The sequence below is a fragment of the Triturus cristatus genome, chromosome 1_2 (assembly GCF_964204655.1).
Source record: "Triturus cristatus chromosome 1_2, aTriCri1.1, whole genome shotgun sequence".
Taxonomy (NCBI): Eukaryota; Metazoa; Chordata; class Amphibia; order Caudata; family Salamandridae; genus Triturus; species Triturus cristatus.
Window position 1 is genome coordinate 704329702 of NC_140580.1, and position 72089 is coordinate 704401790.

Genomic DNA, 72089 nt, shown 5'->3' on the forward strand with positions numbered 1-72089 from the left:
TCTAGGCTCGTGGGGAACCTCCCATCCCAGGACCTCCGCTAGCTCGGCTTCGATCGCTGCCCAGTAGTCTTCTAGACGGGAACAAGACCACACCATGTGGAAAAAATCCGCCGGAGCCACCCCACAACGAGAGCAGGAGGCGTCCATACGGAGGCCCGCCCGATACAGGCGGTCCGGAGTCAGATAGGCGGTGTGGAGGTAGTAGATTTGGATGAGCCGCAGCCTAGCGGAGGTGGTAAGCGACCGAGGGCCCATAAGGGCGTCCCTCCAGTCCGCCTCATCCAGGGGTCCCACCCAGGCCTCCCATCGCTGTTTGAGCCCGCTCCAGTCCACTGGGGTATTGTTAATCAGGGATTTATAAATGCGGGATATACCCCCCTTCCCCAGATACCCTAACATCACCTGAGCCTCAGGTGGGCTATGGGAAGGCAGTCTGGAGTCTAGAGGGACGTGAGCCCGGACCGCGTGGCGCAATTGAAGGTAGCGGTAGAATTGGGAGGGCTGCAGCGAGAAGCGGGTCTGAAGCTCCTGGAAGGAACACATGCGGCTCCCGCGCCATAGATCGCCCAGACAGGAGATACCAAGAAGATCCCACTGCCGAAAGCCCGCTAGTCCCACCACCTCCCGCAGCCACGTCCCGTGCCAAAGCGGAGTGAGTTGCGTGGATGTCCCAGACCATCTAGTGTGCCGCAGGGCCGCGCGCCACGCGAGAAAGGGAGCCCGCACGACGTCGGGGAGTGATAGGGGGACCGTTGTGCCATAGAGCATGTTTTGGATGGAGGAGAACCCGAGGCAGTGCACCTCGAGTCGATAAGCCGGGTCGCCCCAGCCTCCCGAGAACCAGTCATGGATCACCAGTAATTGGGTGGCCAGATAATAAAGATAAAGGTTGGTCATGCTCAGGCCGCCGTCATAGGAGGGGACCCTGCAGCGGTCCAAGGCCAGCCGAGGCCTACCGCCGCCCCAGAGGAATTTGGTCACCATTTTATCCAGGTCTCGGAACCACGGGCGCGGAAAGGGGCATGGAGTATTTTGTAGCATGTAGAGAAACTTGGGGAGGATCATCATCTTGTATAGAGCGACTCTCCCCAGCGGATTCAATGGGAGGGACTGCCACCGGAGCATATCTGACCTGGTTTTGTTAACTACTGGAGCCACATTGAGGGCCCAGCAGAGTTCCGGAAGGAGGGTGACCCAGATCCCCAGGTACTTAAAGGAGAGTCTCCGGAGGGGAATGTCCGACTGCCAGTCGAAACATTCCCGCGACGGGTGTAGCGGGACTAGAACGGATTTTTTGGGGTTCAGATGAAGACCCGACGCTTGACCAAACCGATGGAGGATCCGGCGGACCCGGGGTCCTGAGGTCGCTGGGTCCGAGAGATAAAGGAGGACATCGTCCGCGTACAGGGCGATCTTGTCGGGGGCCACATCTGGCCATTCCCATCCGCGAAGAACGGGGTCCGTGCGAATCAGCACCGCCAGGGGTTCCATCGCCAGAGCGAAAAGGAGGGGCGAGAGCGGACAACCCTGGCGCGTCCCCCGACCTATGGGAAACGGGCGAGATAGTGCCCCATTGACCAACACACGGGCCCGCGGGTGCGCGTAGAGGACCATTACCATGGCCCGGAACCGGGGACCGAAGCCCATACGCTCCAGGACATCACCTAAGTACGCCCATCCCACGGAATCGAAGGCCTTTTCAAAATCGACCAAGAGGAGGGCCAGATAGGGGGAAAGGCGGCCGCGGTGCGCCATCGCGAGGTGGAGGCGCCGCAGGCAGTGTCTGGTCCCCCGCTCCGGCATAAAGCCACATTGATCCGGGTGGACCAGGGAGGCGAGCGATGGGCGTAACCGCTGTGCCAGGACCGTGGCATAGATTTTGAGTTCGGTGTTAATAAGGGATATCGGCCGGTAGTCGGAGCAGGACCGCGAGGGAGGCTGTGTCTTGGGGAGGGCAACTATGGTTGCTGTATCCGTTTCGGGCCGGAACGAACCCGTCTCCACCACGGCCGCAAAGAGGTCCCGAAGCCTCGGGGCCAGAGTCTCCCGATAGTGAGCGTAGTACTCCTGGGGAAACCCGTCGGGCCCCGGGGTCTTCCCAGGTGCCAGACGGCCGATCGCCCCTTCAATCTCCTGCAGCTCGATCGGTGAGTCAAGGGTCTCAGAGACCTCGGGCGGCAACCGCGCAAGCGTCGCCCCGCCCGTCCCCAGCAACTCCTCCAGGGAGAGCGTGGACGGACGGAGACGGTACAGCTGGGAATAATAGTCAGCGAATGCCTGGGCTATCGCCACCGAGACCGTGCGGACGCCACCCGCAGTGTCCGCGATGGCTGGAATGATCCTGCCCGCCCGGGGATAGGTCGCCAGGCGGTGGAGAAGAGTGCCATTTTTGTCTCCCCAGCCGTACACCCGGGCCACCGAGGAGCGCCACAGGATCTTCGCCGCCTCCAGGGAGTGTAGGCGAATCTCTTCCCGCAGGAAGGCCAAGCGACGAGACCGTGCGGCATCATCTAAGTCCCCCAGACTACGCTCCAGTTCTAAGGCTTGGGCCTCACATTCCGCGAGCCTCTGGGATTGAGCCCGCCGTTGGCGTTGCAGATGCCCTTTAGCGGCGCCCCGAACAGTCGCCTTGCCGGCCTCCCATAGGACGGCGGGGGAGATGACAGAGCCCTCATTATGAGAGTAGTAGTCGGCTATCTCGCCTCCGACCGCCTTCCGAAAAGCCTTGTCGTGGAGGAACCAGGCGTTCATACGCCATATCGGACGGGCGGAGAGGGGGGGGGGACCGAGAGCGAGGAGCACTGGCGAGTGGTCCGAGAGGCCCCTCGGGAGAATGCGTACGTCCCGCACCCCCGCGGACTCGGTGGAGGGCACAAAGATGAGGTCGATCCGGGCATGGGAGTGATGGGCCGCCGACGTGTGGGTGTATTGGCGCGTCTGCGGGTGCCAGATCCTCCAGACATCGCAGAGGCCCTGTGATTCCGCCCAAGATGAGAGCTGTTTTGCACGGGCGACGCGGGTCAAGGAGACCGGACCCGTCGAGTCCAGGTGGGGCGAGTAGACAGCGTTGAAGTCCCCGCCGAGAATGAGGGCACCCGCAGGGAATGTCGGGAGGATAGTCGCTGCGTGGGAGAGGGCCGACGACAGGAGGGACGGCGCCGCGTAGAGGGACATCAGGGTAAGGGGTCGCCCCTCCAGAGTGCCACCTACCACCACTACCATACCCTGGGGGTCTAAAAGCACCCGGGTCAGGACAAAGGGGAAGGACTTGCGAAGCAATACGGCCACCCCCCGGGATCCCCGAGCAAAACCTGAATGCCATACCCTGTCATAACCGTAACGGCCAAGGAAGGGGCAGTTGTTACCCAACAGGTGAGTCTCCTGGAGGAGGAGCACATCGATCTCTGCACGTTGTGCATATTTGAGGACCGCCATGCGTTTAAAACGGTCCAGAAGACCATTGACGTTCCAGGAAAGTATGCGCATGGCGGCCCTAGGGACAGGTGGGTCAGCCATAGTCGAGGGCAGAAGAGGGGGCCAGTGGAGGCGCGTCTGAGCAGGCTCCTAGAGAGGAAGGACAGCGGAGCATCGGGTGAGAGAGCAGGACAAACAGTACATGATACCTTAGCACAACAGATAAGAGGGAGTCATCCCCCACCAACAGAATCCCCCCAACGAGGAAGAAACAACCCCAAACCAACCCCAACCCCCCACCCCCCACCCTATACTTCGAAAACGGAAGCATCTGTCGCCCGAACCAAATGGAAGAACCACCAAACTAAAACGCTTGGGCTTGAGCGCTAGGGGACCCCTACTACAACAAAAGTCAAGCCTGATTTACCTGCCCTGGCCCAGAGCTACACTGACAGCGGAGCATTCCACCCCCGCCCAGGCACCTCCCATCCCCCCCCCAAAAAAAAAAAAAAAAGGCAGAGAAAGTCAAATGGTAGGGCTGCGAGAGAGGTCCGAAGTGTCCACCAACTCGACCGGGTGGGTTGCAGGGCCCGTGAGTAGAGGTGACGCGGCCCGCCGCCCATCCGCCACGGGACTGGCGTGTGCAGCCGAAGAGGCAGAGGAGGGTCGCGATCCCTGGCGTGGCCGGCCCCCAGAGCGCGTTGTGGTCGCCTCCCCCGTTGTGCGCTCCCGGGGTAATGTGCGATGCCGCCGACGGGTCCTCGATGTCCGGGGTCTTCCCCGCCTCCCCCGTGCACCCAGAGGCGATCCGTGCCCAGAGCGCTGCAGGGGATGCTCCTCCGTCAACCAGGTCCAGGCCGCCCGCGGTGTATCGAAGAAGAGAGTCTTTTGCTGGAAGACGACCCGGAGGCGGGCCGGGAACTGTAGCTGGTATTGGAGTCCCAGGGAGCGTAGCTTTTGTTTCACTTCAGTGTAGGAGCGACGCAGCTCTTGGACTTCGCGGGTGTAGTCCGGGAATACCATGATTTTGTGGTTCTGATAGTGGAGGGCACCAGTGCGCCGGGCTTCGCGGAGAATGGCATCGCGGTCACGGAAGTTTAAGAGCTTGAGGATGAACGGCCGGGGTGGTGCCCCTGGGGGCCTGGGGGCCAGGGAGCGGTGCGCTCTCTCCACCACGAACGAAGCCGACAGGGTGTCCGCCGGCATCCAGGATCGGAACCAACGTTCCATGAAGTCGTCCGCTCGGCCCGATTCAACCCCCTCCGGGAATCCCACTAAGCGCAGGTTGCTGCGCCGAGCGCGGTTTTCTGCATCCTCGACCCGGCGGTGCAACTCCTTAGAGTGGGTGGTCAGCTCCCGAACCTGATCTTGTAGATGGCGGATGTCGTCCTCAGCCGTGGAGATCCGGGACTCGGCTTCCGAAATGCGGGCGGTGGCATTCCTCAAATCCTGCCGGAGAAGAGCGACGTCCACTTTGACCTCTCCCACCATGCCCTCGAGTGAGGCGCGGGACGAGTTGATGGCCTGCAGGATGGCAGCCAGGTCTGCAGCGGGGGCCGGGACCTGTTCGCCCGTGGGGCCGGGCCCCTTGTCGGAGGTCGTAAATTTGTCTATCTTGGTTTGGGTGGCCCCGGACGCCGGCTTGGCGGCCCTGTCCTTACCCATTTCTGGAGCGGCCGTCAGCGGAGGAGGGCAACGGGCTGGCGATACACCTGTGGGACTGCAACGGGCAGTCGGGCCAGCGGAGGGCCGTCCGGGAGGTCCCGCGGCTGGAAGCGGTTGGGTGGCACCAGCCTCAACGGTCAAGCCCCGCCGGGCATCTCAGTGGGACCGCTCGTCCAACCCCTGGTCGCAGGGGCGCCCGCAGGCTCCCCTCAGCAAAGCGAGGTCCAGCAATGTATTGTCAAGGTCCAGGCCACTGGTCCGCCACTCGGGGGGCCCCCCAGCCGGCAGTCGCGAGGCCGCAACCTCCGTCGCGGCCCACTTCTCCAAGGGGACAGTTCGCCAGGCCAGTCTCCCCGCACGGTGCCACTCGACGGGGTCCTCAATCGGGAGCCCAAGTGATGGAGGGGGGGGGAGAGGGGGGGACAGCAGACACACCCCCCGGCCGCCGGTATGCGGCCCGAATCAGGGAGGGCCCCCCCGCACCCGGAGTCCGCGGTCAGTCTGGGGCCGATGGAGCCGGGAGGGAGAAAAGGGGGGGGGCTGGGGGCCCGGGCCCCCCGGCCGCCGATACACGGCCCGATGGGGGGGACTCCCCTGCACAGCCAGCCCCACAGTAGCCCCGTTGAAGCGGTCGCAGCCAGCTGCACTCACCGCCTGATTTGTCGCTCCGTGCCGCTTGGGGGGGTCCGTTCCAGTATTCCCAGGGCTCCTGACAGCATCCGGGCAGCGCCAGCAGCACCCGCGGCAACCCCGCGGCCACCGCGTCTTCCGCTCCAGCAGGATCAGGCCTGCGCCCCTCGTGGGCGCCGCGGGCTAAAGTTCTCAGCTCGCCCGAGCCGCGGCTCCACGGCCGCCACGTCCCGCCGTCGGTCCGGTTCCACGACGGCTAGGGAGGCTCCCAGTGCCCGCAGCTCCCCAGGATTCGGCGTGGAGCAGCAGGGCAGCTTCACGGACCCCCGCACTCCGAGCGAGCCGGCCAGGGCAGTGCAGGAGAGGAGTCAGCAGGATTTGCGGGGACCGATGCCGGGAGCCTCAGTGAAAGGCGTCCATGACGGTCCGGCGCCACCTAGCGCTCCCATCTCACACTGTTTTACCCATAGGAAAACATCGGGACGCACCGACGGCCACCAGAATTGTCGTAGGACCTTTTCCAGGGTTTTGGTACCCCCCATGTGCCCGGCACTGGGTATGCTATGACACCAGGAAAAAACGAGTTTCCGGAGTTGCAGTGTGGGGACTAGAATTCTGGAACCATACAAGGGAAGACCATGTTGGATACGCCATTCCTTATGGCTTTTTAGCCATGAAGTCCACGCGAACGTTCGGATCCCTTTCTTTACTCTTTGTAGGAAGGATTCGGTTTTGAGGCAGCCGATGACTTGCTCTGGCGATAGGATGGACTGGTCTGGTGTCTCCGCCGGGAGGTCCGAATCGCTCTGCCGGGACAACGCATCGGCTTTCTTGTTCTGTATCTCGGGCCGATACGTGACCACGAAGTTATACTCCGCGAAAAAGAGCATCCATCGCTTCTGACGAGGTGAGAGGTGCCGGGCTGACCGCAGGAATTGGAGGTTCCAGTGGTCCGTGTATACGGTCACCTGGTGTCGTGCTCCCATCAGCCAATGCCGCCATTCCAGGAACGCTTCGCGGATGGCCAGCAGCTCTTTTTCGGAGATGGTGTAGTTGAGCTCGGCCGGGTTTAACTTTTTGGACATAAACGCGACCGGATGGAGTAGGCCCGTGTCGGGGTGGCGCTGAGACAGTATAGCGCCCACCGCCTCGTCGGACGCATCCGCTTCTACAATGTATGGTAGATCTGGTTTGGCATGTCGTAGGACGGGAGCGGACGTAAAGGCCCTCTTGAGTCGGTCAAAGGCCCCTTGGGCTTCGGAGGACCATAGGAAGGGAATCCCCTTCCGTGTTAACCTGGTAAGCGGGGTCACCGTCTGTGAGAAGTGACTGATGAACCGACGGTAAAAGTTCGAGAAGCCAAGAAAGCTCTGCACTTCTTTCACAGTCGTGGGTTGCGGCCACCGGGCTACCGCTTGCACCTTCCGGTCCGTCATGATTTGTCCTTCCGGGGTCAATAGGACGCCCAGGAATTCCACGGTGGTAACGTGGAATTCGCATTTTGTTAGCTTGCAAAACAAGTGGTTTTCTTCAAGGGCCTTCAATACTGTCTGGATGTGGCCGACATGTTCTTCCGGATCAGACGAAAAGATTAAAATATCGCCGATGTATACCACTACGTATTTGTCCAGAAATTCCCTCAGGACCTCGTTGAGGAAATATTGAAAGGCCGCCGGGGCGTTGCAGAGCCCGAACGGCATCACCAGGTATTCGTACAGGCCGAAACGGGTCTTAAACGCCGTCTTCCACTCATCGCCCGCGCGTACCCTTACCAGATGGTACGCCCCACGGAGGTCCAATTTTGTGTATATCTTTGCCTCCCGAACCTGCTCCAACAACACGGGAATGAGCGGTAAGGGATACTGGTTCTTGACCGTCATGGCATTGAGGGCTCTATAGTCGATGCAGCAGCGTAACTCGCCGTTGGCCTTGGGTATAAAGAAGAGCGGGGACGCTGCAGGGGACCTAGAGGGACGGATAAACCCTAGCTGTAAATAGGTGTCCAGGTATTCCCGCAGATGCCGGGTTTCGGGCTCCGTGAGGGCATAAATCCGACTGCACGGAACGGTGGCTCCAGGAATCAGGTCGATGCGACAATCATAGTCGCGGTGCGGCGGTAGGTCTTCCGCTTTCTGTTTATCAAAGACTTCATGATAGGGTGCATACCAGTCGGGGAGGGTCACCTCCTTCTCTGCGGCCGTCGCCACGTACTGGGAAGGCCTGGAGCTCTGTTCTGGATCGGTTTCTTGGTGACCGCAGTGGGTCCGGCAAAAGGGAGAGCAAAACCGGATTGTGTTGGTAGCCCAATGGATGACGGGCTCATGTTTTCGTAGCCATGGTAACCCAAGGATGAGGTTGCATCGAGGAGCGTGGATGATGTTAAATGTGAGCCACTCACGGTGGTCCTCCCCTATGGCAACCCTCAGGGATGGCGTTGCGTGTCTGATGGGACCGGAGTCCAGCTCCTTTCCATCGACGGCGAACACGAGTTCGGGTGTGTCTTTGAGGAGGAGGGGGATCCCCAACCTGTCCGCTTCCCTGCGATCCAGAAAGCAGCCAGTGGCACCGGAGTCGATCATGGCCCTGACCTCGCGGGGCCCATTGCCGAGCATGACTCGCACGGTGATGTAGAAGTGGTCTGGTTCTTTGGAGGTGTCGGCTTCCAGAGAAGGGATGGAGTGATAGCCTGAGGGTATCCCTTCTAGTACCTTCAAGCACTTGCGTTTCCCGCCGGCCCTTCACTGGCGCTGGCAGCTGTTTGGTTGGCCCATAAGCGACTGGTTTTCGGGCGCACCGGGCATTCTCGTAAGAAATGGCCTTTCTTGCCGCAATATAGACAGAGACCCTGTTTCCGATGGTGGTCTCGCTCGGTGAGGGTTAGGGAGGCCCTCACCGTCCCTATCTCCATGGGGTCCGTGCGACTGGACGATGGTTCCGTGGAGCGGGGATGTTCGGAGAAAAGAGGAGCCTTGTCTTTTCTTTTGTGTTCCCCTTTTCTTTCCCGGAGTCGATATTCCAGGCGCGAAGCGAGTTCTATCATGGCGGCACAGGTACCAGGTTGGGGGTCTATTTGGGCTATGACATCTTTTAAGTCTTCGGTCAGTCCTCGGTAAAAGATTGCGGTTTGCTTGGACTCGGGCCAATCGATTTCCGCCACCAACCTACGAAAGCTGGTGACATACCCCAGGAAGACGCTGGAGGATTGGCGGAGGTCAAGGAGGTCGCGATCGGCGGAGAAGGTGTCCGCCCGTCGATCAAAGGTTTTTTCAAATTCATGTCGGAATGAGTCCCAATCGTACAAGAGGGCGTCGTCTCTTCTCACGATGGGGACCGCCCATTGTGCGGCTTCTCCAGTTAAGTAGGAGATTAGGAAAGCCACCCTGGCTTGGTTCGTGAGAAACAGCTTTGGTTTGCAGTGGAAATGCAGCTGCACCTGGGTCAAGAAGACTTGCACTTTTTGAATGTCCCCGTGAAATCTTACCGGGGGGGCCAGGGGTATGTATGCCGGCATCTCCACTACTACCGGGTGTGTCTGGGGAAGGGGGATGGTCCCTGCATCAAAGGGATTGCGTTGGATGCGATTCAGGCGGGCATGTAGGGCAGCAGATTCAGCCCTAGACGCCGCCACATCCTGTTGTACTTGAGCCAACGCGGTCAGTACGTCGTCTAAAAAGGCCATGCTTCAGCAACGGCGTGATCAGGAGGAGAGAATTCGTGGGCCAATGATTCTGTCACGGGCTTCGGTGATCTTCTCCTCGGGATAACGCCGATGCTAGGTTAGGGTCCACCTCCCATCCGTCCCCAGTCCGGAATACGTATAATACCCTCGGACTCAGAGGACAGGTGGGCGAGGGAAGGGAAGGATAGGGACTGCAGGGAGAGAGACCTGGAAAGAGATAAGGAGAGGTATTAGACACTGCGCCTGCGTCCCCACACTTCCATCCCTTCGTCGGGCTCTCCCCCGTACCTCTAGCTCCTTCCTCCCCTGTGTGGTCTCTTAGAACTATACCGGGTCGTAGCCTTGACCCAGTTATCCTCACTGGGCGCAAGCTCGAAGATCCGGATTTGTGTAGGGCTTCCGTCTGTCTCCGAAAGTTGCGTGCTGAAAGCCCCCACTAATGCCAGAAGTGAAGGCCCGACAAGAGGCCGGCGCTTCTACTCTACGCCCGGAATCCTGGGGCGGAGGAGCGGCGCGGCGGTGCTGGTGCCCACCTCCGCACTGTCCCGTTGCTTCACGGGTACGTGCGGGGTGGAAGGCAAGATCAGGAGGAACCAGGGTCAGGAGCGGCACGCGCTACTACTCAACGCCCGGAAATCCTGGGGCGGAGGAGCGCTGTGGCGGTGCTGGTGCACCCCTTCGCACGGGCCCGTTGCGTCACGGGTACGTGGGAGAGGAAGGCGAGCTCAGGAGGAGCTAGGGTCTGGAGCAGTTCGCGCTACTACTCGACGCCCGGCAATCCTGGGGCGGAGGAGCGCTGAATCCACTGTAGCCTCCCCTCGTATACGGTCGAGGGTCTTTGGCGGAAAGGAAGGTCAGGTCGGGGTCAGGGTGAACTCAGGACGAGGAGCTGCGAAGCTGCGCCTCTCTCACTCACCTCGACCGGGACCTGCAGGAACGTAGCTGCGCGCTGGTTGCTGTGATGGGCGTTGATCACCAACGGGATCCAGCGTCTCTCATCTCGTCGGACTGGAGCGGAGGGACTCGGCGTGGACGGGTCTTGGCTGGGCCGTTGATCTGTAGGTACTGGTCAGGAATCATTGGCAACGCCCCCAAGTACGACGGGACCTTTATCCCTTTCCCGGGCTCTCACGCTGGCACGTGACTCGTGCTGCAGCGCCTTCTGGGAATTGGAGTCCCGTTCTCCGCCGATTCGCGGCAAGCCCGGGAATCATGACACTGCGACAGAAAATAATTGAAGTGGCCCATGATGGACATCGTGGAATCGCTACCACAAAATGAGTCTCAGAGACTTTGTCTGATTTACTTATCTTCAATCAATCAATCAATCAATCAATCAGGGGTTTGTATAGCGCGCTACTCACCCGTGAGGGTCTCAAGGCGCTAGGGGGGGCGGCTCCGGATCAGTTGAAAAGCCAGGTCTTGAGGTCCTTTCTGAATGCGTGCAGAGTAGGGGAGCATCTGGTGTTCACAGGGAGCTTGTTCCAGGTCTTGGCTGCAATGTAGGAGAAGGCTCTCCCACCGGATGTATGATGTAACAACGCGTACCATTACAACGCGGTATGTTACATCGCGGTTTTAACAACGCAAGTCGTTACATCGACTTGCGTTGGAGGGCGCTGGACATAGGAATAGTGTGAATTACTATTCCAACTCCAGTCTACGTACAGTAGGGAAGGTGTTGGAAAGTAATTCACACTATTCCTTATCCTACAGCGCCCTCCAGTGCAAGTCGGTGTAACGACTTGCGTTGTTAAAACCACGATGTAACCATACCGCTTTGTAATGGTTGCGTGGTAAAGGATGTTTCCCCTCCCACCCGTTCTGCTTCTGCGGATTCGGGGGACCTCCGCCAGGGTGAGGTCAGCGGAGCGGAGGTTCCGCTTGGGTACGTGGAAAGATTCTCTCTCGTTGAGCTATTTGGGTCCGCTGTTGTAGAGGGATTTGTAGGCGTGGGTGAGGAGCTTGAAAGTGACCCTCTTCTCGACGGGGAGCCAGTGGAGGCCTCGTAAGTGTTGGGTCATGTGTTCGTGTCGCAGTGTCTCCAGGATGAGTTTGGCTGCGTTGTTCTGGATGGTTTGGAGTTTGTGTAGAAGAGTCTTGTTGGCTCCAGCGTAGAGGGTTTTGCCGAGGTCCAGTCTGCTGGTTATGAGTGTGTGGGTGACGGTCCTTCTGCAGTCGGGGGGATCCATTTGAAGGTCTTGCAGAGGACACACAGGCAGTTGAAGCTAGTGGAGGCCACGACGTTGGTGAGATGGTTGAAAAGGAATTGAAGGCCTGCCAACTATGCAACAGCTTTTCTACAAAAAATATTCGCCAAACCTTGAGCATGTCAGAACTCCCAAAGCATGCATGGGAGAGCTAAGCAATTTACTTTTTTGGTCCACCCAACAATGGACGTCACCTACGGGTGATTATTGATGAGTATTCACGATTTCCATTAATTGACTATCCCTCATCTACTACACAAGAACGAGTCATTGAAAGACTAGATGGCATCTTTGCGACATAGGGTGTTCCAGCCATCTGTATGTCTGACAATGACCTACCTTTCAATAGTCGAGAGTTTAAAGATCTCTTGGTGCATTTGAATATAAAGCATCAGAAGAGCACACCTTTGTGGCCACAGGCCAATGGATTTGTTGAGTGGTTTATGAGTACAATAAAGAAAGTAGTGCTAATAGAGCTAGATTTCATCTGGAGTCAGGCATTGCTTTATTTTTGTGCTTCAGACAGACTGCATTTAAAATTACACAGATTTTGGTGCAAGTGGAAAACACATGGCACATGAGATTATGAAATAAGGCCTAGTCAAATGCTTTTTAAAAGGTGCACTTTGGTGCATTCAAAATGAAGGACATGAAATGAGGCCTGGTCAATGCTTTCAGTCTGAAATGCTTGTGCTGAATTAACATGTGTTTTTGTAGTGTAGAGAAAACTCGTGATTTTGTAGCCTCTTTAGCTGTGAAAAATAATCATTGAATGTGTTCTCTCTTCCCAGCTCCTTTCCCTTATAAATTATACTCCCTATTCCTGTCTTAAGAGACTTTGGCTTTGTTGCATATTTAGACAAATATATTCAGTTCATAACACATCTTATAATGTGTGTTAATTAACCATGCACCAAACACTACACGCAGGGCTAAAGCTTTTTTGCGTGAAAAACCATCTAAAACATTAGAGCATGTTGCTATGAGTGTGTATTAACTGTGTGCGCTTTGAAATTTGCACTAGTGCATGTTTTATGCTGTTGGTCATTGAACTTTTATTTTGCATGTTGTGCACAAATAACAGAAAAGCTGCTTTAAACTAATAGCTTTTGCTAGGAAAAATAATACAAGGTATCAGTATGGGGGTGGTAAACAGAATGGGTTCTATTTCGAAAATTATTACTGTTTTTGTGTTTGTTTTATTTTTGGGCCTAAGCTAAAATGGCTGCCTGTGAATCCAGCAAGGCTGAGAATGGTGCTGAATTTGAGAGCATGCGCAGATTATTCTAGCTTGCCTCGAGTGAAGACCTAGTTCAAGGCCACTGTGAACTCTAAATTCTTGCTATTCTGCCAAAGTACCAGTGTTTGTGGAATGTGCCTATCCTGCGTGCGATGTCACAGGATGCAGGAAACTGGACTGAAACATGTTTCCTAGTAAATGTTGCTGCAATATATATGATTATATTTATCATTAACGCTTCTTTTGTTAAAACCAGATTTGCAATGAGAACAGGATGGTGAGACCCTCATGTCATCTATGGTAGCTAATCAGTGCATGCTTTACTGAAAACTGCAACAATTATTAGTGTAGTCAGCCAAGAATTAAAGTATAAATAATGACTTCTTAGGGGGCGGGGTTCCTTCTCTTTAAGCCTTGGGCCTTAGTCTGAGAGGGAGGAGAGGAGAAGAGGCAGATGAGATCAGACATCGCATGGGTTAGGTACGAGAAACGTCGCGGGTGCAGCCTGGGAGGAGATTGCTGCAGCCTGGGAGGAGATTGCGTCCGAGGAGAGGTGGGGGTTCTTGCTCATATTTGTTTTCAGAGAAGTCCTTGCACGTCATATTTTTGGCAAGGCAGATCACATTCCTCTGTGGACTTGTGAAGGGCGGGCTGTCTTGCTCCTAAGCACAGACAGGCAGATTGATCAGACCAGGGCAGAAAGAGCAACAGATAGAATTCATTAGTTTTGAAAAAGATTTATTTGTCTTATGCATTTATTTCTCTTTAAGGGAGATTTTTGCCAACTATTAATTATTGATTAGCCTTGCAAAACTCACTTTTTCTTAGAAACGCTTTAAGAGTTTTGATTGACATTTTGCACCACATTTTCTTTTCTACATGTGATGCTTTTATGCAGACTGTAATATGTTCTGTATTAATGCTATTTTTCCTAATTTCCAAATTCTGTGACCTGATTGATATTTGACTAAGGAATAAAGGGTCGGAAAAACTTTACTTTTAACCAAGAAAATAAAACCCTTTAAAAATACTCACAACTCTCTTTATTGGCTTAAATATTAAATGCATTTTTGATTTTTCATGTTTATGTAAAGTCTCCTGAAGGTAATATACAGTGGCAAGGGTACAGTACCTTTACAGCGGTGAATTGGAGGTAATGAGGTTTTACATTCAGAAATTACCGTGAAATTACCACTGCATCAGTGCAGCGTGCTAATCTTGAGAGGCGTGAGTTGAAAATTGTACTGAATTCTACCTTAAAAGCTTATAGTTTGATACACTACTCGACCACAGGTGAAAGCCCTGCGACATAGATGTTTGGGAGAGAAATGAACACCAAGTTGCCTCAATGGACCGATCAGAGAAAGAGAGATGAGAAAGCAATATATTAAAAAGACTTGGTAAACAAACAAAATTTGAAAATATATGCTCACCAAAGTGGACATACGAAGAAAATTATCTTTTGGAAAGGAGACAGAGTGCTTGGATAACAGTTGTGAAAAAGAAAATCTGATGCTCCATTTGATACAGAACCTTTTCAAGTTGTGTCTACCAAGGGACACATGGAAACTGCCCAGCGAACTGGGGCATCTATTTCCAGAGACTTTTCTCACTTCAGGCCTTCAACTAATCATTCATCAGATCTAACTGTTGAAGGAGCAACTGGTTCTGAACAGTCAGTAACTGTTGTTACCACTACACGGCTGGCACAGATCCTGGATATTGGTGATGACAGTTCCCAGTTTCTGAGAAAAAAAGATCAGGTCGAACAATTGAAGCGCCAAAAAGATTGATTGAAGAGATTTAATTGTGTATGTTTAGCTATATATTTTGTGAAAAAATAAACTTTTTTATTTAACAGAGGGGGAGATGTAGTGTCTTGTGAGTTAGAAATGATAGAACCCTTTTAGTTCTGAGGGACTCCACAGAATTACGACAGAAGTGTTAGAGAGGAATGTATTGAAGACTGGTTTAGAATGTTGAGTTCCTAATTACAGGCAGATGAATAAAAACGTATAAAACTAAGCTCTGTGTATGGCATAGTCATTGGCGAGTACCCTGGCTTGGGAAGACACTACACTGACAAGAGAGTGGGAGAAGAAATTGAAGATCTTTTTGTTAGTACAAAAAGAAAGAGCAGCAGAAACATCATCTGCATGGTGCAATAAAGAAGGGTATGGAGGCTAAATGGGAGGAAGTCAATAAACACTCCTCTCTATGTTTCCTCTTCAGAAGATAATATATTCAAGATTTTGCTGAAGAGTTTCCTACCATGGTTAATGTAGACTCATTGCTGTCAAGGTTAGTAATGCAAGGCTTATTAATATTTTAGGAAGCTGTCCTATCCAACACAGTCAAAAAGATAGTTGGTCTGTATTCCATCTTTGATTAAAGGCTTTCAGAAGCTGGCAAAACAACTGGAGTAGGGAGCAGAACTGACTTCACCATTGACTATAATGGAGCAACAAGAGAGCTTTCTCTCTGATATATTGTATGACTCCTCAAGTGCGGCATCAGGTTACTCTATTGAGGCCAGACGCCAAATATGGATGAGGTTTTCTACAGAGGATGTAGTGCTGAAAGGGTTTTTAACAGGGCGATGTGAGAAGTTGGCCTGGTATATGCTGTCCACTAATTAAAGTGGGCACCATGTAACAGTCCAAACAACCCTTATGGTGATTTAAGAGGTCAAAGATAACCTTAGAAAGCTATCCAAGTGGTAGCTGTGTAGAGCAGCCTTAAGGCTTAGTCTTGAAGGAGTGTTAAGCAGTTTTACCAGAATGCAACCTTATAGTATTGGTTAAATGAAAGGATAACCAGACAATAGTTATGAAAATATGTATTTATTGATATAACACTCTAGTATGACACAGTATCTTCTACACGAAGATGCTCACAGAGCACACAATACTGTAGCACAGAAACAATAGTAAATAGCACTAATACACAGTGGGCTCCATGGGGAGACCAAATCATATACTAAAATAGTGGTATAAGAACCACAAATCGAGTCAAGACAGTGTCTAGAGGATGTAGAATCGCTGGACCCCAAGGAACCACCCAAGGTGAGTAAGTAGGGACCCCACGGAGGACGGGTGCAGTGTGGGAACACAACCGCGTGCTTCGTACATTTGTATGGGGAAGTTGCGGTTGAAGTTTTAAAGTTTAAGGACACTTCCTAGTGGACTTCGAAGAAACCCTGTGGAACTTAGGAGGTTGGAGAATCACCTCACCCCTGGATACTGTAGTACCAGAGTTACCTATCCCAGGGAAGCCTGGTACATAGGTCTGTAGTGGCGTTGGAAACCGCCGTTGAACCTAATGGAAGACCTGGAAGAAAGAAAAGTGTCCATTGGTATCCAAAGGTGGATTCGTGTTGAAGAGTATCTGAAAGCAGAGGGGGCAAAGTCTGGGTCACTCAGGGGCTCGGTAAATGAATGCCCACCAATGACAGGAGCTTCAGGAGCGTTGAGGGGGTTCTTGACTCTGCAGCCACAGGGACCAGGAGATGCAGAGGATGACCAGGAGCTGGATGTGAGTTGTCCCATGAAGGATGTTGAGTGCTGAGGGGTCGGTATCTGGCCGGAGCACGAACAAGCCTTGCCAACGGCAACCTATGCAGATGGTCGAAGAAGGTTACGGTTCGGACCAGCAAGGTCCAGGACACTCACCAAACACAAGAGAGTCAGGGCCGGCCTGGATCAACCAGGGTAGCCCTAGAATAACCCTCAAGTGGACCCACAGGCCGGAGGCATAGGAGTTGCAAGGGGACCTCGAGCGATTTCCCAAAGTAACAGCCCACGGAGAAGTCGGTGTGAGGAGGCTGATGTTCTTTATAGGAAATGATGCCAGAGGTAGGGGTTGTACTTGGAACCCAGTTCAGTTGTTTGGGAAATGCCAACAAGCATATGCACTTTCAAATGAACATGTTGCACAGGGGTATGGGTATTGCAGCCCCCACGAGGGATTCTGGCCTCAAACTTGGTGAGAGGGCAGCTTAAACCTCAAGGAATGTAGAAACCCACCTCCTGTGTTGCTTGGGCCTTCAGAGTCTGTAGGAGCTCAGAAGCAGCACACCTGTCAGTCAAGATATAGTGCCTGCGGTTGCAGGGGAGTGACTCCTTCACTCCAATGGGAGATATCTTTGGTTGTCCTTGATGCTCCACAGGTCCTACACGGAGCCAAAAGAAGTTCAGCGAAGTCCAGAGTGTACAGATGGTCAAAGTTCAGTGGTTTCTGGTTCAGAATTTTGTCCACATCAAATGTAGTATCCTATAGCCAGGTAAGCCCTTTTGTACCCATGGGAGAGGGTTGGATAGATTTAGGGGATCCTCTCTGGGGAGGGTCTGGACAGTGGGGAGGTTACTCCCATGTCCTTTGTCCAGCTTCACGCCAGAGCAGGAGCCAACGGCACCCAAGACTGGTTTGTTTGAACTGCACTATGCACAGGGACACCAAATTTGCCCCTAATGCAGACTTTCGGTCTGTGACAAGCGCACCCACCCAGCCCTAATACACTAAATCCTGTCTGGGAGGTGGTCACACCTACTTGTGACAGGATGCCTATTGTTCCACCTTCCTCTGCTCTAGCTTGGCTCACCAGCAGGAGGGCAGAAACCATTTTGTGCTACCCGGGACTAGAAGGCTGGTACCAGGAACACCAGGGAACCAACGCAGCTTGCTTCTGAGGGGTGGAATCATACCTCCCACACCAGTTACTGGTGTGGGGGTATGATTCCAGAATGTTTGACACCAAACACGATAGGGTTACTTTCAGCCGTTTTAGAGTTGGTCATCAAGCGGTCACATAATGCCACTCTATATGTCGTAAATGGCTGCCGCACTAACAACCCGGGACAATGGACTCCGTAGGTTGCAGGGGTGTCCTGCTCATGCAGTGGCAACCTCTCACTTAAGGATTGTTAAGGCCTGCTATAGGAGTGACTTATAGGTTTTAAATGTAGTGATAGTAAACCTATATCGTAAGTAAGTGGTGCACGCACCAACTTACACAGGCTGCAATGGCAGACCTGTAGTTCCATTTTGCATGGCCTCTCATGGGTGGAATAATACATGCTTCAGCCCATGGGAGGCCACTGGGGTACCTATGCCCTGGGTATATGGGTACCATGTACTAGGTACTGACAAGGGTACCCCAGTATCCAATCTGGAGTGTACCTAAGTACATAACATAACAATTTAGGTAGAAAAAAGATAGACTGGTCGAAACCCAGCTTAGCACCAGGCAAATAGTGGGGGTACACATGCAGAAAGATCCTACCTTCCTACAGGGCGCAAAGGTGTTCAGAAGATAGCTAGAGGAAATGGTTGAAAGATCAGCTGAAGGTGGGAAGCTCATGCACCAATTAGGCAACCTCTGAGCGGAAGATCCTTTGGAAATTGCAGAGCATATAAGCAGGCACTTTAGGCAAGCAATACAAATTCCCCATTTTCATGAAAGGTGACGTAGCCAGGGCACCCCTTCTGTTGAAAAAGGCCAATCTCAGCAGTCAAGAGCTGCAGGTCAAGCTCATATAAAGCATGACTATGTCAAAACATCAGAGGAGTATCCTATTGGAGCAGACTTAGATGTTTTCTGGATAGATAAGTGAAGAGAATCTATCACAGATCTGTAGTTGTTGGAGATTGTGGATGAGGGATATTAGATAGTATTCAAATCAACACCTCCGGATTGGTTCTGTTACACACCTTCTCCAACAAACCCATTAGAGGGATTGGCATTCCAAAAGGGAGTCCAGAAACTGCTTCAGAAGATAGCAAAGACCAGTTCCTTTCCATCAGAGCAGAAAATAAACACACTACAGTTTATTTCTGGTGGGGAAGCCATCCGGAGTTTTCAGATCATTTTTGGACCTAAATTAAGATAAATTCCTTCATCCCTAATGTGTAATTGAAAAGGCTAATTGCTCAAACAATGATTACGTTGATAAGGAGGGGAGACCTCTGATGCAGTGGAGTTTACCAGCTCTATACATACATACACACAAAACTCATTTGGGCCCTTATACATTCATACACTCAATGAGCTAGCAAATATCCGCTGGTCATCAATTTTATTTTACCCTAGGAAACCTTTACACCAGTATTCTTACCATTCCTGTCTCCTGAGTAAATGCACATTCAAAAGATCTAGTAGTAGATTAGAATAGGGAGGAAATAATATGATACATTTATCTTTTATTCAAAGAACCACAGACTCAGAAGGAGTTTTAAAAGTTTATCTGAATTAATAATTTTGTGAGTCAAATCAAAATACACATAGAAGTACCAGAATTCTCCATCAGGAAAAACAGTACATTTAGCTTATAATCAGTTTGCATTAATTAAATCTTGCAATGACAGTACCTGAGGAGAGAAAGAATAGAGAGCAGGTACAGAGCATTAACTCTACAATTATATTTACCTAGAATGGTGTGAGGACCCCGACATCAGAGTGTCAACGATTCAGGACAGGTTCAAGACAGGGAAGGTGACCTCCTCTAGTGTAACTCCAGCGTTACACCCCTCTCTGGTGCTACTCTCTGTGGCTCGGGCTCGTCCGGACCCTTTCCTAGATGTGCCTCCTCGGTTGTTTCGCAAATTTTCCCTAGCGTTGGATACTTCAGTCAGGTTGCAACAAAATCAGGCAGCATCTCAGCATAGCATCGGCATATCGTGGGTCAAGTGTGTCTAACTATCTAGAACCTACCTCTGTTATACCAATTCAAATGTATGATCCACCCGCAAATGTTTCAATTCCATGTACACCCATAATTTGATTGGGCCAGGCAGTGGGGTGAGGACATCACACCATACTAAGTGCAATCATTTTTCTTTAGTTCTATTGTCTAGCTCCTGGCCCCTTAATTTTAATACCCACTAGCTTTATTCCCACAAGCATTTCATATGTGGATCGATAAATCTGTAAAACAATGTTGCCTCTTCTTCCTCTCGTAGGGTCAAGAGATGTTCTTCCCATGTCCTTGCTGGGCACATGGATTTGCAGTCACCCAATGACTTCATTAGTTTCAGAACAAGGAGGTTGCGCGGCATGCGTAGTTGTCGCAAAGGATAGGGACATCGGTCACTCTCCAAGGCCCAAATGCGAGCTATTAATAAAGTCAGAAAAGAACATGTTAGAATACAAAATTAAATGATTTCACTTTATACCACTTACTTCTATGCATAGGTTAGTTTCAGCACAGCATGTACATTAGTACGATAGTTTCAAGCAGCCATATTAAAATCTATTGCGCAGCTGCAAAGATTTTCCACCCAAGCGACAGAAGACGTCATACTATGTAGATGTAGTAGACGCATGCGCAGAAGAGTTCCCACGTTTTTGGCGGCCATTTTAGGACACTCAGGTTATTCATTAGTGAAGCACATAGAAAAGCTTTCCCTAGATACAATATGTAAAATGTGGTGCAAAATTAGTATTCACGGACAGGTTGGTTAAAATGTTATAAGTTATTCGAGAGGATTGCACACTAGCAAGTTTATTTTTACACGAAACATTGCTCCATCAATCCCCTCTCTGATGGTATTTTATGCCATCACTAGCTTCTCATTAAATCAGATGCCAACTTTAGCATTCTACCATTTCGATGTCTTCAAATCTTTTATTCCTTCCTTTATCTTTCTTAAATTGTGATCCTTTCATTCTTTTGTAGATTTTCCCCTTCAATTCTTCAAGTCGTTTTTCTTCTAATTTTCTTTTCCTACCCTTCTCATTCACTTCGTACCTCTTTATATTCCCACTGCATTTGAGGCAACACATTATCATTAATACTATTAAAGTTATGCCCATGATTGGCTATAATATTTGCCCTAAGATACTCTTACCTATGTTAGAAAACCAACTACTGATAGTGGAGAAACTATATGTTATTTTCTTCCATACACTGTCATCCTCCAGTGGTTTCAGTTCCTCTTCCAAATGTGTAATATTTTTAATATATCTTCCAATCTGTATGCTTTCGTCAGGTATATACGTGCTACAATGTTGCGCTTTCAGAATTTTACAGACTCTACCCTCTTTTGCCAATAAGATATCAAGGACAAGTCGATTTTGCAAAACCATAGATCTAACAGCATCTAACTCTGTATTGATCAGTAAAAATCCTCCAGCAGTGTCAGTAGATAACCGAGCAACTACTGTTGACAATTGACAGATTTTTCGAGAATTCAGCAGAACCCCCACTGAAGGTATCAATGCACCAAATATATCACCTACTATTTCAGAAAAACTAGCTCTTTTATATCTTGTTAGTCCGCTACTGTCATTATTGTTTCCAGTGATTCTTTTAACATGATAGACTTTAGGGAATACTATTCCGAAATAGCAACTCCCATACCAGTGATCAGGTAACCACAAATATAATAAATTCCAGGGAATACTGGATCAGTTCCTCCTTTTAGTCCCCAACCCCCAATTTCTAAGAAGTTATGTTCACATTCACTGGAACCAATACATACATTGTTATATTCTGTTTTAAGCCTATGGAGACAGATTTTCCATTTCTTTTCAAAGTCCAGAGACATTTCAGCATGAGTCTTGACAGTTACTAAAAGGTCTTCCCTTTCAGCCCATTTAGGTATCTGAGGTTTCGGTTCAGAGGCCCTTCTTTGGAAATCCTGTCTCCTGTTTTCTACTAAATTCAAAAATATCTTTTCTTCTTCATGTAATTTACATGTTAGGTTGCGCTTATGTGCGTCAGCTATATCTATTGTCTTCATTGTTAGGAAATATTCACCCATGAATTGTGAGTCTCTAGTACTAAGGACAGGGTTCATGCTCTTTCGCATGGGAACTTCTGAAAATATTACATCTACATTTGAATAATAATAATACTGCAGTTTTCCAGTTCTATAGAATAAACTAGCTAATACGCTACATGAAATACCATGGGCCCGATTCACAGAACTAACTTAAGACAAAATCCTAAACTTACTACCATTTTGGTATTCACAGAAGGCACTTACTCATTTTGGTATTCACAAAAGGCACTTACTCATTTCGGCATTCACAGAAGTTAGGAGTCCTAACTTTAGGACTCCTAAATGCCTTCTGTGAATACCGAAAGTCTTAAAATTAGGATTTTTCGCAGTTTAGTAGTAGTATAGTTAGTACTCCTAACTTTAGGACTCCTAAATGCCTTCTGTGAATACCGAAAGTCTTAAAATTAGGATTTTTTTCAATTTAGTAGTAGTAAACTTAAGACTCCTAACTCTAGGACTCCTAAATGCCTTCTGTGAATACCGAAAGCCTTACAATTAGGATTTTTCTCAGTTTAGTAGTAGTAAAGTTAGGAGTCCTAACTTTAGGACTCCAAAACTGAGAAAAATCCTAATTTTAAGACTTTCGGTATTCACAGAAGGCATTTAGGAGTCCTAAAGTTAGGACTCCTAACTTCTGTGAATACCGAAGTGAGTACGTTTCTTCTGTGCATACCAAAATGAGTAAGTGCCTTCTGTGAATACGAAAATGGTAGTAAGTTTAGGATTTTGTCTTAAGTTAGTTCTGTGAATCGGGCCCCATATGTCAAGCGTAAATGATGATAAGTTACCTCTTCAGCTACTGAATTTGGCAATTTCGTGGAAACATAACAATCACTAACTTCCATAGTTTCTACATAATGTACTAAGAGATTTGCAAATACATTTAAATCTGTTTCATTCCTATCTACAGTGTGGTGTAAATCTAGCTCATCTGGTGTTTCTAAGTCTACTCTATCTCCTTTAATGTTTGCAAATTCTGTATTTGTGTTAGTACTATTCTGTTTGTCAGTAAGCATTAAATAAGGAATAGCTGTTGCTAATATTACCCATATTATAAGGACTAATATTACACTTCATATACAGATCCTACAACACTTCTTTCTACAGCTTTGTTTTGGGTTTCCAGTAACTTTATCATCAGACATTTTGGGCTGAGAAGATTATCTCTTCATTAATTCAGAACCTGATATGAGATAACACCTTAAGCGTCTTCTCTCTTTCAAGTCGGTCTCACTTCTTCCTCAATTTGTTCAACATTCAGCTCTTCATCACTTTCTTCATTTAAGTCAAGATTTTCAAAGTCTTCAAGAATAACATATGTCCACTCAGGACCCTTGAACTTGTTATTCAATTTCTTCAATCTTTGACTCCTTCTTTTTGGCGTTACTCTGGAAAGTCCAGATTGACTAGTTACTTAATTTACTTGATCAGGTTCTCCACTGATTGTCTTAAGACGATATCTTAGTCTCTTGATAATTCTTGGCCAGCTATCGCGTTTTCGACTTTTCTTAAATTTCACTGCACTGCCAGGTTCTACAAAACTCCTTTTATTTTATTTAGATTTTGGCCCAACTTGGTCAGCTTCGTCTTCAGATTTCCTCTCTATCTGACCTTGTCCAAGGCTTATTGTTCTGGCCTGTTCTGCCTGGATGGGTTCATCTACCTCAATCTGACCCTGTTCAGGATTGGCGATATATGTTTTTTCTTCTGTATCTTGAACTTGCGTTTCTATGCCTATCTGGTCCTGTTCAGGTCTTTTTACCTCTTTACCTTCTTCTGCCTGAATGTTTTCTCTAAAACCTACCTGTCCCTCCTCAGACTCAGGAATGGGGCTTTGGTTTTCTTCTGTCTGAGTATATTGTTCTTTCCTTAACTGTTCCTGCTCAGGCTCCCTAACAGTCTTTTCCCTACACTCCTGAGCGCGTTCTTCTTCACCTGTCTGGTCCTCACTATTTTCCTGTCTGTCTAACTGTTTTTGACTCCTAGTTCTTATAAATACTTCAGGTATGTCTACCACTGGGATCCAGTCGTCCTGATAAGTGCTCGGTTGTCCTTGGGCAGCTACCTCAGAATCTTCTATAGGACGTTCTACAGCTGCACAACCTTCAGCAACATCAATTTCTCGTTTCAACTGAAACTCTTCTTCTTCAGGAGCTGGTACCCTTTTGGTATGACTTGCATGAATCCAATTAGGCAATCCTGCACACTTTACAGCTGTTGAAGTAGTCAATATACCTTAATGCGGTTTATCCCACCTTGGTGCTAGACACGATTCTCGAGTGTAATTCTTCACTACTACCCAGTCACCGGGATTCAGATCATGCGATTGGCTCAGCTGTCTGTTGAAAGCGTCTTCCCCAACCTGATGAAAGATAGAACACACTCTGTCAGCCAACTCTTTGCAATAATCCAAAACTAAGTCATCAGTTATATTCAACAGCTTGTGTCCTGGTACACATGCTTGTCTCATTGCTCTTCCCATGAGTATTTCCTGGAGACTCAATCCAGTATTTTTGTCTGGAATACTGCTGAGTCCCATTAGAACAAGAGGTAAAGCATCAGGCCATTCCAGTGAGGTGGATGCACACACCTTTCCGAGTCTTGACTTGATTGTGCCATTCAATTGTTCTACCACCTCAGAACGACAAGCAGACAGTTGAATGAAATCTAATTGAAGTCTCACAAAAGGACCCTCTGCCTTTCAAACCTTTCCCATACAGACCACAGTTTTCCTACCAGGGTTCATTTGTTGACGTATTAAACATCTTTGGCAAAGGCTCTCTGCTACATTCCTGAACTTCGCGTTAAACCAATCTTGTCTGAAAAGTCGAATCATTGCATCTCTGCCCACATGTGTGTCTCCATGATACATTCTAGCCGCTGATGCAAGCATACTGTCTGGCATGACTGGTCTGCCATCATAACAAACCCACACTCCATCTTCTGCCCTTCTTTGACATCCTATTTTTACCCACTCTTCCTTTTCTCTCATGTCTACTGTATCCTGCAGATCTTTCACCTCCTCCCAGGTTCCCACTCCTGCAAGTAGCATAAGTTGGCAGCTGATTCCACATGTTTTGATTTGCTTGTTTAGGGCAATTTTATGCCTCGCTCAGTGTTGGGCAACCTGGTCAGCATATCGGTTACCGGCTGTCACATAGTCATCTCCTGATTGGTGAGCAGCACTCTTAACCACAGCCACCTCTTTCGGTAATTGAATTGCCTCAATCAATTCTTTTATGAAAATTCAATTTTTAATATGAGTTCCTGAGTAAGTCAGGAAATCCCTTTGAATCCACAGTTGGCCAAAACCATGCACAGCCCCATAACCATATTGACTGGCAGTGAATATGGTTACTCTCCAATGTTTCCCAATTTTGCATGCTTTAATTAAAGCGATTAATTCAGCTACTTGTCTAGATCTGACCTCTGGTAAATAGGATGCTTCGACTATTCCAGTTAATGTACATACAGCGTAAGCAGCACTTAATCCTCCCTCCTCATGTCCCATGCATGAGCCATCTACAAATAGCTCATGATCAGCGTTTTTCAAGGGTTACTCTTGTATGTCAGGACGTGGTTTGGTGCTAAGTTCTGTCACGTCAAGACATTCATGCTCAACCTCATCTTTCACTTCTTCTTCGTAAGGATCAGGTAGTAAAGTGGCTGGATTGAGAACAGTACATCTGACTATAGACACGTTTTCAGCCCCCAGTATTATTCTTTCATATTTTGTCAGCCTACTGGGAGTAAGGTACTGCGTTCGAGTTCTGGTTAGTAGAATCACCACTGCATGGGAACGTACACCTTAACAGGGTGTCCCATCACAATTGACTCACTTTGTTCTATGCTTACGCAAGTTGCGGCTACAGCTTTCAGGCAACCTGGTAATGCACAGGCCAAAGGATCGAGGGTAGCAGAAAAGTATGCTACTGGCCTTCTCATCAATCCATGTCTCTGTGTCAGAACTGAAAGTGCACAATTACCCGCTCATAGCAGAATAATGCAAATTCTTTTGAATAGTCTGGCATTCCTAAAGCAGGTGCTTCACACAAACTATCTCGCAACTTTCTAAATGATCCCATGCTTTCATTATCCCATTCTATAGGATCTTTCGCTCTCTTCCTGGTCATCTGTATCAGGGGTTTAGCTAGTAAAGCAAATCCTACAATCCATTACCTACAATAACCCACAACTCCAAGGAACATTCTTATTACTTTTTGGGTTCGTGGCAACTGCATTTGGCTTATTATTCTGATTCTTTCAGAGGTCACTCTTCTAATTCCTATTTCTATTTGATGTCCTAAGTATTTGACTGAGTTCTTGCAAAATTGTAGTTTCTCAGGGGACACCTTATGTCCACCCTTTGCCAAATGATTTAGCAGTGCAATTGAATCAGTAACACAGTCATCTCGTGTGTTTGACGCCACCAATAGGTCATCAATATACTGCACCAGGACTGACTCTCTGGGTAACACAAGAGATTCAAGGCTTCTTTTGAGAATCTGATTAAAGATTGAAGGACTTTCTGTGTACCCTTGAAGCATACGATTCCACACGTATACATGCTCTTCAAATTTGAATGAAAATAAAAACGTGCTATCTGGATGCAATGGAATAGAATAAAACGCATGACTTAAATCGATTACTGTGAACCATCCTGCTTGCCATGGTATCTGATAAAGAATCACAGCTGTATTAGGCACTACTGGGCAGCATGGTACAACAATCTTATTAATTTTCCTAAGATCTTGAACCACCCTATATTTTCTGTTAGGCTTCTTAATGCCAATTATAGGTGAGTTACAAGGGCTACTCATTATTTCTTTTAAGATGCCTTGTTCGACCAGTCGCACAATCTCTGCTGCAACACCTGCTTTTACTTTTGGACTCATTTTATACTGTTGGGTATTCGGATAAACAGCACCTTCTTTCACTGTCACTTTTACAGGATCTACATTTGCCTTTAATCCTATTTATTTTCCAGTAAAATCCCATATCTCTGCATTTACAGTCAGTTTGACTTCGGCAGGTAATTCATTTTGTGTTATCATAGAATATAATTCATTTACTTCTGTTCCCTGTTTAGCTAACATGAACTTGTAAACTCCATCTTCATCTGGGGTTTGTATTGCAACACCATCCGGTGTGCAAAATATAGTGCAATTCAATTTGTACAAGTCTCTTCCAAGCAAATTTACAGGACTTAAGTCACACACCACAAACTTATTGTAACGCCCTGAACGTCTCAGGATCGTTTAACAGACACGACAATGAGGACGCAACCACTTGTGAAGGGTTAGTTCTTTTAATGAAGGCAAATAAAATACAAAGAACAAACAAAAGTTATAGTCACTGGAATCCTCCAGGCTAAGTACGTTACCAGCCCACAGCACGGATGGTCCTAACCGTCCTCTGCATATACGCCGATCCCGGCGTATGCCAACAGAGGGCAGAAATGAAATGGCCGACAATGCCAATCGGTAGGCTGTGAGGGGCACGAAGAGTGTTGGGGAGAATCGAGGAGTCAGGGAAACACCCAGCCGGGGTCTCTACCTGAAGGGAGCAGCCGCTCAACCTCTTCCTCAGACTGCACCGGGACGCGGAGTCACCTCCTGGTGATGCGTCACCGATACCCCAATCACATGCAAGAAGACTGAACCGAGAGCAGCCGCTCGATCGATCCTGTGGACTTCCGAGTCTGTAACGCGGCAAACACCTCCTGGTGTGCGTTACAGCTGGCAGTCCCTGTGTCTCTGGTCGGGCTGGGAGTTACGACTCCAACCAGCAAAAGCGCCACTGCGCTTGGACTCAGCCGAGTCAAAAAGCGAAGCTCAATGGTTGACCGGTAGAGCTTCCGGGTCCTTCACAGGTGACGATGGGGCAAGACACGGCCCAGGGAGTAACGACTCGACCTACCTCCGTTCTTGCCTTACTGGAGCACCACTCCGGAACACTGCTCTTCACGAAGCAGGTACGTCGGTGTAAACACAATATCCGACAGCCTTGTACCTCCCGGTTCCTCCCTTTATAGGGCGTGTTTTCCTTGAGTTATGTAACAGCTCTCCTGTTTACATAAGGGCGTGTTTCCCTTGAGTTATGTAACAGCTCTCCTGTTTACATAAGGGCGTGTTTCCCTTGAGTTATGTAACAGCTCTCCTGTTTACATAAGGGCGTGTTTCCCTTGAGTTATGTAACAGCTCTCCTGTTTACATAAGGGCGTGTTTCCCTTGTATGACAGGAATTCTTGACACTTATGCATTTCTTTAAAATTTCCAATTCGCACCTCCATTGGTTCTGTGCTTGGGGTTCTAATCCGTTTGTTTGATACACCTGCAACTTGGATGTCTTCACCCGAGAAGGGCAGGTTAGGAATGTCTGCTGTTCTCACAGTAGACCTGGTAGCACCAGTATCCAACAAGAAAGTGATATCATTTCCTTCCACTTTACCTTCTACGTATGGACCTGACTGATCTACCGGTAGGGATGCGCCAAGCACGCACTCCCCTTCCTCCCCCCTCAGGCACCGTCATTCCTGATCATAATCGATTAGCGGGTCCTGCAAAAGAAACTGTGATGTTACAAAAAATTTCTTACCGCTTCCTTCTGGAAATCCGGCGTCCACACTGTACTTGCTTGACTCACAAAATTTGATTTAGGGGCAGGTGGCAATTGACTGTAGATCTATACCCTGTTGCTGATGATTCATTAACACCTCATTCTGCGTCTGTGGATTTAAATTTTGACTAGGGGTATTATTAACTTGTATAGCTTTCCACTCTTTCTTCCAATGCCCCAACTTCCCGCACCCGTGACAGGGAAACCTTTTCTTTGCCTCTTCCCGATTCAACCTTCCCTGAGGATTTCCCCCATTATTGTCACCTTGACCTTGTGCTCTTCCTTGATTTTGTGACTGTTTATTTAATTGGAGCTCTTGTTGTTCAGCTAATTTTACTTGAGCCCACATTACTTTTTCTTCTAGGGCTTTTCATTTGTTATCAATTTCGTCCCCACAATATTTAGCCTATTTTTAAAATCTCGTCAATGGGCTTTGTTTGCCAGCACAGCATGTGCTGCTTAATCATTTGAGATATATCCAATCTCAGCCCAGTCACAAATCGATACACAAAATGAGTCATGTCTTTGTTTTCTAAGCTGTCAAACCCAATATACTGTTTGAACAACTGTAAAATGCGTTCGTAGCAGGCATTCACAGACTCATTTGTCTCTTGTGTTGTCCTGTCTATTTTTACCAAATCAGTTTCTTTCGGGGGAATTTTACCCTTCAGAAAAGTAATCACCTGGTGATATTTTTTCATCACGTCTTCTGACGGGGCTCCTGTTTTTGATATTCCTTACTAGGCCAATCTATAGTAATCTTACACTCTGTCCACAAATCTGCAGGTACCACTATGTCAAACAGACCATCCAAATCCTTTAATAAAAACTTTGAAACTTTCACAAACCTCTCAACCACTCCACTGGTTTCTCTCTCAATTTTGGGAAATCATTTGTAAATGACAAAATATCCTGTCTATTTCATGGCACATGTACATACCCCCCTCCGGGTACTTCTCTCATTGGATACAACCTCTCAGCTTTTTCTGTTTCTCTCATGGCATATTCAGATGTCGTTCGATTTACCAGTGCTTCTTTTGCAACAGAAATAACAATTCCCTGATCTGCAACTTTCTTCCAGACAAATTCATGTTTTCCAAACCCTTATCAGAAAATTCTGCTCTATTTGGTTTCTGCAACACCTTTGATTTCCCTATGTCAATTCCCATTTCCAATGCCAAATTCGCCAGTTTTTCATGGAATACCTTTGTGTTTCGTGTAATGCTTCTACAAATAAACAGTAATTCTTCCTCACTATATGTGTTTAATCAGTCTAGACCCACAATTCCAGCAACCATTTCTTACAATTCTACTCTCAATTTGAAAATGTCTAGTATTTTTGGCTGTGACTTTCGCTTCTCTATTTCTTGAGACCATCTCTCCATATCTTCTGGGGTTACTATTGTGGCACTTCTAGTTCCTGTTGAGGTTTCTAATCTAACCTCCTTTGCACAACTGGGTAAATTTCTTTTCGGGGTTTCCATCATCGGCTCTCTTATGGGCAAATCCATCAATGATATTACTGATTCACATTCACTTGCTTGATCATCTATTATTATCTTTTCTTTTCTAGGTTCTATGCTTGGGGAAGGCATTACAGGAACTTTAGGGCAGTCTGATTTTTCTCCATATAATGGAACTACCGGACCTATTGTCACTGGTATGGTCAATGCTTCAGGATGTGCGTTTATCTGAGCTATTCTGTGAATCAATTCATCTCTATTTTTATTTATTGCTTCCTCTTCCTTTTCTTGAAGTACCCTGTCTGTGGTGTCATGTACTATCTGGGGAACCAAAGGTGTTCCTATCATTGGGGCACTAGGGGTCATTCTATCGAATCCATCATTATAAGGTGGAGGACTTTTCATCAATATGTCTTCTAGGTATCCCTCTTCTGTTTCTCCGCTACCTAACATGGTTATTAGGTGCTTGGTTTTCTCTGTACGTTTACCTCCTGTCTGTTCTTCTGATGTTAACACAGGATATAAACCTTCTGCCACCATGGCCTGTCTCCATTGTTTCATTTGACTATCTCTAGTCTCTCGGGGAAATTTCGGGTAATATTTGCTTAAGGTCCTGTTACTTCGGGGTCTGTCACGTTCAAAGGCTTTCATTTCCCATTCTTCTAAAGCCTCATATTGAGTCAATCTAGGTCTGGGTTCTAATTCATTCATTCTTGTTCTTAAATTGTACAATATTCTTCCATTAAAGCTTCCGTATTCGGGAAAAGCTAATATTCCATCATCTTTTGTGTATTCTACCCAATTTTCTAACCATACACAAGTATGATAGCCTCTATCTACCATCATGTATGATGCAGGCGTATTTGGAGGAGGAATGAGAATCCCTCTCTACTCTTAATGGGTTTGTCCTTTTTAAAATAATTTTTAACCTTTTGCATGAATGACATTTTTCTCTTTTCTCCGTACATTGTGTACTTGTGCTTGTTAAGGTAGTGCTCGTAAGCAAACCCTAAAAATCTTCTATCTGGTCGAGTCCCTGTTAAAGTTGGATCGTACATACAAACTCCAATATCTATTATTATTCTTGGAATTTCTATTTTGTCAACTAATCAGACGCTTGCTTTAATTTCTAAAAATTCTCCAATACCCATACGTTTTCTATTCTGATGACCAATCAACTGCTGCTCTGCTCGCTTGCTCGGCCAATGCTTGCGTGGCTTTTCTGTGACGTCAGTATCACTCCTTACAACTGACCCCTCCTTTACAAATTTTGCATCAACTACACGCCCCCGCTGTTTCAACCAATCCCAGCGCGGCTCTCAGTGATGTCAGTGCAGTACCCGCAACTGACCTCTCCTTTACAAGGTAATGCAAAAACTTATTTTCTCACAAAATGTTCACACAATTTCATTAATTAACAACGTATAAACATTTGCTATTGTGTCTGACCCACTAATTCAAAGAATAGTAAGATTTCTTTTACTGCGAGTAAAACCCTTCCGCTTACTCTTCATACACTACGAGTAAAACCTTTCCGCTTCACTCTTCACACAAGTATCAGAGAACCTGCTACTCCTTCAGTATTACCCTTTCTAGGTGATATAAGACCAAACTTTCACCAGCGAACTCCTCGCTACCAATTATTCTCACTAACATACTAGAAATTATTCCCTAACTTAGTGCTTCTAGTCCTGCATAACTTTCAGCACTTTCTCAATCCAGACCAATAACCTCACTGCAAGTGTGGCTTCCATTCACCACCCGCTATTCAATATTCCCGGGAATTTCCAGACAGCATAAAACAATACATAACGGGTTTTGGTTAAAACATAAATCAATAATTCAACATTTCAAATACAATCCTCACCTAACTAACTATACTAACCATGCCTATGCTTCCAAGTAAAACTGATGCGGCAGAGTTTACCAGCTCTATACATACATACACACAACACTCATTTGGGCCCATATACATTCATACACTCAATGAGCTAGCAAATATCTGCTGGTCATCAATTTTATTTTACCCTAGGAAACCTTTACACCAGTATTCTTACCATTCCTGTCTCCTGAGTAAATGCACATTCAAAAGATCTAGTAGTAGATTAGAATAGGGAGGAAATAATATGATACATTTATCTTTTATTCAAAGAACTACAGACTCAGAAGGAGTTTTAAAAGTTTATCTGAATTAATAATTTTGGGAGTTAAATCAAAATACACATAGAAGTACCGGAATTCTCCATCAGGAAAAACAGTACAGTTAGCTTATAATCCATTTGCATTAATTACATCTTGCAATGACAGTACATGAGGAGAGAAAGAATAGAGAGCAGGTACAGAGCATTAACCCTACAATTATATTTACCTAGAATGGTGTGAGGACCCCGACATCAGAGTGTCAAGCATTCAGGACAGGTTCAGGACAGGAAAGATGACCTCCTCTAGTGTAATGCCAGCGTTACACCCCTCTCTGGTGCTACTCTCTCCGGCTCGGGCTCGTCCGGACCCCTTCCTAGATGTGCCTCCTCGGTTGTTCCGAGAATTTTCCCTAGTGTTGGATACTTCAGTCAGGTTGCAGCAAAATCAGGCAGCATCTCAGCATAGCATCGGCATCTCGTGGGTCAAGTGTGTCTAACTATCTAGAACCTACCTCTGTTATACCAATTCAAATGTATGATCCACCCCCAAATGTTTCAATTCCATGTACACCCGTAATTTGATTGGGCCAGGCAGTGGGGTGAGGACATCACACCATACTAAGTGCAATAATTTTTCTTTAGTCTATTGTCTCGCTTCCTGCCCCTTAATTTTAATAACCACAAGCTTTATTCCCACAAGCATTTTATATGTGGATAGATAAATACAATGTTGCCTCTTCTTCCTTTCGTAGGGTCAAGAGTTGTTCTTCCCATGTCCTTGCGGGGCACATGGATTGGCAGTCACCCAATGACTTCATTAGTTTCAGAACAAGGAGGTTGCGCGCATGCGTAGTTGTCGCAAAGGATAGGGAAATCAGTCACCCTCCAAGGCCCAAATGCGAGCTATTAATAAAGTCAGAAAAGAACATGTTAGAATACAAAATTAAATGATTTCACTGTATACCACTTACTTCTACTCTAACCCCATTTAATTAATATTTATTTTGCATCAATAGCTTAGTAAAACTTGCATAGGTTAGTTTCAGCTCAGCATGTGCATTAGTGTGATAGTTTCAAGCAGCCATAAAAGCTATTGCGCAGCTGCAAAGATTTCCCCCCCAAGCGACAGAAGACGTCATACTACGTAGATGTAGTAGATGCATACGCATAAGAGTTTCCGCGTTTTTTAGCGGCCATTTTAGGACACTCAGGTTATTCATTGGTGAAGCACATAGAAAAGCTTCCCCTAGATACAATATGTAAAATGTGGTGCAAAATTAACGGACAGGTTGGTTAAAATGGTATAAGTTATTCGAGAGAATTGTATACGAGCAAGTTTCTTTTTTACACAAAACCTTGCTCCATCACCTCTTAGTGTCATTAGATCTCGACACATACCTCCATGTTCAAATTCATCCAGTATGCCCAAAAGTACCTCCGTTTTGCAACCAAGAAGAGCATTTTTCAATTTCAGGTACTTCTATTTGACCTGTTATCTTTACCAAGGGTGTTTACTAGGCTAATACCATCGTTGATGTGAGCTATTCGTTCTAAGGAGATTCCGTTGTTTCCTTATCTGGATGCCTGTCTTGGGACTCTTCTTCTTGCACATAGCAAGTAGACACAAGTTTTATTTTAGAGCTGCCAGACTGGTTGGGTCTCCTATATCCATTTGAGGATACAGGGGTTGATGGCATATACAATAACCATCCTTCATCTGGCCAGATTACTCATGCACCCCTTGATAAATCATTGGTCAATCCACTGGAACTCAGAGTCACAGAAATATGAGCAGGAGGTGCAATGAGTGTTCAGGCTCTACAAGCTCTCCAATCGTGGAGAGTGGAAAATCTATCATAGGGATCTCTCATAGATGTGTATCCAAGCAGAAAAATGTCCACAAATGCTAGCAGTGTGGGCTGTGTTGCCACTCTGGAAGAAAAGTCAATGAAGCGGAAGTGGTCAGTTGAGGAAGCAAAGGTATCACCCAGTTGGAGATAACTGAAGGCTGTTCTGCTAGCTCTCACCATATTGGCTACACAAATTCTAAATCAACATGTTCAGGTCAGGATAGAAAACAGGTTTGTGATTAGCTATATAAATCAGCAGGGGGTTGTCATGTTTAATCGGTGAGTGTTCTGGCATATGAGATTGGCATATTGCACAAGGCAATCTGCAGTCCTTAAAAGGTTTATTTACCAGGGAGAGAGAACAGGACAGCAGATCATTTGAACAGAGCTTTCACCAAACAAATTGCTTAGTTTCCCCCACTGATACCCCAGCAGTCGGTAAAGAGGTTTGGGTTATCAGAAAGAGATCTTTTTGCAATAAGTGAGAATTCTCTCCTTTCCTATTTCTGCTATGCCCAGAGAATTGGAAAGAATATGCAATGTCATTCCAGGTACCCCAATTCCCTGATGTGTGCTTTTTCCTCTGGCATATTTGATCCCAAGAGTGTTACATAAGGACGGGGAGGACCAGGCATCACTTATTTTAGTAATGTCATACTAGTGACATCACCTTTATTTTCCACACTTGTTGCAGCTAGCAATTGTTCCCCACTAGAGGATTGTGTTGAATCTATACATGCTGAATGCCCTCCTCCCCCCTGTATTTTTTCTGCTTCAGTTAACAGCATGGCTGTTGAGAGATCAACTGTTATGTCTAAGGGTTGTTCTTCAGACGTAGCTAAGTTAATTCGACAATCCAGGCATATTGAAGCCATCCTTTCACCATTGGGAAGTTTTTAATAGTTGGAGAAGAAAAATGTAATCGTCTTTTTTTATCATTGAACCTTTGAAGATTTTGGATGTTTTTGAAGGATTGTTTCATGATGGGGTTACCAACCTCTTCAGCATCCTGTATCCCTTGCATCTGCGCCACTCTGTTGACTTCAATCCCGGTTTGACCATAGGATTCAGAACTGGACTGGAGAATGCTAAACCCGACAGGTAACTGTCCTCCCTTGACCTCAGAAGTTCCTCTGACTTGGTCCCTATCGAATCTGGCAACCTCAAGTGTTCCCATTTAGCTATTTTGAGCTTGTTTGTGGTGTCTAACCCTAAACCACCATCACAGTAGATTACAAAGTTTTATTGAATTTAGTGAAAAGCAGTGATTTATTTTTCATATCTCTAGAACCCTCCAGTGGATTATAGTCATTGAGGTGTCTTTTTTATAGATACAAATGCAGCTTATTGTTATAAATTGATGTCAGATTTTTATTGCTTTGCATTTTATTCATAATTAATTTTTGGTACTTTTGAATGCTTTAACCGTGGTCCTTTGATAAATCATGACTGCTCTGACCCACAGCTACCCGGGACTGAGCTAAGGTTTGAGAAATGAACCTGACTGGACCGGATATGGATTTGTGTCATTACTACAATGTGAGTTCACTTAACCACACCATATAATAATACACATTTCCTCACAGCACACAATTCACCCAGGAGTGTATTGTGGCCCTGAAGCAGGAGCTGTATGGGCCAAGCCAAGTTCGGGGCTAGGTGAAGAGACAGGGTTTCAGTTTCTTGCAGAGTTCAAGAACTGAGGAGGAGGCTGTAATGTGCATTGCTAGGTCATTCCAGGCTTTAGAAGCAAGTCAGGAAAAGACAGGACCGCCAGATCTGGTTCTGCATATGAGGGGTGTGTTTGAGTAGGAGCCTGGCTAAGCAGAAGTGTTGAGTAGGTTTGTGGAAGCTTATGCGGTTTTTGAGGCATACATTGGCACTCTTGTGTAAGGCTTTGTATGCTTGCATGTGTGCATGAGGAGTTTGAAGAGTGTTGGTTTGTGGGTTGAGAGCCAGCGGAGTTCTATCAGGTGTGGGGTGATGTGAGTGCAAAATTGGAGGATGAAGGTGAGCTTGGCTACTGAGTTTGTATGGCTAGCAGTCTTCTGGTCAGTTTAGCATGGATTCCAGGATTGAGTGTGTTGCTGTTGTTCACCTTGCTTGGCTAATGGTTCTGCAAGTGTTGGAGGGGAGCCATTTGAAGATCTTCTTGAGCACATTAAGTGTCTGCAAGCACACTGTAACACTTTTCGCCCTAAGTGGGATGGGAATGCCCAGACGTGGGTCCCTTGCTCACTGCGCCACTGGATCCAAGCTAGCCTGTCTGAAGAAGGGTGACATACCCTGAAACCGGTCCTAGGATGCTTGTTTCCGGTCCAGGAGGGACTTGGCCTGGCCGTTCGGTCTGGACTGTTCCGATGGTGCACAGGGTCAAGACTGATTTGCATATGGCTGGGTCCAAAGTGGGGTTGGGTGGTGAGCAAAAGAACGATGGATTTAACCAAGATCTTTTGACTGGGGGAGAAGGTTTTCATTGTCAGCAATACGTACATCATTTGTTTGCTGTAACACTTTTGGCCCTAAGTGGGATGGGTATGCCCAGACGTGGGTCCCTTGCTCACTGCGCCACTGGATTCAAGCTAGCCTGGCTGATGAAGGGTGAAATACCCTGAAACCGGTCCCAGGATGCTTGTTTCCGGTGTAGGGAGGACCTGGCCTGGCAGTTCGGTCTGGACTGTTCCCATGGGGCACAGGGTCAAGATTGATTTGCATATGGCTGGTCCAAACTGGGGTGGCGTAGTGGGCAAAAGAAAGATGGATTTAACCCAGATCTTTTGACTGGGGGAGAATGTTTGCATTGTCAGTATTCCGTCCATCTTTTGTTTGCTGTAACGATTTTAGCCCTAAGTGGGATCGGTATGCCCAGACGGTGGTCCCTTGCTCAGTGCACCACTGGATTCAAGCTAGCCTGGCTGAAGAAGGGTGACATACCCTGAAACCGGTTCCAGGATGACTGTTTCCGGTCCAGGGAGGTCCAGGCCTGGCAGTTTGGTCTGGACTGTTCCCATGGGGCACAGGGTCAAGACTGATTTGCATATGACTGGATCTAAACTGGGGTGGCGTAGTAGGCAAAAGAACGATGGATTTAACCCAGATCTTTTGACTGGGGGAGAATGTTTGCATTGTCAGTATTCCGTCCATCTTTTGTTTGCTGTAACGCTTTTAGCCCTAAGTGGGATGGGTATGCCCAGTCGGTGGTCCCTTGCTCAGTGCACCACTGGATTCAAGCTAGCCTGGCTGAAGAAGGGTGACATACCCTGAAACCGGTCCCAGGATGCTTGATTCCGGTCCAGGGAGGACCTGGCCTGGCAGTTCGGTCTGGACTGTTCCCATGGGGCACAGGGGCAAGTCTGAATTGCATATGGCTGGGTCCAAACGGGGGTGGCGAAGTGGGCAAAAGAATGATGGATTTAACCCCGATCTTTTGACTGTGGGAGTATGTTTGCAATGTCAGCATTCCGTCCATCATTTGTTTGCTGTAACACTTTTGGCCCTTAGTGGAATGGGTATGCCCAGACGGTTGTCCATTGCTCACTGGGCCTCTGGATTCAAGCCAGCCTGGCTGAAGAAAGGTGACATACCCTGAATTTGGTCTCAGGATGCTTGTTTCCGGTCCAGGGAGGACCTGGCCTGGCAGTTCGGTGTGGACATTTCCCATGGGGCACAGGGTCAAGATTGATTCAGTTATGGCTGGGTCCAAAATGGGTTGGAGTAGAGGGCAAAGGAACGATGGATTTAGCCAAGATCTTTTGACTGGGGGAGAAGGTTTGCATTGTCAGCAATAGGTACATCATTTGTTTGCTGTAAAACTTTTGGCCCTAAGTGGGATGGGTATGCCCAGACGTGGGTCCCTTGCTCACTGCGCCACTGGATTCAAGCTAGCCTGGCTGATGAAGGGTGAAATACCCTGAAACCGGTCCAAGGATGCTTGTTTCCGGTCTAGGGAGGACCTGGCCTGGCAGTTCGTTCTGGACTGTTCCCATGGGGCACAGGGTCAAGACTGATTTGCATATGGCTGGTCCAAACTGGGGTGGCGTAGTGTGCAAAAGAAAGATGGATTTAACCCAGATCTTTTAACTGGGGGAGAATGTTTGCATTGTCAGTATTCCGTCCATCTTTTGTTTGCTGTAACGCTTTTAGCCCTAAGTGGGATGGGTATGCCCAGACGGTGGTCCCTTGCTCAGTGCACCACTGGATTCAAGCTAGCCTGGCTGAAGAAGGGTGACATACCCTGAAACCGGTTCCAGGATGATTGTTTCCGGTCCAGGGAGGTCCTGGCCCTGCAGTTTGGTCTGGACTGTTCCCATGGGGCACAGGGTCAAGACTGATTTGCATATGACTGGATCTAAACTGGGGTGGCGTAGTGGGCAAAAGAACGATGGATTTAACCCAGATCTTTTGACTGGGGGAGAATGTTTGCATTGTCAGTATTCCGTCCATCTTTTGTTTGCTGTAACGCTTTTAGCCCTAAGTGGGATGGGTATGCCCAGACGGTGGTCCCTTGCTCAGTGCACCACTGGATTCAAGCTAGCCTGGCTGAAGAAGGGTGACATACCCTGAAACCGGTCCCAGGATGCTTGATTCCGGTCCAGGGAGGACCTGGCCTGGCAGTTCGGTCTGGACTGTTCCCATGGGGCACAGGGTCAAGTCTGAATTGCATATGGCTGGGTCCAAACGGGGGTGGCGAAGTGGGCAAAAGAACGATGGATTTAACCCCGATCTTTTGACTGTGGGAGTATGTTTGCAATGACAGCATTCCGTCCATCATTTGTTTGCTGTAACACTTTTGGCCCTTAGTGGAATGGGTATGCCCAGACGGTTGTCCATTGCTCACTGGGCCACTGGATTCAAGCCAGCCTGGCTGAAGAAAGGTGACATACCCTGAATTTGGTCTCAGGATGCTTGTTTCCGGTCCAGGGAGGACCTGACCTGGCAGTTCGGTGTGGACATTTCCCATGGGGCACAGGGTCAAGATTGATTCAGTTATGGCTGGGTCCAAAATGGGTTGGAGTAGAGGGCAAAAGAACGATGGATTTAGCCAAGATCTTTTGACTGGGGGAGAATGTTTGCATTGTCAGAAATCCGTACATCATTTGTTTGCTGTAACACTTTTGGCCCTAAGTGGGATGGGTATGCCCAGACGTGGGTCCCTTTCTCACTGTGCCACTGGCTTCAAGCTAGCCTGACTGAAGAAGGGTTCCATACCCTGAAACTGGTCCCAGGATTCTTGTTTCCATTCCAGGAAGGACATGGCTTGGCAGTTCGGTCTGGACTGTTCCCATGGGGCACAGGGTCAAGACTGATTTGCATATGGCTGCGTCCAAACTGGGGTGGCGTAGTGGGCAAAAGAACAATGGATTTATTCCAGATCTTTTGACTGGGGGAGAATGTTTGCATTGTTAGCATTCCGTTCATCATTTGTTTGCTGTAACACGTTTCGCTCTAAGTGGGATTGGTATGCCCAGACGGTGGTCCCATGCTCACTGTGCCACTAGATTCAAGCTAGCCAGGCTGAAGAAGGGTGACATACCCTGAAACCGGTCCCAGGATGCTTGTTTCCGAACCAGGAAGGACCTGGCCTGGCAGTTCGGTCTGGAATTTTCCCATGGGGCACAGGGTCAAGACTGATTTGCATATGGGTGGGTCCAAACTGGGATGGCGTAGTGGGCAAAAGAACAATGGATTTTACCCAGATCTTTTGACAGGGGGAGAATGTTTGCATTGTCAGCATTCCATCCATCATTTGTTTGCTGTAACACTTTTTACCCTAAGTGTGATGGGTTTGCCCAGACGTGGGTCCCTTGCTCACTGCACCACTGGATTCAAGGTAGCGTGGCTGAAGAATGGTGACATACCCTGAAAACGTTCCCAGGATGCTTGTTTCTGGCCCAGGAAGGACCTAGCCTGTCAGTTCGGTCTGGACTGTTCCCATGGGCCACAGGGTCAAGACTGATTTGCATACGGCTGTGTCCAGATCTTTTTACTGGGCGAGACTGTTTGCATTGTCAGCATTCCGTCCAAAATTTGTTTGATATAACACTTTTCGCCCTAAGTGGAATGGGTTTGCCCAGACGTGGATCCCTTGCTCACTGCGCCACTGGATTCAAGCTAGCCTGGCTGAAGAAGGGTTCCATACCCTGAAACTGGTCCCGGGATGCTTGTTTCCGTTCCAGGAAGGACCTGGCCTAGCAGTTCGGTCTGGACTGTTCCCATGGGGCACAGGGTCAAGACTGATTTCCATATGGCTGGGTCCAAACTGGGGTGGCGTAGTGGGCAAAAGAACAATGGATTTATCCCAGATCTTTTGACTGGGGGAGAATGTTTGCATTGTCAGCATTCCGTTCATCATTTGTTTGGTATAACACTTTTCGCCCTAAGTGGGATGGGTATGCCCAGACGGTGGTCCCTTGCTCACTGCGCCACTGGATTCAAGCTAGCCTGGCTGAAGAAGGGTGACATACACTGAAAATGGTCCCAGGATGCTTATTTCCGGTCAAGGGAGTACCTGGCCTGGCAGTTCGGTCTGGACTGTTCCCATGGGGCACAGGGTCAAGACTGATTTCCATATGGTTGGGTCCAAACAGGGGTGCGTAGTGGGCAAAAGAACAATGGATTTAACCCAGATCTTTGTCTGGGGGAAAATGTTTGCATTGTCAGTATTCCGTCCATCATTTGTTTGCTGTAACACTTTTGCCCCTAAGTGGGATCGGTTTGCCCAGACATGGGTCCCTTGCTCACTGTGCCACTAGATTCAAGGTAGCCTGGCTGAAGAAGGGTGACATACCCTGAAACCGGTCCCAGGATGCTAGTTTCCGGTCGAGGAAGGACCTGGCCTGGCAGTTCGGTCTGGACTTTTCCCATGGGGCACAGGGTCAAGACTGATTTGCATATGGCAGGGTCCAAACTGGGATGGCGTAGTGGGCAAAAGAATGATGGATTTAACCCAGATCTTTTGACTGGGGGAGAATGTTTGCATTGTCAGCATTCCGTCCATCATTTGTTTGCTGTAACACTTTTTGTCCTACGTGTGATGGGTTTGCCCAGATATGGGTCCCTTGCTCACTGCACCACTGGATTCAAGGTAGCCTGGCTGAAGAAGGGTGACATACCCTGAAAACGTTCCTATGATGCTTGTTTCTGGCCCAGGAAGGACCTGGCCTGGCAGTTCGGTCTGGACTTTTCCCATGGTGAACAGGGTCAAAACTGATTTGCATATGGCTGGGTCCAAACTGGGATGGCGTAGTGGGCAAAAGAATGATGGATTTGACCCAGATCTTTTGACTGGGGGAGAATGTTTGCATTGTCAGCATTCCGTCCATCATTTGTTTGCTGTAACACTTTTGGCCCTTAGTTGAATGGGTATGCCCAGACGGTTGTCCATTGCTCACTGGGCCCTGGATTCAAGCCAGCCTGGCTGAAGAAAGGTGACATACCCTGAATTTGGTCTCAGGATGCTTGTTTCCGGTTCAGGGAGGACCTGGCCTGGCAGTTCGGTGTGGACATTTCCCATGGGGCACAGGGTCAAGATTGATTCAGTTATGGCTGGGTCCAAAATGGGTTGGAGTAGAGGGCAAAAGAACGATGGATTTAGCCAAGATCTTTTGACTGGGGGAGAAGGTTTGCATTGTCAGCAATAGGTACATCATTTGTTTGCTGTAACACTTTTGGCCCTAAGTGGGATGGGTATGCCCAGACGTGGGTCTCTTGCTCACTGCGCCACTGGATTCAAGCTAGCCTGGCTGATGAAGGGTGAAATTCCCTGAAACCGGTCCAAGGATGCTTGTTTCCGGCCTAGGGAGGACCTGGCTTGGCAGTTCGTTCTGGACTGTTCCCATGGGGCACAGGGTCAAGACTGATTTGCATATGGCTGGTCCAAACTGGGGTGGCGTAGTGGGCAAAAGAAAGATGGATTTAACCCAGATCTTTTGACTGGGGGAGAATGTTTGCATTGTCAGTATTCCGTCCATCTTTTGTTTGCTGTAACGCTTTTAGCCCTAAGTGGGATGGGTATGCCCAGACGGTGGTCCCTTGCTCAGTGCACCACTGGATTCAAGCTAGCCTGGCTGAAGAAGGGTGACATACCCTGAAACCGGTTCCAGGATGATTGTTTCCGGTCCAGGGAGGTCCTGGCCTGGCAGTTTGGTCTGGACTGTTCCCATGGGGCACAGGGTCAAGACTGATTTGCATATGACTGGATCTAAACTGGGGTGGCGTAGTGGGCAAAAGAACGATGGATTTAACCCAGATTTTTTGACTGGGGGAGAATGTTTGCATTGTCAGTATTCCGTCCATCTTTTGTTTGCTGTAACGCTTTTAGCCCTAAGTGGGATGGGTATGCCCAGACGGTGGTCCCTTGCTCAGTGCACCACTGGATTCAAGCTAGCCTGGCTGAAGAAGGGTGACATACCCTGAAACCGGTCCCAGGATGCTTGATTCCGGTCCAGGGAGGACCTGGCCTGGCAGTTCGGTCTGGACTGTTCCCATGGGGCACAGGGTCAAGTCTGAATTGCATATGGCTGGGTCCAAACGGGGGTGGCGAAGTGGGCAAAAGAACGATGGATTTAACCCCGATCTTTTGACTGTGAGAGTATGTTTGCAATGACAGCATTCCGTCCATCATTTGTTTGCTGTAACACTTTTGGCCCTTAGTGGAATGGGTATGCCCAGACGGTTGTCCATTGCTCACTGGGCCACTGGATTCAAGCCAGCCTGGCTGAAGAAAGGTGACATACCCTGAATTTTGTCTCAGGATGCTTGTTTCCGGTCCAGGGAGGACCTGACCTGGCAGTTCGGTGTGGACATTTCCCATGGGGCACAGGGTCAAGATTGATTCAGTTATGGCTGGGTCCAAAATGGGTTGGAGTAGAGGGCAAAAGAACGATGGATTTAGCCAAGATCTTTTGACTGGGGGAGAATGTTTGCATTGTCAGAAATCCGTACATCATTTGTTTGCTGTAACACTTTTGGCCCTAAGTGGGATGGGTATGCCCAGACGTGGGTCCCTTTCTCACTGCGCCACTGGATTCAAGCTAGCCTGGCTGATGAAAGGTGAAATACCCTGAAACCGGTCCCAGGATGCTTGTTTCCGTTCTAGTGAGGACCTCGCCTGGCAGTGCGTTCTGGACTGTTCCCATGGGGCACAGGGTCAAGACTGATTTACATATGGCTGGGTCCAATCTGGGGTGGCGTAGTGGGCAAAAGAGCGATGGATTTAAACCAGATCTTTTGACTGGGGGAGAATGTTTGCATTGTCCCATCTGTCCATCATTTGTTTTCTGTTCCACTTTTCGCCCTAAGTGTAATGGGTATGCCCAGACGTGTGTCCCTTGCTCACTCGCCACTGGATTCAAGCTAGCCTGGCTGAAGAAGGGTGACATATCCTGAAACCGGTCCCAGGATGCTTGTTTCCGGTACAGGGAGGACCTGGCCTGGCAGTTCGGTCTGGACTGTTACCATGTAGCACAGGGTCAAGACTGATTTGCATATGGCTGGGACCAAACTGGGATGGCGTAATGGGCAAAAGAACAATGGATTTAACCCAGATCTTTTGACTGGGGGACAATGTTTGCAATGTTAGAATTCCGTCCCTCATTTGTTTGGTGTAATACTTTTCGCCCTACGTGGGATAGGTATGCCCAGATGTGGGTCCCTTGCTCACTCCGCCGCTGAATTCAAGCTAGCCTGGCTGAAGAAGGGTGACATACCCTGAAACCGGTCCCAGGATGCTTGTTTCCAGTCCAGGGGTGACCTGGCCTGGCAGCTCGGTCTGGACTGTTCCCATGGGGCACAGGGTCAAGACTGATTTGCATATAGCTGGGTCCAAAGTGGGATGGGGTAGTGGGGACAAGAACGATGGATTTAACCCAGATCGTTTGACTGGGGGAGAATGTTTGCATTGTCAGCATTCCATCCATCATTTGTTTGCTGTAACACTCTTCACCCTAAGTGGGATGTGTATACCCAGACATGGGTCCCTTGCTCAATGTGCCACTGAATTCAAGCTAGCCTGGCTGAAGAAGGATGACATACTCTGAAACCGGTCCCAGGATGCTTGTTTCCGGTGCAGGGGGGTACTGGCCAGGCAGTTCGGTCTGGACTGTTCCCATGGGGCACAGGGTCAAGACTGATTTGCATATGGCTGGGTCCAATCTGGCGTGACATAGTGGGCAAAAGAACGATGGATATAACCCAGATCTTTTTACTGGGGGAGAATGTTTACATTGTCAGCATTCCGTCCATTTTTTGTTTGCTGTAACACTCTTCGCCGTACGTGGGATGGGTATGCCCACACATGGGTCCCCTGCTCACTACGCCACTGGATTCAAGCTAGCCTGGCTGAAGAAGGGTGACATACCCTGAAACCAGTCCCAGGATGCTTATTTCCGGTCCAGGGAGGACCTGGCCTGGCACGTCGCTGTGGACTGTTCCCATGGGGCACTGGGTCAAGACTGATTTGCATATGGCTGGGTCCAAACCGGAGTGGTATAGTGGGCAAAAGAACGATGGATTTAACCCAGATCATTTGACTTTGGGAGCATGTTGGAATTGTCAGCATTCCGTCCATCATTTGTTTGCTGTAACACTTTTGGCCCTAAGTGGGAATGGTATGCCCAGACGGTGGTCCCTTGCTCACTGTGCCACTGGATTCAAGCCAGCCTGGATGAAGACGAGTGACATACCCTGAAATTGGTCCCAGGATGCTTGTTTCTGGTCCAGGGAGGACCTGGCCTGGCAGTTCGGTGTGGACTGTTCCCATGGGGCACAGGGTCAAGATTGATTTGATTATGGATTTGTCCAATCTGGGGTGGCGTAAAGGGCAAAAGAACGATGCATTTAACCCAGATCTTTTGACTGGGGGAGAATGTTTGCATTGTCTGCATTCCGTCCATCATTTGTTTGTTGTAACAGTTTTCGAATTAAGTGATACGGGTATGCCCGGAGGTGGGTCCCTTGCTCACTGCACCACTGGATTCAAGCTAGCCTGGCTGAAGAAGGGTGCCATACCCTGAAACCGATCCCAGGATTGTTGTTTCCGGTCCAGGGAAGACCTGGCCTGGCAGTTCGGTCTGTACTGCTCCCATGGGGCACAGGGTCAAGTCTGATTTGCATATGGCTGGGTCTAAACTAGGGTGGCGTAGTGGGCAAAAGAACGATGGATTTAACGCAGATCTTTTTACTGGGGGAGAATGTTTGCATTGTCAGCATTCAGTCCATGTTTTGTTTGTTGTAACACTTTCGGCCCTAAGTGGGATGGGTATGCCCAGATGTGGGTCCCTTGCTCACTGCGCCACTGGATTCAAGCTAGCCTGGCTAAAGAAGGGTGACATACCCTGAAACTATTCCCAGGATGCTTGTTTCCGGGCCATGGAGGACCTGGCCTGGCAGTTCGCTCTGGACTGTTCCCATGGGGCACTGGGTCAAGGCTGATTTCCATATGGCTGGGTCCAAATTGGGGTGGCTTAGTTGGCAAAAGAACGATGGATTTAACCCAGCTCTTTTGACTGGGGGAGAATGTTTGCATTGTCAGCATTCTGTCCATTATTTGTTTGCTGTAACTCTTTTGGCCCTAAGGGGAATGGGTATGCCCAGACGATGGTCCCTTGCTCACTGCACCACTGGATTCAAGCTAGCCTGACTGAAGAAGGGTGACATACCCTGAAACCGGTCCCAGGATGCTTGTATCCGGTCCAGGGAGGACCTGGGCTGGCAGTTCGGTCTGGACTGTTCCCATGGGGCACAGGGTCAAGACTGATTTGCATATGGCTGGGTCCAAACTGGGGTGACATAGTGGGCAATAGAATGATGGATTTAACCCAGATCTTTTGACTGTGGGAGCATGTGTGCATTGTCAGCATTCCGTCCATCATTTGTTTGCTGTAACACTTTTAGCCCTAAGTGTGATGGATAGGCCCAGATGTGGGTCCCTTGCTCACTGCACCACTGGATTCAAGCTAACTTGGCTGAAGAAGGGTGAAATACCCTGAAACCGGTCCCAGGATTCTTGTTTCTGGTCCAGGGATGACCTGGCCTGGCAGTTCGGTCTGGACTGTTCCCATAGGGCACAGGGTCAAGACTGATTGCATATGGTTGGTTCCAAACTGGGGTGGCGTAGTGGGCAAAAGAACGATGGATTTTACCCAGATCTCTTTACTGGGGGAGAAGGTTTACATTGTCGGCATTTCGTTTATTTCTTGATTGCTTTTGCACTTTTGGCCCTAAGTGGGATGGGTATGCCCAGACGTGGGTCCCTTCCTCACTGCGCCACTGGATTCAAGCTAGCCTGGCTGTAGAAGGGTGACATACCCTGAAACTGGTCCCAAGAAGCTTGTTTCCGGTCCAGGGAGGACCTGGCCTGGCAGTTTGGTCTGGACTGTTCCCATGGAGCACAGGGTCAAGACTGATTTGTATATGGCTGGATCGAAACTGGGGTGGCGTAGTGGGCAAAATAACAATGGATTTAACCCAGATCTATTGACTGGGGGAGAATGTTTGCATAGTCAGCATTCCGTCCCTCATTTGTTTGCTATATCACTTTTCGCCCAACGTGGGATGGGTATGTCCAGATGTCGGTCCCTTGCTCACTGCGCCACTGGATTCAAGCTAGCCTGGCTGAAGAAGGGTGACATACCCTGAATCCGGTCCCAGGATGTTTGTTTCTGGTCCAGGGAGGACCTGGCCTGCCAGTTCGGTCTGGACTGTTCCCATGGGGCCCCGGGTCAAGACTGATTTGCATATGGTTGAGTCCAAACTGGGGTGGCGTAGTGGGCAGAAAAACAATGGATTGAACCCAGATCTTTTGACTGGGGGAAATGTTTGCATTGCCAGCCTTCCGTCCATCATTCTGAAGTAACACTTTTTACCCTAAGTGGGATGGGTATGCCCAGACGTGGGTCTCTTGCTCACTGCGCCACTGGATTCAAGCTAGTCTGGCTAAAGAAGGGTGAGATACCCTGAAACTGGTCCCAGGATGCTTGTTTCCGGTCCAGGGAGGACCTGGCCTGGCAGTTCATTCTGGACTGTTCCCATGGAGCACAGGGTCAAGACTGATTTGCATTTGGCTGGATCCAAACTGGTGTGGCGTAGTGGGCAAAAGAACAATGGATTTAACCCAGATCTTTTGACTGGGGGAGAATGTTTGCATTGTCAGCATTCCGTCCCTCATTTGTTTGCTGTAACACTTTTCGCCCTACGTGGGATGGGTATGCCCAGACGTGGGTCCCTTGCTCACTGCACCACTGGATTCAAGCTAGCCTGGCTGAAAAAGGGTGACATACCCTGAAACCTGTTCCAGGAGGCTTGTTTCCGGGCCATGGGTGACCTGGCCTGACAGTTCGGTCTGGACTGTTCTCAAGGGGCACCTGGTCAAGACTGATTTGCATATGGCTGGGTCCAAAGTGGGGTGGCGTAGTGGGGAAAAGAACGATGGATATAACCCAGATCTTTTGATTGGGGGAGAATGTTTGCATTGTCAGAATTCCGTCCATCAGTTGTTGCTGTGACACTTTTCTCCCTAAGTGGAATGGGTATGCCCAGACGTGGGTCCCTTCCTCACTGTGCCTCTGGATTAAAGCTAGCCTGACTGAAGAAGGGTGGGATACTCTGAAACTGGTCCCTGAAAGCTTGTTTTTGGTCCAGGGAAGACCTGGCCTGGCAGTTCGGTCTGGACTGTTCCCATGGAGCACAGGGTCAAGACTGATTTGCATTTGGCTGGATCCAAACTGGTGTGGCGTAGTGGGCAAAAGAACAATGGATTTAACCCAGATCTTTTGACTGGGGGAGAATGTTTGCATTGTCAGCATTCCGTCCCTCATTTGTTTGCCGTAACACTTTTGGCCCTAAGTGCAATGGGTTTGCCCAGACGTGGGTCCCTTGCTCACTGTGCCACTGGATTCAAGCTAGCCTGGATGAAGAAGGGTGACATACCCTGAAACCAGTCCCAGGATGCTTGTTTCCGGTCCAGGAAGGACCTGGCCTGGCAGTTTCGTCTGGACTTTTCCCATGGGGTACAGGGTCAAGACTGATTTGCATATGGCTGGGTCCAAACTGGGGTGGCGTAGTGGGCAAAAAACGATGGATTTAACCCAGATCTTTTGACTGGGGCAGAATGGTTGCATTGTCAGCATTCCGTCTATCATTTGTTTGCTGTAACACTTTTGGCCCTAAGTGGGATGGGTATGCCCAGACATGGGTCCCTCGCTCACTGCACTACTGGATTCAAGCTAGCCTGGCTGAAGATGGTGACATATCCTGAAATGAGTTCCAGGATGCTTGTTTCAGGTCCAGGGAGGACCTGGCCTGGCAGTTCGCTCTGGACTGTTCTCATGGGGCACTGGGTTAAGACTGATTTGCATATGGCTGGGTCCAAACTAGGGTGGCGTAGTGGGCAAAAGAACAATGCATTTAAACCAGATCTTTTGACTGTGGGAGCATATTTGCAATGTCAGCATTCCGTCCATCATTTGTTTACTGTAACACTTCTTGCATTAAGTGGCATGGGTTTGCCCTGACGTGGGTCCCATGCTGACTGCGCCACTGAATTCAAGCTTGCCTGGCTGAAGAAGGGTGCCATACCCTGAAACCAGTACCAGGATGATTGTTTCCGGTCCAGGGAGGTCCTGGCCTGGCAGTTCGGTCTGGACTGTTCCCATGGGGCACAGGGTCAAGACTGATTTGCATATGGCTGGGTCCAAACTGGGGTGACGTAGTGGGCAAATGAACGATGGATTAAACCCAGATCTTTTGACTGGGGGAGAATGTTTGCATTGTCAGCATTCCGTCCATCATTTGTTTGCTGTAACACTTTTCACTCTAAGTGGGATGGGGTTGCCCAGGCGTGGGTCTGTTGCTCACTGCACCACTGGACTCAAGCTAGCCTGGCTGAAGAAGGGTGCCATACCCTGAAACCAGTACCAGGATGATTGTTTCCGGTCCAGGGGGGACCTGGCCTGGCAGTTCGGTCTGGACTGTTCCCATGGGGCACAGGATCAAGACTGATTTGCATATGGCTGGGTCCAAAGTGAGGTCGGGTAGTGGGCAAAAGAACTATGGATTTAACCCAGATCTTTTGACTGGGTGAGAATGTTTGCATTGTCAGCATTCCATCCATCATTTGTTTGCAGTAACACTTTTCGCTTTAAGTGGGATGGGTACGCCCAGACGTGGGCCCCTTTCTCACTGCGCCACTGGATTCAAGCTAGCCTGGCTGAAGAAGGGCGACATACCCTGAAACCGGTCCAAGGATGCTTGTTTCCTGTCCAGGGAGACCTCGCCTGGCAGTTCGGTCTGAACTGTTCCCATGGGGCACAGGGTCAAGACTGATTTGCATATGGCTGGGTCCAAACTGGGGTGGCATAGTGGGCAAATGAACTATTATTTAACCCAGATCTTTTGACTGGGGGAGAATGTTTGCATTGTCAGCATTCCGTCCATCATTTGTTTGCTGTAACACTTTTCGCTTTAAGTGGGATGGGTATGCCCAGACGTGGGTCCCTTTCTCACTGCGCCACTGGATTCAAGCTAACCTGGCTGAAGAAGGGTGACATACCCTGAAACCGGTTCAAGGATGCTTGTTTCCGTTCCAGGAAAGACCTGGCCTAGCAGTTCGGTCTGGACTGTTCCCATGGGACACAGGGTCAAGACTGATTTGCATATGGCTGGGTTCAAACTGGAATGGCATGGTGAGCAAACAAATTATGGATTTAGGCCCAGATCTCTGTACTGGGGTGAATGTGTGACATTGTTCTGCATTCTGTCCATCAACTGCTGTTTTTGCATTTGACATACCCTGAAACCTGTTCCAGGAGGCTTATTTCCGGTCCAGGGGTGATCTGGCTCGGCGGTTTGGTCTGGACTATTCCCATGGGGCACAGGGTCAAGACTGATTTGCATATTGCTGGGTCCAAAGTGGGGTGGGGTAGTGGGCAAAAGAACGATGGATATAACCCAGATCTTTTGACTGGGGCAGAATGTTTGCATTGTCAGCATTCCGTCCATCATTTGTTTGCTGTAACACTTTTCTCCCTAAGTGGAATGGGTATGCCCAGACGTGGGTCCCTTCCTCACTGCGCCACTGGATTCAAGCTAGCCTGGCTGAAAATGGGTGATATACCCTGAAACTGGTCTCAGGAAGCTTGTTTCCGGTCCAGGGAGGACCTGACATGGCAGTTCGGTCTGGGCTGTTCCCATGGAGCACAGGGTCAAGACTGATTTGCATATGGCTGGGTGCAAACTGGGGTGGTGTAGTGGGCAAAAGAACAATGGATTTAACCCAGATCTGTTGACTGGGGGAGAATGTTTGCATTGTCAGCATTCCGTTCCCTCATTTGTTTGGTGTAACACTTTTCGCCCTACGTGGGATGGGTATGCCCAGATGTCGGTCCCTTACTTACTGTGCCACTGGATTCAAGCTAGCCTGGTTGAAGAAGGGTTACATACCCAGAAACCGGTCCCAAGGTGCTTGTTTCCGGTCCAGGGAGGACCTGGCCTGGCAGTTCGGCCTAGACTGTTCCCATGGGGCACAGGGTCAAGACTGATTTGCTTATGTTTGGGTCCAATCTGGGGTGCCGTAGTGTGCAAAAGAATGATGGATTTAACCCAGATCTTTTTCTGGGGGAGAATTTTTGCATTGTCAGCATTCCGTCCATCATTTGTTTGCTGTAACACTTTTGGCCCTAAGTGCAATGGGTTTGCCCAGACGTGGGTCCCTTGCTCACTGTGCCACTGGATTAAAGCTAGCCTGGCTGAAGAAGGGTGAAATACCCTGTAACAGGTCCCAGGATGCTTGTTTCCAGTCCAGGAAGGACCTGGCCTGGCATTTCGGTCTGGAGTTTTCCCATGGGGCACAGGGTCAAGACTGATTTGCATATGGCTGGGTCCCAACTGGGGTGGCGTAGTGGGCAAAAAACGATAGATTTAACCCAGATCTTTTGACTGGGGGGAATGTTTGCATTGTCAGCATTCCGTCCATCATTTGTTTGCTGTAACACTTTTGGCCCTAAGTGGAATGGGTATGCCCAGACGTGGTTCCCTTGCTCACTGTGCCACTGGATTCAAGCTAGTCTGGCTGAAGAAGGGTTCCATACCCTGAAACTGGTCCCAGGTTGCTTGTTTCCATTCCAGGAAGGACCTGGCCTGGCAGTTAGGTCTGGACTGTTCCCATGGGGCACAGGGTCAATACTGATTTGCATATGGCTGGGTGCAAACTAGGGTGGCGTAGTGGGCAAAAGAACAATGGATTTAACCAAGATCTTTTGACTGGGGGAAAACGTTTGCATTGCCAGCCTTCCGTTCATCAATCTGAAGTAACACTTTTTACCCTAAGTGGAATGGGTATGCCCAGACGTGGGTCCCTTGCTCACTGCGCCACTGGATTCAAGCTAGTCTGGCTAAAGAAGGGTGAGATACCCTGAAACTGGTCCCAGGATGCTTGTTTCCGGTCCAGGGAGTACCTGGCCTGGCAGTTCATTCTGGACTGTTCCCATGGAGCACAGGGTCAAGACTGATTTGCATATGGCTGGATCCTAACTGGTGTGGCGTAGTGGGCAAAAGAACAATGGATTTAACCCAGATCTTTTGACTGGGGGAGAATGTTTGCATTGTCAGCATTCCGTCCCTCATTTGTTTGCTGTAACACTTTTCGCCCTACGTGGGATGGGTATGCCCAGACGTGGGTCCCTTGCTCACTGCGCCACTGGATTCAAGCTAGCCTGGCTGAAGAATGGTAACATACCCTGAAACCTGTTCCAGGAGGCTTGTTTCCGGTCCATGGGTGACCTGGCCTGGAAGTTCGGTCTGGACTGTTTTCATGGGGCACATGGTCAAGACTGATTTGCATATGGCTGGGTCCAAAGTGGGGTGGCGTAGTGGGGAAAAGAACGATGGATATAACCCAGATCTTTTGACGGGGGAGAATGTTTGCATTGTCAGAATTCCGTCCATCATTTGTTTGCTGTGACACTTTGCTCCCTAAGTGGAATGGGTATGCCCAGACGTGGGTCCCTTCCTCACTGCGCCTCTGTATTAAAGCTAGCCTGACTGAAGAAGGGTGAGATACTCTGAAACTGGTCCCTGAAAGCTTGTTTTCGGTCCAGGGAAGACCTGGCCTGGCAGTCCGGTCTGGACTGTTCCCATGGATCACAGGGTCAAAACTGATTTGCATACGGCTGGGTCCAAATTGGGTTGGCGTAATGGGCAAAAGAACAATGAATTTAACCCAGATCTATTGACTGGAGGAGAATGTTTGCATTGTCAGCATTCCGTCCCTCATTTGTTTGCTGTAACACTTTTGGCCCTAAGTGCAATGGGTTTGCCCAGACGTGGGTCCCTTGCTCACTGTGCCACTGGATTCAAGCTAGCCTGGCTAAAGAAGGGTGACATACCCTGAAACCGGTCCCAGGATGCTTGTTTCCGGTCCAGGAAGGACCTGGCCTGGCAGTTCCGTCTGGACTTTTCCCATGGGGCACAGGGTCAAACTGATTTGCATATGGCTGGGTCCAAACTGGGGTGGCGTAGTGGGCAAAAAACGATGGATTTAACCCAGATCTTTTGACTGGGGGAGAATGGTTGCATTGTCAGCATTCCGTCCATCATTTGTTTGCTGTAACACTTTTTGCCCTAAGTGTGATGGGTTTGCCCAGATGTGGGTCCCTTGCTCACTGCACCACTGGATTCAAGGTAGCCTGGCTGAAGAAGGGTGACATACCCTGAAAACGTTCCCAGGATGCTTGTTTCTGGCCCAGGAAGGACCTAGCCTCTCAGTTCGGTCTGGACTGTTCCCATAGTGCACAGGGTCAAGACTGATTTGCATATGGCTGGGTCCATAATGGGGTGGCGTAGTGGGCAGAAAAACAATGGATTTAACCCAGATCTTTTGACTGGGGGAGAATGTTTGCATTGTCAGAATTCCGTCCATCATCGCAGCCACCGATGAAATCCGAGCCCTGCTCGACAACGGGGAAACAGCGGCACTCATTCTCCTGGACCTCTCCGCAGCATTCGACACTGTCTGCCACCGCGCCCTAGTCCAACGCCTCGACAACACCGGCATCCAAGAGAAGGCACTGAAGTGGATCATCTCATTCCTCGCCGGAAGAACACAGAGAGTCCGCCTCCCCCCGTTTCGATCCAAGGCCACCGAAGTCATCTGTGGAGTCCCGCAAGGTTCATCACTCAGCCCCACCCTCTTCAACATCTACATGAGACCTCTATCCGCCATCGCACGCCAACACAACCTCAACATCATCTCCTACGCCGACGACACCCAGCTGATCCTCTCCCTCACCAGAGACCCCGACACCGCCAGAACCAGCCTACACGAAGGGATGAAAGACGTCGCCGAGTGGATGAAGAACAGTCGCCTGAAACTGAACTCAGACAAGACGGAAGTCCTCATCCTGGGACCATCACCCTCCATCTGGAATGACTCCTGGTGGCCGCCAGCCCTGGGCACCGCCCCCAAACCAACAGACCACGCACGAAACCTAGGCTTCATCCTGGACTCCTCCCTCTCAATGACCAGACAAGTCAACGCTGTATCCTCATCATGGTTCCACACCCTTCGCATGCTTCGCAAGATCTTCCGATGGATCCCGACCGAAACCAGGAAAACGGTCACCCAGGCCCTCGTCACCAGCCGACTGGACTACGGAAACACCCTCTACGGCGGAACCACCGCCAAGCTACAGAAAAGACTGCAACGCATCCAGAACGCCTCCGCCCGACTCATTCTGGACATCCCCCGACGCAGCCACATCTCCGGCCACCTAAGGGACCTGCACTGGCTCCCCGTTGACAAGAGGATCATGTTCAGGCTCCTCACCCACGCACACAAGTCTCTCCACGACCTGGGCCCCAAGTACCTCAACGACCGCCTGACCTTCTACACACCCACCCGCCAGCTACGGTCTACCAGCCTCGCCCTCGCAACCGTACCACACATCCGAAGAGCCACCGCCGGAGGCAGATCCTTCTCCTACCTGGCGGCCAAGACATGGAACTCCCTCCCCATCCACCTCCGGCTGACCCAGGACCACCTCGCCTTCAGGAGACAACTCAAGACCTGGCTGTTCGAGCAGTAGCGGACCCCTTCCCCCAAGCGCCTTGAGACCCTTCCGGGTGAGTAGCGCGCTATACAAATGCTGTGATTGATTGATTGATTGATTGATTGAATGTTTGCATTGTTTGCCTTCCGTCCATCATTTGTTTGCTGTAGATGGGTATGCCCAGACGTGGGTCCCTTCCTCACTGCGCCACTGGATTCAAGCTAGCCTGGCTGAAGAAGGGTGACATACCCTGAAACTGGTCCCAGGAAGCTTGTTTCCGGTCCAGGGAGGACCTGGCATGGCAGTTTGGTCTGGACTGTTCCCATGGAGCACAGTGTCAAGACTGATTTGTCTATGGCTGGGTCCAAACTGGGGTGGTGTAGTGGGCAAAAGAACAATGGATTTAACCCAGATCTATTGACTGGGGGAGAATGTTTGCATTATCAGCATTCCGTCCATCATTTGTTTGCTGGAAAACTTTTCTCCCTAAGTGGGATGGGTTTGCCCAGATGTTCGTCCCTTGCTCACTGCGCCACTGGATTGAAGGTAGCCTAGCTGAAGAAGGGGGACATACCCGGAAAACGTTCCCAGGATTCTTGTTTCTGGTCCAGGAAGGACCTGGCCTGTCAGTTAGGTCTGGACTGTTCCCATGGGGCACAGGGTCAAGACTGATTTGCATATGGCTGGGTCCAAACTGGGGTGGGGCGTAGTGGGCAGAAAAACAATGGATTTAACCCAGATCTATTGACTGGAGGAGAATGTTTGCATTGTCAGCATTCCGTCTCTCATTTGTTTGCTGTAACACTTTTGGCCCTAAGTGCAATGGGTTTGCCCAGACGTGGGTCCCTTGCTCACTGTGCCACTGGATTCAAGCTAGCCTGGCTGATGAAGGGTGAGATACCCTGAAACCGGTCCCAGGATGCTTGTTTCCTGTCCAGGAAGGACCTGGCCTGGCAGTTCAGTCTGGAATTTTCTCATGGGGCACAGGGTCAAGACTGATTTGCATATGGCTGGGTCCAAACTGGGGTGGCGTAGTGGGCAGAAAAACAATGGATTTAACCCAGATCTATTGACTGGAGGAGAATGTTTGCATTGTCAGCATTCCGTTCATCATTTGTTTGCTGTAACACTTTTCGCCCTAAGTGGGATGGGTATGCCTAGACGGTGGTCCCTTGCTCACTGTGCCACTGGATTCAAGCTAGCCTGGCTGAAGAAGGGTGACATACCCTGAAAACGGTCCCAGGATGCTTGTTTCCGGTCCAGAGAGGACCTGGCCTGGCAGTTCGGTCTGGACTGTTCCCATGGGGCACAGCGTCAAGACTGATTTCCATATGGTTGGGTCCAAACAGGGGTGGCGTAGTGGGCAAAAGAATTATGGATTTAACCCAGATCTTTGTCTGGGGGAAAATGTTTGCGTTGTCAGTATTCTGTCCATCATTTGTTTGCTGTAACACTTTTGGCCCTAAGTGGGATCGGTTTGCCCAGACGTGTGTCCCTTGCTCACTGTGCACCTGGATTCAAGCTAGCCTGGTTGAAGAAGGGTTACATACCCAGAAACCGGTCCCAAGATGCTTGTTTCCGGTCCAGGGAGGACCTGGCCTGGCAGTTCGGCCTAGACTGTTCCCATGGGGCACAGGGTCAAGACTGATTTGCTTATGTTTGGGTCCAATCTGGGGTGCCGTAGTGTGCAAAAGAATGATGGATTTAACCCAGATCTTTTTCTGGGGGAGAATTTTTGCATTGTCAGCATTCCGTCCATCATTTGTTTGCTGTAACACTTTTGGCCCTAAGTGCAATGGGTTTGCCCAGACGTGGGTCCCTTGCTCACTGTGCCACTGGATTAAAGCTAGCCTGGCTGAAGAAGGGTGAAATACCCTGTAACAGGTCCCAGGATGCTTGTTTCCAGTCCAGGAAGGACCTGGCCTGGCATTTCGGTCTGGAGTTTTCCCATGGGGCACAGGGTCAAGACTGATTTGCATATGGCTGGGTCCCAACTGGGGTGGCGTAGTGGGCAAAAAACGATAGATTTAACCCAGATCTTTTGACTGGGGGGAATGTTTGCATTGTCAGCATTCCGTCCATCATTTGTTTGCTGTAACACTTTTGGCCCTAAGTGGAATGGGTATGCCCAGACGTGGTTCCCTTGCTCACTGTGCCATTGGATTCAAGCTAGTCTGGCTGAAGAAGGATTCCATACCCTGAAACTGGTCCCAGGTTGCTTGTTTCCATTCCAGGAAGGACCTGGCCTGGCAGTTAGGTCTGGACTGTTCCCATGGGGCACAGGGTCAATACTGATTTGCATATGGCTGGGTGCAAACTAGGGTGGCGTAGTGGGCAAAAGAACAATGGATTTAACCAAGATCTTTTGACTGGGGGAAAACGTTTGCATTGCCAGCCTTCCGTTCATCAATCTGAAGTAACACTTTTTACCCTAAGTGGAATGGGTATGCCCAGACGTGGGTCCCTTGCTCACTGCGCCACTGGATTCAAGCTAGTCTGGCTAAAGAAGGGTGAGATACCCTGAAACTGGTCCCAGGATGCTTGTTTCCGGTCCAGGGAGTACCTGGCCTGGCAGTTCATTCTGGACTGTTCCCATGGAGCACAGGGTCAAGACTGATTTGCATATGGCTGGATCCTAACTGGTGTGGCGTAGTGGGCAAAAGAACAATGGATTTAACCCAGATCTTTTGACTGGGGGAGAATGTTTGCATTGTCAGCATTCCGTCCCTCATTTGTTTGCTGTAACACTTTTCGCCCTACGTGGGATGGGTATGCCCAGACGTGGGTCCCTTGCTCACTGCGCCACTGGATTCAAGCTAGCCTGGCTGAAGAATGGTAACATACCCTGAAACCTGTTCCAGGAGGCTTGTTTCCGGTCCATGGGTGACCTGGCCTGGAAGTTCGGTCTGGACTGTTTTCATGGGGCACATGGTCAAGACTGATTTGCATATGGCTGGGTCCAAAGTGGGGTGGCGTAGTGGGGAAAAGAACGATGGATATAACCCAGATCTTTTGACGGGGGAGAATGTTTGCATTGTCAGAATTCCGTCCATCATTTGTTTGCTGTGACACTTTGCTCCCTAAGTGGAATGGGTATGCCCAGACGTGGGTCCCTTCCTCACTGCGCCTCTGTATTAAAGCTAGCCTGACTGAAGAAGGGTGAGATACTCTGAAACTGGTCCCTGAAAGCTTGTTTTCGGTATAGGGAAGACCTGGCCTGGCAGTCCGGTCTGGACTGTTCCCATGGAGCACAGGGTCAAAACTGATTTGCATACGGCTGGGTCCAAACTGGGTTGGCGTAATGGGCAAAAGAACAATGAATTTAACCCAGATCTATTGACTGGAGGAGAATGTTTGCATTGTCAGCATTCCGTCCCTCATTTGTTTGCTGTAACACTTTTGGCCCTAAGTGCAATGGGTTTGCCCAGACGTGGGTCCCTTGCTCACTGTGCCACTGGATTCAAGCTAGCCTGGCTAAAGAAGGGTGACATACCCTGAAACCGGTCCCAGGATGCTTGTTTCCGGTCCAGGAAGGACCTGGCCTGGCAGTTCCATCTGGACTTTTCCCATGGGGCACAGGGTCAAACTGATTTGCATATGGCTGGGTCCAAACTGGGGTGGCGTAGTGGGCAAAAAACGATGGATTTAACCCAGATCTTTTGACTGGGGGAGAATGGTTGTATTGTCAACATTCCGTCCATCATTTGTTTGCTGTAACACTTTTTGCCCTAAGTGTGATGGGTTTGCCCAGATGTGGGTCCCTTGCTCACTGCACCACTGGATTCAAGGTAGCCTGGCTGAAGAAGGGTGACATACCCTGAAAACGTTCCCAGGATGCTTGTTTCTGGCCCAGGAAGGACCTAGCCTCTCAGTTCGGTCTGGACTGTTCCCATGGTGCACAGGGTCAAGACTGATTTGCATATGGCTGGGTCCATAATGGGGTGGCGTAGTGGGCAGAAAAACAATGGATTTAACCCAGATCTTTTGACTGGGGGAGAATGTTTGCATTGTCAGAATTCCGTCCATCATCGCAGCCACCGATGAAATCCGAGCCCTGCTCGACAACGGGGAAACAGCGGCACTCATTCTCCTGGACCTCTCCGCAGCATTCGACACTGTCTGCCACCGCACCCTAGTCCAACGCCTCGACAACACCGGCATCCAAGAGAAGGCACTGAAGTGGATCATCTCATTCCTCGCCGGAAGAACACAGAGAGTCCGCCTCCCCCCGTTTCGATCCAAGGCCACCGAAGTCATCTGTGGAGTCCCGCAAGGTTCATCACTCAGCCCCACCCTCTTCAACATCTACATGAGACCTCTAGCCGCCATCGCATGCCAACACAACCTCAACATCATCTCCTACGCCGACGACACCCAGCTGATCCTCTCCCTCACCAGAGACCCCGACACCGCCAGAACCAGCCTACACGAAGGGATGAAAGACGTCGCCGAGTGGATGAAGAACAGTCGCCTGAAACTGAACTCAGACAAGACGGAAGTCCTCATCCTGGGACCATCACCCTCCGTCTGGAACGACTCCTGGTGGCCGCCAGCCCTGGGCACCGCCCCCAAACCAACAGACCACGCACGAAACCTAGGCTTCATCCTGGACTCCTCCCTCTCAATGACCAGACAAGTCAACGCTGTATCCTCATCATGCTTCCACACCCTTCGCATGCTTCGCAAGATCTTCCGATGGATCCCGACCGAAACCAGGAAAACGGTCACCCAGGCCCTCGTCACCAGCCGACTAGACTACGGAAACACCCTCTACGGCGGAACCACCGCCAAGCTACAGAAAAGACTGCAACGCATCCAGAACGCCTCCGCCCGACTCATTCTGGACATCCCCCGACGCAGCCACATCTCCGGCCACCTAAGGGACCTGCACTGGCTCCCCGTTGACAAGAGGATCACGTTCAGGCTCCTCACCCACGCACACAAGTCTCTCCACGACCTGGGCCCCAAGTACCTCAACGACCGCCTGACCTTCTACACACCCACCCGCCAGCTACGGTCTACCAGCCTCGCCCTCGCAACCGTACCACACATCCGAAGAGCCACCGCCGGAGGCAGATCCTTCTCCTACCTGGCGGCCAAGACATGGAACTCCCTCCCCATCCACCTCCGGCTGACCCAGGACCACCTCGCCTTCAGGAGACAACTCAAGACCTGGCTGTTCGAGCAGTAGCGGACCCCTTCCCCCAAGCGCTTTGAGACCCTTCCGGGTGAGTAGCGCGCTATACAAATGCTGTGATTGATTGATTGATTGATTGATTGATTGAATGTTTGCATTGTTTGCCTTCCGTCCATCATTTGTTTGCTGTAGATGGGTATGCCCAGACGTGGGTCCCTTCCTCACTGCGCCACTGGATTCAAGCTAGCCTGGCTGAAGAAGGGTGACATACCCTGAAACTGGTCCCAGGAAGCTTGTTTCCGGTCCAGGGAGGACCTGGCATGGCAGTTTGGTCTGGACTGTTCCCATGGAGCACAGTGTCAAGACTGATTTGTATATGGCTGGGTCCAAACTGGGGTGGTGTAGTGGGCAAAAGAACAATGGATTTAACCCAGATCTATTGACTGGGGGAGAATGTTTGCATTATCAGCATTCCGTCCATCATTTGTTTGCTGGAAAACTTTTCTCCCTAAGTGGGATGGGTTTGCCCAGATGTTCGTCCCTTGCTCACTGCGCCACTGGATTGAAGGTAGCCTAGCTGAAGAAGGGCGACATACCCGGAAAACGTTCCCAGGATTCTTGTTTCTGGTCCAGGAAGGACCTGGCCTGTCAGTTAGGTCTGGACTGTTCCCATGGGGCACAGGGTCAAGACTGATTTGCATATGGCTGGGTCCAAACTGGGGTGGGGCGTAGTGGGCAGAAAAACAATGGATTTAACCCAGATCTATTGACTGGAGGAGAATGTTTGCATTGTCAGCATTCCGTCTCTCATTTGTTTGCTGTAACACTTTTGGCCCTAAGTGCAATGGGTTTGCCCAGACGTGGGTCCCTTGCTCACTGTGCCACTGGATTCAAGCTAGCCTGGCTGATGAAGGGTGAGATACCCTGAAACCGGTCCCAGGATGCTTGTTTCCTGTCCAGGAAGAACCTGGCCTGGCAGTTCCGTCTGGAATTTTCTCATGGGGCACAGGGTCAAGACTGATTTGCATATGGCTGGGTCCAAACTGGGGTGGCGTAGTGGGCAGAAAAACAATGGATTTAACCCAGATCTATTGACTGGAGGAGAATGTTTGCATTGTCAGCATTCCGTTCATCATTTGTTTGCTGTAACACTTTTCGCCCTAAGTGGGATGGGTATGCCTAGACGGTGGTCCCTTGCTCACTGCGCCACTGGATTCAAGCTAGCCTGGCTGAAGAAGGGTGACATACCCTGAAAACGGTCCCAGGATGCTTGTTTCCGGTCCAGAGAGGACCTGGCCTGGCAGTTCGGTCTGGACTGTTCCCATGGGGCACAGCGTCAAGACTGATTTCCATATGGTTGGGTCCAAACAGGGGTGGCGTAGTGGGCAAAAGAATAATGGATTTAACCCAGATCTTTGTCTGGGGGAAAATGTTTGCGTTGTCAGTATTCTGTCCATCATTTGTTTGCTGTAACACTTTTGGCCCTAAGTGGAATCGGTTTGCCCAGACGTGTGTCCCTTGCTCACTGTGCACCTGGATTCAAGCTAGCCTGGTTGAAGAAGGGTTACATACCCAGAAACCGGTCCCAAGATGCTTGTTTCCGGTCCAGGGAGGACCTGGCCTGGCAGTTCGGCCTAGACTGTTCCCATGGGGCACAGGGTCAAGACTGATTTGCTTATGTTTGGGTCCAATCTGGGGTGCCGTAGTGTGCAAAAGAATGATGGATTTAACCCAGATCTTTTTCTGGGGGAGAATTTTTGCATTGTCAGCATTCCGTCCATCATTTGTTTGCTGTAACACTTTTGGCCCTAAGTGCAATGGGTTTGCCCAGACGTGGGTCCCTTGCTCACTGTGCCACTGGATTAAAGCTAGCCTGGCTGAAGAAGGGTGAAATACCCTGTAACAGGTCCCAGGATGCTTGTTTCCAGTCCAGGAAGGACCTGGCCTGGCATTTCGGTCTGGAGTTTTCCCATGGGGCACAGGGTCAAGACTGATTTGCATATGGCTGGGTCCCAACTGGGGTGGCGTAGTGGGCAAAAAACGATAGATTTAACCCAGATCTTTTGACTGGGGGGAATGTTTGCATTGTCAGCATTCCATCCATCATTTGTTTGCTGTAACACTTTTGGCCCTAAGTGGAATGGGTATGCCCAGACGTGGTTCCCTTGCTCACTGTGCCACTGGATTCAAGCTAGTCTGGCTGAAGAAGGGTTCCATACCCTGAAACTGGTCCCAGGTTGCTTGTTTCCATTCCAGGAAGGACCTGGCCTGGCAGTTAGGTCTGGACTGTTCCCATGGGGCACAGGGTCAATACTGATTTGCATATGGCTGGGTGCAAACTAGGGTGGCGTAGTGGGCAAAAGAACAATGGATTTAACCAAGATCTTTTGACTGGGGGAAAACGTTTGCATTGCCAGCCTTCCGTTCATCAATCTGAAGTAACACTTTTTACCCTAAGTGGAATGGGTATGCCCAGACGTGGGTCCCTTGCTCACTGCGCCACTGGATTCAAGCTAGTCTGGCTAAAGAAGGGTGAGATACCCTGAAACTGGTCCCAGGATGCTTGTTTCCGGTCCAGGGAGTACCTGGCCTGGCAGTTCATTCTGGACTGTTCCCATGGAGCCGAGGGTCAAGACTGATTTGCATATGGCTGGATCCTAACTGGTGTGGCGTAGTGGGCAAAAGAACAATGGATTTAACCCAGATCTTTTGACTGGGGGAGAATGTTTGCATTGTCAGCATTCCGTCCCTCATTTGTTTGCTGTAACACTTTTCGCCCTACGTGGGATGGGTATGCCCAGACGTGGGTCCCTTGCTCACTGCGCCACTGGATTCAAGCTAGCCTGGCTGAAGAATGGTAACATATCCTGAAACCTGTTCCAGGAGGCTTGTTTCCGGTCCATGGGTGACCTGGCCTGGAAGTTCGGTCTGGACTGTTTTCATGGGGCACATGGTCAAGACTGATTTGCATATGGCTGGGTCCAAAGTGGGGTGGCGTAGTGGGGAAAAGAACGATGGATATAACCCAGATCTTTTGACGGGGGAGAATGTTTGCATTGTCAGAATTCCGTCCATCATTTGTTTGCTGTGACACTTTGCTCCCTAAGTGGAATGGGTATGCCCAGACGTGGGTCCCTTCCTCACTGCGCCTCTGTATTAAAGCTAGCCTGACTGAAGAAGGGTGAGATACTCTGAAACTGGTCCCTGAAAGCTTGTTTTCGGTCCAGGGAACACCTGGCCTGGCAGTCCGGTCTGGACTGTTCCCATGGAGCACAGGGTCAAAACTGATTTGCATACGGCTGGGTCCAAACTGGGTTGGCGTAATGGGCAAAAGAACAATGAATTTAACCCAGATCTATTGACTGGAGGAGAATGTTTGCATTGTCAGCATTCCGTCCCTCATTTGTTTGCTGTAACACTTTTGGCCCTAAGTGCAATGGGTTTGCCCAGACGTGGGTCCCTTGCTCACTGTGCCACTGGATTCAAGCTAGCCTGGCTGATGAAGGGTGAGATACCCTGAAACCGGTCCCAGGATGCTTGTTTCCTGTCCAGGAAGAACCTGGCCTGGCAGTTCCGTCTGGAATTTTCTCATGGGGCACAGGGTCAAGACTGATTTGCATATGGCTGGGTCCAAACTGGGGTGGCGTAGTGGGCAGAAAAACAATGGATTTAACCCAGATCTATTGACTGGAGGAGAATGTTTGCATTGTCAGCATTCCGTTCATCATTTGTTTGCTGTAACACTTTTCGCCCTAAGTGGGATGGGTATGCCTAGACGGTGGTCCCTTGCTCACTGCGCCACTGGATTCAAGCTAGCCTGGCTGAAGAAGGGTGACATACCCTGAAAACGGTCCCAGGATGCTTGTTTCCGGTCCAGAGAGGACCTGGCCTGGCAGTTCGGTCTGGACTGTTCCCATGGGGCACAGCGTCAAGACTGATTTCCATATGGTTGGGTCCAAACAGGGGTGGCGTAGTGGGCAAAAGAATAATGGATTTAACCCAGATCTTTGTCTGGGGGAAAATGTTTGCGTTGTCAGTATTCTGTCCATCATTTGTTTGCTGTAACACTTTTTGCCCTAAGTGTGATGGGTTTGCCCAGATGTGGGTCCCTTGCTCACTGCACCACTGGATTCAAGGTAGCCTGGCTGAAGAAGGGTGACATACCCTGAAAACGTTCCCAGGATGCTTGTTTCTGGCCCAGGAAGGACCTAGCCTCTCAGTTCGGTCTGGACTGTTCCCATGGTGCACAGGGTCAAGACTGATTTGCATATGGCTGGGTCCATAATGGGGTGGCGTAGTGGGCAGAAAAACAATGGATTTAACCCAGATCTTTTGACTGGGGGAGAATGTTTGCATTGTCAGAATTCCGTCCATCATCGCAGCCACCGATGAAATCCGAGCCCTGCTCGACAACGGGGAAACAGCAGCACTCATTCTCCTGGACCTCTCCGCAGCATTCGACACTGTCTGCCACCGCACCCTAGTCCAACGCCTCGACAACACCGGCATCCAAGAGAAGGCACTGAAGTGGATCATCTCATTCCTCGCCGGAAGAACACAGAGAGTCCGCCTCCCCCCGTTTCGATCCAAGGCCACCGAAGTCATCTGTGGAGTCCCGCAAGGTTCATCACTCAGCCCCACCCTCTTCAACATCTACATGAGACCTCTAGCCGCCATCGCATGCCAACACAACCTCAACATCATCTCCTACGCCGACGACACCCAGCTGATCCTCTCCCTCACCAGAGACCCCGACACCGCCAGAACCAGCCTACACGAAGGGATGAAAGACGTCGCCGAGTGGATGAAGAACAGTCGCCTGAAACTGAACTCAGACAAGACGGAAGTCCTCATACTGGGACCATCACCCTCCGTCTGGAACGACTCCTGGTGGCCGCCAGCCCTGGGCACCGCCCCCAAACCAACAGACCACGCACGAAACCTAGGCTTCATCCTGGACTCCTCCCTCTCAATGACCAGACAAGTCAACGCTGTATCCTCATCATGCTTCCACACCCTTCGCATGCTTCGCAAGATCTTCCGATGGATCCCGACCGAAACCAGGAAAACGGTCACCCAGGCCCTCGTCACCAGCCGACTAGACTACGGAAACACCCTCTACGGCGGAACCACCGCCAAGCTACAGAAAAGACTGCAACGCATCCAGAACGCCTCCGCCCGACTCATTCTGGACATCCCCCGACGCAGCCACATCTCCGGCCACCTAAGGGACCTGCACTGGCTCCCCGTTGACAAGAGGATCACGTTCAGGCTCCTCACCCACGCACACAAGTCTCTCCACGACCTGGGCCCCAAGTACCTCAACGACCGCCTGACCTTCTACACACCCACCCGCCAGCTACGGTCTACCAGCCTCGCCCTCGCAACCGTACCACACATCCGAAGAGCCACCGCCGGAGGCAGATCCTTCTCCTACCTGGCGGCCAAGACATGGAACTCCCTCCCCATCCACCTCCGGCTGACCCAGGACCACCTCGCCTTCAGGAGACAACTCAAGACCTGGCTGTTCGAGCAGTAGCGGACCCCTTCCCCCAAGCGCCTTGAGACCCTTCCGGGTGAGTAGCGCGCTATACAAATGCTGTGATTGATTGATTGATTGATTGATTGAATGTTTGCATTGTTTGCCTTCCGTCCATCATTTGTTTGCTGTAGATGGGTATGCCCAGACGTGGGTCCCTTCCTCACTGCGCCACTGGATTCAAGCTAGCCTGGCTGAAGAAGGGTGACATACCCTGAAACTGGTCCCAGGAAGCTTGTTTCCGGTCCAGGGAGGACCTGGCATGGCAGTTTGGTCTGGACTGTTCCCATGGAGCACAGTGTCAAGACTGATTTGTATATGGCTGGGTCCAAACTGGGGTGGTGTAGTGGGCAAAAGAACAATGGATTTAACCCAGATCTATTGACTGGGGGAGAATGTTTGCATTATCAGCATTCCGTCCATCATTTGTTTGCTGGAAAACTTTTCTCCCTAAGTGGGATGGGTTTGCCCAGATGTTCGTCCCTTGCTCACTGTGCCACTGGATTGAAGGTAGCCTAGCTGAAGAAGGGCGACATACCCGGAAAACGTTCCCAGGATTCTTGTTTCTGGTCCAGGAAGGACCTGGCCTGTCAGTTAGGTCTGGACTGTTCCCATGGGGCACAGGGTCAAGACTGATTTGCATATGGCTGGGTCCAAACTGGGGTGGGGCTTAGTGGGCAGAAAAACAATGGATTTAACCCAGATCTATTGACTGGAGGAGAATGTTTGCATTGTCAGTATTCCGTCTCTCATTTGTTTGCTGTAACACTTTTGGCCCTAAGTGCAATGGGTTTGCCCAGACGTGGGTCCCTTGCTCACTGTGCCACTGGATTCAAGCTAGCCTGGCTGATGAAGGGTGAGATACCCTGAAACCGGTGCCCAGGATGCTTGTTTCCTGTCCAGGAAGGACCTGGCCTGGCAGTTCCGTCTGGAATTTTCTCATGGGGCACAGGGTCAAGACTGATTTGCATATGGCTGGGTCCAAACTGGGGTGGCGTAGTGGGCAGAAAAACAATGGATTTAACCCAGATCTATTGACTGGAGGAGAATGTTTGCATTGTCAGCATTCCGTTCATCATTTGTTTGCTGTAACACTTTTCGCCCTAAGTGGGATGGGTATGCCTAGACGGTGGTCCCTTGCTCACTGCGCCACTGGATTCAAGCTAGCCTGGCTGAAGAAGGGTGACATACCCTGAAAACGGTCCCAGGATGCTTGTTTCCAGTCCAGAGAGGACCTGGCCTGGCAGTTCGGTCTGGACTGTTCCCATGGGGCACAGCGTCAAGACTGATTTCCATATGGTTGGGTCCAAACAGGGGTGGCGTAGTGGGCAAAAGAATGATGGATTTAACCCAGATCTTTGTCTGGGGGAAAATGTTTGCGTTGTCAGTATTCTGTCCATCATTTGTTTGCTGTAACACTTTTGGCCCTAAGTGGGATCGGTTTGCCCAGACGTGTGTCCCTTGCTCACTGTGCACCTGGATTCAAGCTAGCCTGGTTGAAGAAGGGTTACATACCCAGAAACCGGTCCCAAGATGCTTGTTTCCGGTCCAGGGAGGACCTGGCCTGGCAGTTCGGCCTAGACTGTTCCCATGGGGCACAGGGTCAAGACTGATTTGCTTATGTTTGGGTCCAATCTGGGGTGCCGTAGTGTGCAAAAGAATGATGGATTTAACCCAGATCTTTTTCCGGGGGAGAATTTTTGCATTGTCAGCATTCCTTCCATCATTTGTTTGCTGTAACACTTTTGGCCCTAAGTGCAATGGGTTTGCCCAGACGTGGGTCCCTTGCTCACTGTGCCACTGGATTAAAGCTAGCCTGGCTGAAGAAGGGTGAAATACCCTGTAACAGGTCCCAGGATGCTTGTTTCCAGTCCAGGAAGGACCTGGCCTGGCATTTCGGTCTGGAGTTTTCCCATGGGGCACAGGGTCAAGACTGATTTGCATATGGCTGGGTCCCAACTGGGGTGGCGTAGTGGGCAAAAGAACAATGGATTTAACCAAGATCTTTTGACTGGGGGAAAACGTTTGCATTGCCAGCCTTCCGTTCATCAATCTGAAGTAACACTTTTTACCCTAAGTGGAATGGGTATGCCCAGACGTGGGTCCCTTGCTCACTGCGCCACTGGATTCAAGCTAGTCTGGCTAAAGAAGGGTGAGATACCCTGAAACTGGTCCCAGGATGCTTGTTTCCGGTCCAGGGAGTACCTGGCCTGGCAGTTCATTCTGGACTGTTCCCATGGAGCACAGGGTCAAGACTGATTTGCATATGGCTGGATCCTAACTGGTGTGGCGTAGTGGGCAAAAGAACAATGGATTTAACCCAGATCTTTTGACTGGGGGAGAATGTTTGCATTGTCAGCATTCCGTCCCTCATTTGTTTGCTGTAACACTTTTCGCCCTACGTGGGATGGGTATGCCCAGACGTGGGTCCCTTGCTCACTGCGCCACTGGATTCAAGCTAGCCTGGCTGAAGAATGGTAACATACCCTGAAACCTGTTCCAGGAGGCTTGTTTCCGGTCCATGGGTGACCTGGCCTGGAAGTTCGGTCTGGACTGTTTTCATGGGGCACATGGTCAAGACTGATTTGCATATGGCTGGGTCCAAAGTGGGGTGGCGTAGTGGGGAAAAGAACGATGGATATAACCCAGATCTTTTGACGGGGGAGAATGTTTGCATTGTCAGAATTCCGTCCATCATTTGTTTGCTGTGACACTTTGCTCCCTAAGTGGAATGGGTATGCCCAGACGTGGGTCCCTTCCTCACTGCGCCTCTGTATTAAAGCTAGCCTGACTGAAGAAGGGTGAGATACTCTGAAACTGGTCCCTGAAAGCTTGTTTTCGGTCCAGGGAAGACCTGGCCTGGCAGTCCGGTCTGGACTGTTCCCATGGAGCACAGGGTCAAAACTGATTTGCATACGGCTGGGTCCAAACTGGGTTGGCGTAATGGGCAAAAGAACAATGAATTTAACCCAGATCTATTGACTGGAGGAGAATGTTTGCATTGTCAGCATTCCGTCCCTCATTTGTTTGCTGTAACACTTTTGGCCCTAAGTGCAATGGGTTTGCCCAGACGTGGGTCCCTTGCTCACTGTGCCACTGGATTCAAGCTAGCCTGGCTAAAGAAGGGTAACATACCCTGAAACCGGTCCCAGGATGCTTGTTTCCGGTCCAGGAAGGACCTGGCCTGGCAGTTCCGTCTGGACTTTTCCCATGGGGCACAGGGTCAAACTGATTTGCATATGGCTGGGTCCAAACTGGGGTGGCGTAGTGGGCAAAAAACGATGGATTTAACCCAGATCTTTTGACTGGGGGAGAATGGTTGCATTGTCAGCATTCCGTCCATCATTTGTTTGCTGTAACACTTTTTGCCCTAAGTGTGATGGGTTTGCCCAGATGTGGGTCCCTTGCTCACTGCACCACTGGATTCAAGGTAGCCTGGCTGAAGAAGGGTGACATACCCTGAAAACGTTCCCAGGATGCTTGTTTCTGGCCCAGGAAGGACCTAGCCTCTCAGTTCGGTCTGGACTGTTCCCATGGTGCACAGGGTCAAGACTGATTTGCATATGGCTGGGTCCATAATGGGGTGGCGTAGTGGGCAGAAAAACAATGGATTTAACCCAGATCTTTTGACTGGGGGAGAATGTTTGCATTGTCAGAATTCCGTCCATCATCGCAGCCACCGATGAAATCCGAGCCCTGCTCGACAACGGGGAAACAGCGGCACTCATTCTCCTGGACCTCTCCGCAGCATTCGACACTGTCTGCCACCGCACCCTAGTCCAACGCCTCGACAACACCGGCATCCAAGAGAAGGCACTGAAGTGGATCATCTCATTCCTCGCCGGAAGAACACAGAGAGTCCGCCTCCCCCGTTTTGATCCAAGGCCACCGAAGTCATCTGTGGAGTCCCGCAAGGTTCATCACTCAGCCCCACCCTCTTCAACATCTACATGAGACCTCTAGCCGCCATCGCACGCCAACACAACCTCAACATCATCTCCTACGCCGACGACACCCAGCTGATCCTCTCCCTCACCAGAGACCCCGACACCGCCAGAACCAGCCTACACGAAGGGATGAAAGACGTCGCCGAGTGGATGAAGAACAGTCGCCTGAAACTGAACTCAGACAAGACGGAAGTCCTCATCCTGGGACCATCACCCTCCGTCTGGAACGACTCCTGGTGGCCGCCAGCCCTGGGCACCGCCCCCAAACCAACAGACCACGCACGAAACCTAGGCTTCATCCTGGACTCCTCCCTCTCAATGACCAGACAAGTCAACGCTGTATCCTCATCATGCTTCCACACCCTTCGCATGCTTCGCAAGATCTTCCGATGGATCCCGACCGAAACCAGGAAAACGGTCACCCAGGCCCTCGTCACCAGCCGACTGGACTACGGAAACACCCTCTACGGCGGAACCACCGCCAAGCTACAGAAAAGACTGCAACGCATCCAGAACGCCTCCGCCCGACTCATTCTGGACATCCCCCGACGCAGCCACATCTCCGGCCACCTAAGGGACCTGCACTGGCTCCCCGTTGACAAGAGGATCACGTTCAGGCTCCTCACCCACGCACACAAGTCTCTCCACGACCTGGGCCCCAAGTACCTCAACGACCGCCTGACCTTCTACACACCCACCCGCCAGCTACGGTCTACCAGCCTCGCCCTCGCAACCGTACCACACATCCGAAGAGCCACCGCCGGAGGCAGATCCTTCTCCTACCTGGCGGCCAAGACATGGAACTCCCTCCCCATCCACCTCCGGCTGACCCAGGACCACCACGCCTTCAGGAGACAACTCAAGACCTGGCTGTTCGAGCAGTAGCGGACCCCTTCCCCCAAGCGCCTTGAGACCCTTCCGGGTGAGTAGCGCGCTATACAAATGCTGTGATTGATTGATTGATTGAATGTTTGCATTGTTTGCCTTCCGTCCATCATTTGTTTGCTGTAGATGGGTATGCCCAGACGTGGGTCCCTTCCTCACTGCGCCACTGGATTCAAGCTAGCCTGGCTGAAGAAGGGTGACATACCCTGAAACTGGTCCCAGGAAGCTTGTTTCCGGTCCAGGGAGGACCTGGCATGGCAGTTTGGTCTGGACTGTTCCCATGGAGCACAGTGTCAAGACTGATTTGTATATGGCTGGGTCCAAACTGGGGTGGTGTAGTGGGCAAAAGAACAATGGATTTAACCCAGATCTATTGACTGGGGGAGAATGTTTGCATTATCAGCATTCCGTCCATCATTTGTTTGCTGAAAAACTTTTCTCCCTAAGTGGGATGGGTTTGCCCAGATGTTCGTCCCTTGCTCACTGCGCCACTGGATTGAAGGTAGCCTAGCTGAAGAAGGGCGACATACCCGGAAAACGTTCCCAGGATTCTTGTTTCTGGTCCAGGAAGGACCTGGCCTGTCAGTTAGGTCTGGACTGTTCCCATGGGGCACAGGGTCAAGACTGATTTGCATATGGCTGGGTCCAAACTGGGGTGGGGCGTAGTGGGCAGAAAAACAATGGATTTAACCCAGATCTATTGACTGGAGGAGAATGTTTGCATTGTCAGCATTCCGTCTCTCATTTGTTTGCTGTAACACTTTTGGCCCTAAGTGCAATGGGTTTGCCCAGACGTGGGTCCCTTGCTCACTGTGCCACTGGATTCAAGCTAGCCTGGCTGATGAAGGGTGAGATACCCTGAAACCGGTCCCAGGATGCTTGTTTCCTGTCCAGGAAGGACCTGGCCTGGCAGTTCCGTCTGGAATTTTCTCATGGGGCACAGGGTCAAGACTGATTTGCATATGGCTGGGTCCAAACTGGGGTGGCGTAGTGGGCAGAAAAACAATGGATTTAACCCAGATCTATTGACTGGAGGAGAATGTTTGCATTGTCAGCATTCCGTTCATCATTTGTTTGCTGTAACACTTTTCACCCTAAGTGGGATGGGTATGCCTAGACGGTGGTCCCTTGCTCACTGCGCCACTGGATTCAAGCTAGCCTGGCTGAAGAAGGGTGACATACCCTGAAAACGGTCCCAGGATGCTTGTTTCCGGTCCAGAGAGGACCTGGCCTGGCAGTTCGGTCTGGACTGTTCCCATGGGGCACAGCGTCAAGACTGATTTCCATATGGTTGGGTCCAAACAGGGGTGGCGTAGTGGGCAAAAGAATGATGGATTTAACCCAGATCTTTGTCTGGGGGAAAATGTTTGCGTTGTCAGTATTCTGTCCATCATTTGTTTGCTGTAACACTTTTGGCCCTAAGTGGGATCGGTTTGCCCAGACGTGTGTCCCTTGCTCACTGTGCACCTGGATTCAAGCTAGCCTGGCTGAAGAAGGGTGACATACCCTGAAACCGGTCCCAGGATGCTTGTTTCTAGTCCAGGAAGGACCTGGCCTGGCAGTTCGGTCTGGACTTTTCCCATGGGGCACAGGGTCAAGACTGATTTGCTTATGGCTGGGTCCAAACTGGGATGGCGTAGTGGGCAAAAGAACGATGGATTTAACCCAGATCTTTTGACTGGGGGAGAATATTTGCATTGTCAGCATTCCGTCCATCATTTGTTGGCTGTAACACTTTTTGCCCTAAGTTTGATGGGTTTGCCCAGACGTGGGTCCCTTGCTCACGGCACCACTAGATTCAAGGTAGCCTGGCTGAAGAAGGGTGACATACCCTGAAAACGTTTTCAGGATGCTTGTTTCTGGCCCAGGAAGGACCTAGCCTGTCAGTTCGGTCTGGACTGTTCCCATGGTGCACAGGGTCAAGACTGATTTGCATATGGCTGGGTCCAAACTGGGGTTGAGTAGTGGGCAGAAAAACAATGGATTTAAACCAGATATTTTGACTGGGGAAGAATGTTTGCATTGTTTGCCTTCTGTCCATCATTTTTTTGCTGTAACACTTTTTGCCCTAAGCGGGATGGGTATGCCCAGACGTGGGTCCCTTGCTCACTGCGCCACTGGATTCAAGCTAGCCTGCCGGAAAAAGGGTAACATACCCTGAAACCGGTCTCAGGATGCTTGTTTCAGGTCCAGAGAGGACCTGGCTTCCCAGTTCGGTCTGGATTGTTCCCATGGGGCACAGGGTCAAAACTGATTTGTAGATGGCTGGGTCCAAACAGGGGTGGCGTAGTGGGCAAAAGAACAATGGATATAACCCAGATCTTTTGATTGGGGGAGAATGTTTGCATTGTCAGCATTCCGTCCATCATTTGTTTGCTGTAACACTTTTCGCCTAAAGTGGAATGGGTATACCCAGACGTGGGTCACGTGCTCACTGCGCCAGTGGATTGAAGCTAGCCTTGCTGAAGAAGGGTGACATACCCTGAACAGCAAAACACACAAGATGATGGACGGAATGTTGCACAATGGCAAAACATTCACCCCCAGTCACAGATCTGGGTTTAATTCATCGTTATTTTGCTCACCATGCCACCCCAGAACCTGGCCTGGCAGTTCGGTCTGGACTTTTCCCATGGGACACAGGGTCAAGACTGATTTGCATATGGCTGGGTCCAAACTGGAATGGCATGGTGAGCAAAAAAACGATGGATTTAGGCCCAGATCTCTGTACTGGGGTGAATGTATGACATTGTTCTGCATTCTGTCCATCAACTGCTGTTTTTGCATTTGACATACTCTGACACCTGTTTCAGAAGGCTTATTTCCGGTCCAGGGGTGACCTGGCCTG